At 46.6% G+C, this 68,809-nt stretch overlaps 1 protein-coding gene across 5 annotated transcripts; it reads right to left on the reverse strand.

Annotated features, from left to right (window-relative positions):
* Positions 1-25,909: 25,909 nt before the first annotated feature.
* On the reverse strand, positions 25,910-60,557 carry MAB21L3 (mab-21 like 3). Of its 5 annotated transcripts, none has more exons than XR_015774768.1 (8): positions 59,929-60,557; positions 55,528-55,668; positions 53,386-53,457; positions 50,701-50,992; positions 48,187-48,368; positions 47,057-47,251; positions 43,505-44,342; positions 25,910-26,066 (listed from the first exon to the last, which is right to left on the reverse strand). XR_015774768.1 is itself a non-coding variant. In XM_014253346.2 (8 exons), exons 2-8 carry the CDS (start codon positions 59,974-59,976, stop codon positions 44,109-44,111), a joined length of 1,164 nt encoding a protein of 387 aa, XP_014108821.1. In that variant the 5' UTR covers positions 59,977-60,037; positions 60,267-60,557; the 3' UTR covers positions 43,165-44,108. The 5 variants fall into 5 exon arrangements, 4 of the variants coding, with proteins under 4 accessions (XP_014108821.1, XP_087924806.1, XP_087924812.1 ...); XM_014253346.2 differs by lacking the exon at positions 25,910-26,066 and having other exon boundaries at positions 43,165-44,342; positions 59,929-60,037; positions 60,267-60,557; XM_088068680.1 differs by lacking the exon at positions 25,910-26,066 and having other exon boundaries at positions 43,165-44,342; positions 59,929-60,112; positions 60,267-60,557.
* Between the last annotated feature and the right edge of the window lie 8,252 nt (positions 60,558-68,809).

A 68,809-nucleotide genomic window follows, 5' to 3' on the forward strand; every position in this document is an offset into this window, starting at 1 on the left:
GAAGTCACACAACTAGCTCCTCTCCAGCCAAAGCACTGAATGCTTAAACAACAAATTGAGATGTTGACTCAAATAGGAAAAGCCTTTTAAACCTATATTGACCAATGCAGTTCAAAAGGGAGGTTTATTATTGCAAGTGTGTATACTATAAATAAGGGGGTTATTTGATGTTCTGAGAGTTGCGTAATGGATTGTTTTATGTGATCTTTCAAGAAATGGTTTTAGCATGAGTGAGGTGGGTGGTTCTCTGAGGTATAGGATTTCACCAGTGTGCTGAGGCTTTTGGGAGAGCTTCCACCCTAAGAAAGATGGATTTGTCGTGTTGGGATTTTTACCTCTCCCAGGAGACAGAGAACAGACATGATGATAAAAGGGCATAACCCCCTGGTAAGTAGGAGTGGGGAAAAAAAAGAAAAGAAAAATTTGCGTGGGTAAAAGAGGAGTGAGATTTCTTTACTGCTCTTCCAATCAGGGAGTTGGCTCTTCACTTCAGTTTTGGAAATAACTTTTTGTTAATATTGCCAACACAGGCAGCAGTGGGGGGGGCAGCTAGATTCTAACAGCACTTCCAGAGTCCTTGACAGCAAAACACAGGTGTCTTCATGCTCTGTGGACATCTAGCAATCCTGAAATCAGCCTATAATATGGCAAGAAAAAAAAAAATATCAGAGAGGACAAGGAAGGGTGTGCGATGAGATATGGGGAGGGTGCCAGTAGGCAGGGTGCCATGAGGCAGGTGTGGCAAGCTAGAATACAGTTAAAAGTTGTCAGCTCCTTTTCTTCACCTGAAGGTCTTCAGGACTGCAGAGGGAGCTGGCCATGACTGGTATTCAATCTTGTGCTGGTAACTCTAAATTTCCACTCTCCTGCTACGCCATGTGGATCCTCATTTCTCTGCTCAGAAACAGGGCAGTAGGTTGCAAAATGTGTCTTGCAGACTCAATTCCATTAACAAATGTCATGGTCTGGGGAGGCAGGGGTGGAAAACAACCATGCAAGTGGATGCAGGTTACATTTCAGGTTCCTGTTGGCATGCAGTGCTTGTGTCTCTGTTGATGCAGGATTATTTTTTGTTTGTCTGATGTGGTTGGGACAGGAAAGCCAAGATCCTTGCTGTCAGTCCATCTGAGTTAATGAGTATGAACTGGGTTTGCCTTTATAGAAGGGAATGCCTTGAAGGAACACTGTAGTGTAATAAAAAAAAGGTAATCCAAGTACTGCACCTAATTCTGTGCTTAGCACTGTGTAGCTGCAATGTTACTCACTCTTACTAGACCTCTACACCAGTTGGATTGCAAGACTAGATTTCTACCCAAAGTCTGAAAGAGAAGAAGTTTGATCCTAAGGGTAGGGTTTAGGCCTGAACTGTGAAGGAGATCAAGCTGTAAACTTCACAGGCATTGCCCTGCTTCTAGCCATACTTCAGTCTCAAACACCATGTACCAATTGATGAGGATTCATCACGGAGCCTAGGAAACTCCAGCTGTATCCTAAGTGGAAAACTGTAATTCCCCACCGCACCATGCACTCCTATACAAGGTGCCCTCCACATTTTCTCCTGCAGTTTAGCCCTGAGATCTCTGGCTCATGTCACCCAGCCCCACCCAGCTGGATGAAGGAGATGCTGATTGAATGCATTCCTAAAAGCCTTCTTCCAAAAAGGCCATGGGCCATGCTCAATTGCCTCACCGATTAGCTCATGGTGATCTAAGCCTCCCGTTGCTCTGATGCCTCACCCTCCCCCAACTGTGGAGACAGGTTTTTAAAGATCGATGGGTACTAGCCCAGCAGCACTGTCTGTGGGTACTTACTGGAACACTAGCAATCCTTAAAAACTTGAAAATATTGCCCCTATGCCTGCCATAAATCACCTTTATTGTAAATCAAGTCAGGTCTGCCTTGCATCTGTGGACATGGAGAATAATGCATCACAACTTTTACAGCTGTGCCTAGAGGAAAACATAATGGAGTCTACCACATCTTCCTTGAAGGTCATGTTTTCTGAGCCCTCTGCCCAGTTTTCTGCTTTCTCTTAAAATCCTTGTTCACCTCTCCAGGCCTTTATTTAGTATATATAGTGCAAACTTAAGTGTGAATCCTGGCCCCTACATAAAACTCACAGTGGCCCTAAGTGAACAATTTTCCTGTTGAGGGAATAGAAAAAAATCAAAGAGGATACTTGTCACTGGGTCATTACTTCATAGAGTCTTTTTTTAAAAAAGACTGAGCCAAAATCCTGCCTTTTGCCATCTCTGAACTCTGGATAAGCTTTCACTTGAAATGCACACATGGGCCCATAAGCAGAGCCTGACCCGCATTAATTCCTGAGCAAGACATTAATAATGCACAAGAATTAGAAACTTGGGACACTCAGCTTGATTTACCAAAAGGTCATGTCCACAGATTGAGTTGCAGGTCTCAGTACCAAGGCCTGTGTGACTTCTCTATGAGAGCAGAGGTGGAGGAGCCTTTCCAGGTGGCATTCCTTCTCCCTGTCCCAGCAGCAAGGACAGCAGAAGTCACGGTGTGTGTTACTGCTCTGGGTTTCAGCACATCTACCTGTTGTAACCAGAGAAGCCATGGCAGAGCCATGAGGAAGGCAAGCTGAAATTGATCCAATAAACGTGCAGTCCATCAGCCTATCCTGTTGCAAATCCCACTGAGAGGATGCCAGTACTGCTGTATCAGAGATTATGGAAGAACAGGCCTTTCACATTTTATAATTATAAATACAAAAATAAATGGAAATTAAATAAGTTTCCATATTATGTGTCCCTGTCATAGTAACTGAGAACCTGAGAGGGCATGTGTAAGGAAGTGACAGCAAGAGCTGAATCTCACAGGTAGCAGCTTGACCTCTGAAGTTTAGCGTCCAGGGGGAAGACTCACACATCTGGAGTGCCAGGTAATACACAGAGGAGGCCACTCCTGTCAAGCAGCCAGTGTGGATCTCAGCTGCCAGGAGGTTTTGCCTGGCTCCAGTGCATCTGTGCATTTATCTCTTGGGACAGGGAGGAGGGCGTTAACTCCAGCCTGAAGGCACAGGACATGCCCAGGCAGAGAGGAGGGGTAGATTGATGGGCCCTCAGGCTGCATACAGAAAGGGAGGGTTGCAGGGTGTCTGAGGTGACCTGTGGAAGCAAAGGCCTCTCAGGCTGCACACAGCAGCACTGGTGCAGCTGCATTTTTCACCACTAAGGTAAAAGCCGCCCCTGGTGGTCTTAAAAGGTGTGCGGGCAAAGTAGACTGGGCTGGTGATCTTTGGAGAAAGCAATACCTGCCAGGCGTCCTGCTTGTCTGAGGTCTGTGTCCTTCCACCCTTGGCTGAGCTGGCACAGGGCATGGATCCACCAGGAATGTGTGATACCTTGCAACTGTGCACCTGCTTCAGGAGCTGGGGCACTTGGTACTTCACTCATCGTGCAGGTATCCACATCAGCATCTTCCTCAGAGGACTTCTGGCCAGCCTGCCACCATCCCCAGGTGCTCAGTCCTCAACTCCATCCTCCAGAGCTGGGTGAGCCTCAAGTCTTGTACAGGGCTTGTGAAATCCACATCTCTGCACACATCTGTCTCTCCAGCCGTGCCACGGGGCTGTCAGAAGTGCTGGAGCTTATCTCTAATTCCCAGCCCCTCTTAGCTGTGTGCCCCTTAATCAGAAAAAGTCACAGGTGATCAGAAGGAGTCTGCTGCCAGGGCTGACCTGGGGCCCATCCCACAGTGAACTTGCTGGAGGAGAGGGAAGGGTGAACCCTGAACAGTGACCTGACACAGGGTGAGGGGGCTGCCCCTTATGCTTGCTAGCACTGGGGCTTCACTGAGGGGCTGCTCTGTTTGTGTAATCCATCACTGGCAGGGCTGCTTGAGGAGTTGTGGTTCTCCAGTTGCCTGTCACATGGGCTGCATCCTCTAAAAACACGCCTCCTGTCTCCTTTGCAACACACCAAAGCAATGAGGCGAGAAACAGATAAGGCTGAAACTCCTGAAGTTCCTCATCTGGGGTGCCTGAAAAGCAGTACCTAGATGGCAACTCCTGCTGCTGAGATGGGAGCTTTCTGTCTGATTTCTCTATTTGCTCCCGTTCTCTGTTTTACCTGTTCTCTGCTTCTTCAAATGACAAGGGTCAGTCTCCTCATTCTCCCTAAGTTGGGCAAATGTCCAGCTGGGCATGGAGAGGGAGAAAGGAAAAGAGATTGTTAGCAGCCTTAGAATAGCATATAAATCATGGGCTGTATCCATTGCTCAGCTCCACCACAGGGATTTGGAATGGATTGACACTGTTTTCCCACTTGCAAAAGAGAGATAATCAGTCTTCCTAATACTGTTGCTGGGAGAAAGTTTGGCTTTGCTCATTATGCCCTTTGAGGTTGTTAAAGAGCAGGCTAGCTGGTCTATCACCCGGCGGGAAGGCACTCTGTGACTTGAAATACAGCAGCTCTTTGCAGAGGGGAGGATCATAAATTCCACAGGGCACCAGATAAACTGGAGGAGGTGAAAACACAAAGGGGCAGTTGAAGTTTCAAATCCCTTCCCCCCCATCTCCAGCCTCCTTCCTCCCACCTTTGCCATGCCAACATAACAATAACCTTGACAGCCCTCTCCATCACCGGGGAGCATCATCTGAGGGCTAACAGAGCTCTGCAGCACCAGATCCTGCTGCCCATGGGCCGTGCCTGTCCCTAATCCCCATTCCTCCCCACTTGGTCAGCAAGAGGATGGCTTGAGCCGCCTCTCACCTGGGAAAAACTGAGGAGGAATGGTGATGGAGGGAAGGAGAAGGCTGGAGGGGGGCAGGGGGAATGGAGGGTTGCAGCAGTGGGATGGAAAATCTGGAGCTGAACAGAAGGAAAAAATGGAGTTCCTGAGGTAAAAGCTGGAAGGGTAGAAAGGAGCACACAGACATGCTTGCAAAAGGAAGGCAGCAGGTGGGAGCACGGAGGAAGTCTGTCAGTAGGAGCTGGTGTTGCACACATTTCCTGGCAAGTGGGAAAAGATGAGAGGTCACACAGAGGCTCTTTCCCAGCACACATAGCTCCAGGTAGGTGCACTCAGTTAGCAACCAACTTCACCTGGCACTGCTGGAACAGTTTTGGGATCAGGCCAGAGATCCACAAAGTAACACCCCCTTCATTTGGTGCAAACAATGCCCACTTTGCCCAGCTTCAGCCCTGACTGTTTGTCTTCCCCATGGCAGAGTGGTGATCAGTCACACAGTGGTCACCCAACTTGTTCTGCTGCTTTGGTTGGGCAACACTGAACAGTTACAGGAGAGCTCCCATGAGGATGAAGACAAGGAAAACAAGGCTGTATTTAAAAGTGTTTCCAATGTAATCATTTTGGAAGGGGGTTGAGAAGGGGAGGGAAGACAGCACTCAGAGCAGCAACAACCCAAGTATGGGTACAGTTATACTGAAAAGGAGCACTTTTAATAGGAAAGCTTATTTCACTTTTTCAAGGAAAGAATATTTCACTTGGAAATTCCTGTAAACAACAACAACAAGTGTTTTGTGTGGAGAAGTATGTATACAACAGCCTAGAAATGCACCCAGGGCACTGTGGTATGACAAACTCCTGCTCATCGGCTGTGTGTCACCTGGGGTGGAACATCTGAGTTCACAACATGTGTGGGGTCGTTGCAGATCGGCAAACAGGCTGCAATCATTATTTATTGGTAGTTTGTTACCACACCTAGACAGTGTCTCTAAGCACTAAAATGTGTGCTGTGCAAGGAAAATGAGGGAGGAGGGTAAATGCAGCTTTGGGAAAAGCATGCAACTGACAAACCTCTTTGGAGAAGACAGAATCTTCACTGGTTGTTTTTCACCGCACAGAGGAATAACTGCAGTAGATATGCAGCAAAAGACATGTCCACATATCTTCCCACTGCTGGGAGACTTCTCTGCTAGAGATTCCCAGGGCAGGTACAGCCACAGAAAGGGGACAAAGCCAGAGAGGCTACAACAGCAAGATTGACTGACTTCAGCCTGGCTCCTTATGCTCTTGGACTCACCTCCAAATTCTCCTTCATCCAGAAACATTAACCCCAAGCTCTGGCTGACTGCATCTATTTTTCAGCAGCGATGCACGCTCAGGCTTGGAAAAACACCGGTCATTAATGGATCCTGCACAGAAAGGGATCACAGGCTACTTGCAGCCCTTAGGCTGAAAAACACATTCCCCCAAATGAAGGGTAAAAGAATTTGCCTCTTTGTTTTAGGGATTGTTCTCCCCAACCCTAAGCACAAGCTGAATATTCATGAACCTCCTATATGAATTGGTTATCTTCTAAAAGCAAATACAAAGTCCCCATTCTGCATGAGGTGCCCAGGAACTGGACAAAGACAAGTGTCTGCTCTAGCCGTGGGTTTCCCAGGGACTCTGTGTGCTGCTTTAAACCAGTTACTCTTGCCTATTAAAACAGGATCAAAAATGAACAAAGAGGAAAAGATCCTTCCAGAGCTGTTTGAGGCGGCTGCAGCTAATTCAGACTTCTACATCTCTTGACCTGACATGACTCCCAGGCTGCCACATTGTCTGGATGAGAAGCCAGAAGGGAAGGTAACGTGATTTTTATTGTAAGAGCTGCTCACCAGTGCAGTCAGCCTAATTTATGTTCATGTTGCTAAGAGTTCATGTTGCTAAGTAGCTTGCCAGCACAGAGGTTCAGCTTCATGTCCGAGCTGTATTTGTGGTAGGAACAAATGGGTGTGTATGAGCACAGAACTGTGTAATGGCCCATCTGCAGGTGTTTGTGGTATCCTGCACAGGGCAAATGGGCATTTGTGGGTGGGAGCACTCCTGAGGTTGCTGAGGATATCTGAGGATGGCTCATTCCTTGTATAGATGATGGAGCTGACATGATGGCATTTAAGAGCTGGGTATCACTTGGGAGACAGACACAGGTCCAAGTGAGGTGGCAGGAGTGTGAAAAATAAAAAAAAGGTGAGCACTTGCAAGTGCGTACACAAAATACACGAGACATGTCTACATCTGTGCTGGGCCTGTCAGGAATAGAGTTAGGAAGTTAACTTTTTTTCACAGCACCTGTGTAGTGCATCTGCCTCCCAAAAGGAAATGGTGAATGAATTCCTTGTTTTGCTTTGCTTCCATGTGCAGCTTTTGCATTTTTGTTATGCTGTAAATATCTTGACCGCAAGGGGATTTTTTCATCCCCTGACCTACTGAGGTAGAGGGCATGAGAGTGGCTGAGTGGGCATCTGGCAGCTGGTCATGGGCAGCCCACCACTGTCCTGTCATTCAGGTGGTCTGCCTCTTTCCCAAGACCCTATGTGCAGACAGTAGAGATTTTTGGGGACACGTTAGGGATTTTTCAGATTCTTTGGAGGCTGGTAAGCAATTCAGAAGGCCTCTGTGGGGAACTGCCTGGGGCTGGGCAATAGTAAGGAGTAATAGGGTCAGACTGACCTTGTGTCTGAATGCCTGGGAACACAGCTGTCATTGCCCCTGAAAATATCACCCAGTGCTGGTCTGTACTATATCTCAGTACAGCAAGTGCCTCTGGGCTGGCCTTTGCCAGACTTGGATTTCTGAATTGCCAGGGACCATTGCCTCTCTGTGCAGCGAGGTGAGGGGGCTGTTGAGAGGGGGGCTTGGAGGTGTTGCTCCCAGCATGTGCTGAAGAGCAGACCTGGGGCATGTGGAGACTTCCATGGCAGCCTCCCTTGCCCACATCAGTGCAGCTCAGAGCACCAGCCACATGTGTCCCTTTGCCCATGCTCTGTGCTATCCCAGGACACCAGGGTGCCCAGGACTATCTCTGCTGCGGATTTCTTTCCAGCTCAGAGCAGCCAGGTCTCCTGCAACCACCAAGGGGCAGAGGGGACGTGCCCTTGATCAGTCCTTGTTGTATATATTCCACATCTTCTGTGCAAGTGGCAGAGAGACCCAAGTTCTCCAGAGAACAGTCCTGGCAGGTGTCACCAAAATTGGAGCTTTTTTGAACTACAAGTGATTAGTCTCCACTCACTTCCTTTCTCCAGCCCCAAAGTGGAGTAAACCCTTACCCTCAGAAGATGTTGAAGGACACCAGTGGGACTGGTAATTCCATGGGCCTATTGCACACCCTGCAGAAGCAGCAGGCACAGGCACGGTCACTGCGTGGTTTATGGGGTTCCTGGACACAAATGCCTTCTGCAGCATGAGACAGAACCTGGCACCCGTGCGCCCGGCATGCCCCAGTGCCTCTCCCATCTTCCCCAAGGGCTGAGTGTTTTTCTCACTGCCTTTGGACCAGCACCTTCTCCACCTCCAGGCCCACTATGCCACAAGACCTTGGCAGCCTCCTCTTTGCCCTTGTCAGACTGACCACCTGCAGCCCCAAGAGAAGGAGGATGAAGAGAGGGTACCACAGTGGCTATTTCTCCCCCTGCATTTTCTATCCTTGTAGGGAGATCTGGGCACAAATGGTGGGGCTCTGCTCTGTGTCCCCTCTCTGCTCCCTTTTCTTGCACTTTTAACCTCTGGTCTTCATCCTTTTTCTCCTGCGAATTGTTCCCATTTCTATTGTTTTCCTTTATGCCCTCTCCCCGCTCCACGAGCCATATGTTTTAGTTAGGATCAGCTGACACCCAAACTGAGGGGTAGGGTTTTCCCCAGCACTCCTTGGCTGGTGGCCACATAATTAAAATCAGCAGGGGAGCGGCGGCAGGAACCCAATCTGGCATTAATGAGAGCGGGAGGTTGTTGCGTGACCGGCTGAGCTGCAGGAGTCCGGCCAAACAGCGGCACAACAAATGGCACCGTGTGTGCAGGGCTGTGTTAGCATAACATGTATCTCCATTACACCTGGGCTGCTCAGCCTCCCAGCTTTGCCCTGTCCTCATCATCCCTCTTGCATAAGCAAATGATGAAGACTGGATTCTACTCGTTCACTGTAGGGAGAAAAAAAAAAAACAAACAAAAAAAGTCTGACATTTCTGCTTTAGTAGAATTTTAGTTTTCCTGTCTTGCCCATCTCCAGAGCTATTGGGATCCTCATGGGGCTGGTCAGGCTAAGTGATGTAGGACTGCACAGGGTGGAAAAGGACTATCTTCTCTTTACTGGGAGCCTGCTTCTCTCAGCAGGTAGGGAAGCTAGCAAGGTGTCCATAGGCAGGGAGGACCAGCCAGGATACAAAGAGTTGTTAGGCTTTGCTGTCATCACTGCATGGATCTGAGCACTGCTTGGGTTTGTGGGATGCAGTTCTTTGGGCCTTACTGCCCTTCAGACCCCCAAACCCTTGTCCTTTCTTTGGTGGAGACTGATTACAGGCTGCCAGCTTCAGAATTCTCTTGGCTGGCCACTCTCTTGCAAAGTCTGTATTAAGAAACTCCTCAATCTAGCTCACTGCTACGTTGTACAGCAAAACATGAGGGGCTTTACAGCAACTACCAGTTGTAGTTGATTTCAGCTGCTCCATGTACAACACAGCAGGGGCTTGCTGACACAGCTCAGCAAGCCAAAGATGCTGCTTTTGCACAGCCTTAACTGGTAGCAGATGTAGCAAAGGTCCTGAAGCCCCTGATGTGAACGCGATCCGATGTAACTATATAGTTTAGCTATTACTATACCCCTGCACACAGCAGTGGTCTCAAACTGGAAGTTGGGAGGCAGTCCATAACCTTAGTGCAATCTCGGGAATTGATTGCAGTCTGAGGAAGCTGGTGCAGGCCAGAGACATCAAAATAGGGTATTGCCCACAATGAGCAATCTTTGCACAATATTAGCTAAGGAATGACGTGTCATGGGTGGCCATATCTATCATCTGTTTAGCTACACCAGCATCATTCACACAGTCAAAGAAGTTATCTCCCTAAAATTTCCCAAGTGGACAATCCTCATCATGGTTTTCTGACATCTACACAATTCAACATTTTCACACTGTTCAAAGCAGCTAAGTAAGTGCCAAACTTTCAGTGTAAGAAACCTTTTGAACAAAAGCAGCACCTTAAAGGCTAGGTCACCATCCAAGAGTTTATCAGTCTTTCTGGAATAAGAGAATGCATGAGCAGTTTCTGCTCTTTTAAAATATGAATTCAGAATAAATTCTGCCAGGAGAATTCAAAATGCATCACTTGGAGCTGGGAGCCTAACAAGACAGGCAGTGTTTGGTCTGTGCACATCTGGAGAGTTTGTAGTGGCATCTGCATTTCTGCAATAGAGGTGTGACTCATAAGATGTGACTTTTTCCACTCCATGTAGAAAGCAAACCCATCACAGGAGCTTCCACAGACCCTATCTCTTTGCACAGATCTCTACTGGAAAACTCCCATCTCAGGGCAGGAATTCGGAGTTGTGCCCTCAACAGAAGTGATATATGAGCATTTATGATTTTGAGGATGTTTCCTTTGCATGCGGCCTGACTTGACCTCATCTCCAAGGTCAGTGACAGAGTTCTGGGGATGGAGGTGAAGCTGTTCAGTGCTGAGCACAGTAGTACCAAGCTGCCAGGGGCACTGCTGTGCTGGTTGGTGAGGACACGGAGTGGCCCCCACATCTGTGAACAGCTGAAAATTGCCATTGGGAGATGGCACCCAGCCACCAACAGGAAGTGCACCCTGGTCTGCAGCACACACTTGCTGTGGTTGTGGAAAGTGCTCACCTGCTCTCAAAAGCCTCTATGGGCACATTCACATGGGTGAATCACCAAGTTCTCCTGTGCAATGACAACTGTATCCCAGCAAAAGCCCCACTGCAGGGGCCTCATACTGGCTTTGTAGAACCTTCCACAGGCGGAACCTCCCCAGCACCTAAAACTGCCCCGGGCTTCAGCTCTAAGAAGAGCTGTTGAAATGTCACCTGCAAACATGATTTACATGATTCAGCAAGACAATATTGCACTCCACTGCAATATTGTTGGGTTGACCTGGGATTTAAGTGTAAGAGGGTCAGACAATAACATTAAAGACAGGAAGTGTGCCTGTGCAATAGGTTAGATACAGAACAATGTCCTGTCATAAACAGAGTTTGGCCTCATCTACACAGAAGGGATCGGCCTAAGTTTACCATATCACAGCCTTGCAGAAATCATCGACCAAATCCTGATATTTCACTAGCTTCAAGAGTGGTGATAACTCAGAAAATAGTTAGATACAGTTCTAGTTCTCTGTGGATGAAAAGGATTGATTTTCCAGTACCTCGAGGGGAATACTCTACCTGGCTGCTTCAGGGCTGTGGTATTTGCAACAGGGATGGGACTTTGGCAGGCCAAGGAGTAGGAGGCAAGAACAAGCCATGAACTGTATCTGTGAGGCCACAACAACAGATGGGGCTGGAGGAAAACCATCCAAATGAAAATTGTCCATGGGTGAAGCAGACAGGCTTGCAAAAACCTGTCCGTGAACTTGCCCGTGCAGAATGGGTGTTTGGGTCTCAGTCCAAGCCCTCCTGGAAGCTCAGTGGTGTAAGAGGTTAAGAGTCAGAGCAGGAGAGACCCCAGGGTTCACATCAGCAGAGAGTTCAGACCAGGTAACAGAGTCCAAATCCAGCAGCTCCTTTGTCCAGTGATTCATGAGGATGAGGGCAGTTTTGCAGAATCACAGCTTCAGGCCTTTGGATGGTTTGAAGGCACCTCAGTGCTGATGCATATGAACTGCTCTCAGCTGAGCTCTGTGAGGAGAGAGCATGGATGGCATTTGACCAGTTCTGGTTTTATCCACTCCCTCTGTATCACCACCATCACAGACTGAAAGGATTGCAGAAAGGGTTGCTCAGCTGCCTCCCCCACTCTGACTGTGGTAGGAGGTGAGAAAGCATGGGCTGTGTTTTCATCTAACCTGGAGGAGACTGTGAGGAGCCACTGCAACAGGCTTCAATCAGGTGAAAGGTCACTGCAAAAGGCAAGGGGAGAAAAAAGAACCTGTTCTCTGTTCCCACTGGGGAAAAACCAAACTCATGTGCCTTAAACACACTAAGACCCACATCAATACCATTAACATTCTCTAAATAGTAAGGTGAGTGAATCACTTCCTGAGTAGGCTGGAGGGTTGTAGGGCTGTTAAATACATGTCAAAAAGTATCTGTCAGGTATGGGCTAGATTTAGTTAATCCTGCCTTGGAGAGGAGGATGAGTTAGCTGATCCCAAGGTCTTACTCTGTGTTCAGTGATTTCCCCATTCTTCATGGTACTGAGAAACCAAATACAGCTATTAAAAACTTCGTAAGATCCCTATTAGTTTGTATTTCTTCCATTAAAAAAACCCAACAACAACAACAAAACGAAACAAAACCTCAAAAACAACAACAAAACAAAAACTCAAAAAACCCCAAAGAGACTCACCCATGGTTTATTTAGGAAGGAAATAGATATTCAGGGAAGGAAAACATCCTCTATTTATTCCGTAGTCAATGCTTAAGGGAGGACTGTGAGAGGAACCAGGTCCTGCAGTGCTTTCTAAATGCAGGCAAAACTTGTCCTGTGGGAACAAAAAGATAAACCACAGTCAGCATAGAAATCTCTCCTGTGTCTCTAGTTTCTTGAACTGGTGGCTTTCAACTTCTCTGACTATAGATCTTCCCATGATTTTCTCCCTTTGAAGATGCAGGCCCCATACAGTGAATTTAAAGTGGCCAGCAAAAGGCTTGCTCTCCTTAATTACCTTCCAGAATAGAGTCTGCAGGCCACAGGTCAAAGGGCACTTTGCTGAAGAGAATTCAGAGTTAGGCTCTTCAAGTGCAAGGGATCAGGCATCTGAATATGGGATTGCCTGGGGCTCTGCCTTGGATTACGCTCCCAGGGAGCATTTTGTACTTTGGAGCTCTTCTTCGGGACAGACCTGACAAGAAGTTCAGTGTCAAGGGGGCTGTGCACAGGCAGAGGGAAAAAAAATGTCTTTTTGATTAACAGTGACAGACTGGTCTATAACCCCCCTGGGGCTTGTCAGCAACCTCATCACAGGCTGCCCTGCCATTTCTCATGCACTCAGGGAAGTAGCTGGGCTTGTGCTCAGACACAGGACATGGTGTCTTCCAAGGCCATTTGCAACCCTCACTTAGTTCCCTGACACACACATCTCAGGACAGTGACACTGCATAACTTTTGTGGCAGGGTAGGAGCCTTGTTGATGTTACATGAGTTCCTCACTGCTGTACTTCCTGGGGGCTGCCAGGAGTTTCCCAGGAGTTTCTCTTTCAGTTCATGCCCCGGGGGGCTGGAACACACCATATTGCAGCACGGATCATTGTCAGCAGAGACTGAAATGGGTTGTGCTTGGCAAGCACAGTGGAAAGGAAAAAGAGGGTGACCTGGGAGGATTGCTGTTCTCACTTCATTTTTCCATTGCATCTGCTGGTTTTTTTTTTTTTTTTTCTACCAAGCCCAAAGAGAGAAACAACAGAAACAAAATAAAAATGGGTTCTCTCACAGTAAGTGCTATAGCAGGGGAACATTGTTGAAGAGACCTAAGCAGGAAGGTCTGGGTTATAGTCTCCATCCTTACACTCACTTCCTTCTCTGTCTTTTCCCTCCCCGTCTCGCTTTCTCTCCAGCATCCTATCACCACAGTCTCTCAGGGTGCTGAGCTGATGCTTGTGCTGGTGTTTTGACAGGGTACCAAGGAATTATATCACTCACAGGGTGGCCCTGAAGAGACATTTTTTTGAAATGAGGTGCTTTTGAAAGCACCTCAGCTCTCCCTGCAAAGTATTGTCAACAGATACAATGGCTCAAATACAACAGCAATTGAAGGTGACAGGAATAGCATTGTCCTCTGATCTACAGGCAGCAGCCTCTGACTGCTCAGAGGGGCTGAGTGTCCTGGTGAAGTACTGACCTCAAAGCTCAAACTTTATAGAGGGTGCTGGCCTCCTGCAGGACCACCTCCAAACCACCTCTGGCAGAAGGTGAATCTCATTAGCATCTCCCTCCCCTAGAGAAACCCGGCCCTTGCCACTGGGTCCAACACAGCCCCTCCTCTGGCTGGCTTGGCTGAGCATCCAAGGAATGGGTGGTCCAGGCAGGTCCTGTCCTGCAAAGGAACTGGCATGGGGAAAGGTTGTTCTGCCACCCTCTGGGCTGCACCCTACTTCCCCAAGGCAAAGCATACAGTGTTGGGCTCAGGCACACCATGTGTCCCTCAGGAAATCTGCTTCACCCTTCCCTACTGGCATGTCGCCTGTACCACCTGCCTCTATCCATCCCCTGGCAGCAGGAGAGCCAGAGGACAGGGGTTATCCGTGCTCCACACCAACAGTCTGGCAGCTTTGATTGCCCATTTCCATGACAGCATCACGGGCTGCAGAGAAAGGTTTACAGAGGGCACAATGCCAGGAAAGTCCCTGGAGAAGGTCTACGTAGAGAAGCTTCCCTTTTAAACCACAATCTCACCCATGACAACTGATCTGTCCTAGAACTGAATACAAGGAAAAGGTATTTATTTTTATGCATTTGAATGGCAATGGGCACAAGGAAGTCACCTGAACTTGGCTCCCCCTTCACTGACAGAGCTGAAGTGGCTGAGGGAATCGCAGCTCCTAAACCTCAGAGCAATCATGTGCTTGCTTGCAAGAAAAGTTTTGAAGCTGAAAGACCCTGTACTCAGACCTGGAAACAGAAAAGCTAGCATTTCTTCATTCCATAGCATGTCTCTGAGAACCACAGGTACCATGAAGTGCCTTGAAACCAGACAGCAGCTAAAAGCAGGCTCCCAAAGTCAGGACACTTTTCCAAAGGCCAGGGAGGAGGCTGTGTGTACACCCTGCCTCTGAGTGTAGTCTCAGGCAAGGCACTGCCTTGGTTGCCTGTACCTCAAACCTGCTAAAAGTAACCTTTCCTGGTCTTGCTTTAACTCTCCAAGAACCTGAATTCCTCTGCAAGCCCAGCACATACCCGTCTCCACATTTGGCTGGCCAAGTAGACCCTCTGGAGCTGCGGCCTGGGCACTTAAATTGCTCCTCCTGTATTTCAAATGGCTCTTGCAAACCTCCTGTAACCTGAGCAGACAAAATTGGTGCTGGCTCTGGAAAGCAGTTATGCAATATGCAGGAGGTAAAACCCTCCTGGCAGGGGCACGTGAAAGGAGATACAAGTGGGAGGCTCCAGTTGCTGAGGTGAACACCATGTCCCATGAGAAGACTGGGAGAGAGGAGATATACATGTCATAGAGTCATAGAATGGTTTGGATTGGAAGGGACCTTAAAGATCATCCAATTCCAACCCCCACTCCAGTGACTGTCTCCCTCCTTGATGCTGTTCTCCCAGACCATCTCTGCCGGGAAGGGTGGATGGATCTGGGCAACAAGATGAAGACACTGCTGAAAAAAGCAGCAGTCTGAATCTAAATAGCCAATTGACAGGAAGCCTGTGCAGACACTGTTCACCCTTGTGAACATGCTTCAAATATCACCTTTTTGCGCTGAAAGCTGTCAAGTCAGGCACATGTTCACTGAATTGTATCTTGTCTTCCCTCTCCCAACGCTACCCTGGAGCATGCAAACACTGGAGGCTCCTGAGGCAGAGCTGGGAAGGTGCTGGGCTCTCCCACAGGGTGCAGCCCACCACCTGTTGCCCTGGTAAGTGTGCCATGCCATGCCATGCCTGGTAAGTGAGCCATGCCATGCCATGCCAGGCTCCTCTGCCAGCCAGGCCCTGCTGCTGCCAAGGGCAGGGTTTGGCTGAGGCAGACTGGCTCTGGCACGTGTGAGCAGCAGGGCATGGATCCTGTTTCCTTGCACTGGCGTGTGCTGTGCTGTGTGGTGGGGCTGTACAGGCTTGAGCCGTCCTGTCTCCTCAGGTGAAGTCTGAGGCTGCTCCCACCCCTGCTGCTACAGGGGCAGCTGCTCCAACCTGTAAAGGCAGGATTTTGCCCACAGCATGTTTTTCTCCAGCCATGCAAATTAATTTGGAATTAACCAAGAAGCGGGATCTAACCAGTGCTCTGCACCACCTACCTGTGCTGGAGTTGCTGGTATTCCTGTTCTCTTTTTCTCCCTGCTGAAAGCCTGCAAGTTGCCAGCTCCATGGAGGTGCCCTCCCACCCTCAGTCAGAGAGACCTGGCTTCCAACACTTCCAGTTCAACTGTGAACAAATGTCCATCAGTTTCTTGCTGCATTCTCCTGCATAAGCCATGCAAAACATTTGGATTTCAGCTGCAGAAGGTCATGCACCCCATTCCCTTCTAACCCTTGCAAGAAGCTGCCTTGCTTTCCCCTGCCTGATTAAGCACATTCCTTCCTCTCTCCCTTGGTCGCTCTGCCCTGCAGCAATTTCCAAAGCATTTTTGTGGCATCCAAGTCCTGGAGACAAATTCATGAGCTGTGGAGATGTGTTTTCTGTCATGTGCTCTCAGCTCAGAGTCCTGGCTAGTGCAGGGGCGGTGGGTCCACAAGCATGAGGGCACCCACTGTGCTCCTTTCCTGAAGGTCAAGGGGTGCTTACTGTTTCACAGCTGTCTCTTTCTAAGTGAAATCAAATTGCTCACTTTGAGCTGATTGGGAAAAATACTGTCTGTGCATTCTCTCTCAGGTTCCTGACCCTCAAAATAATAATAATACTTATGTGGCCTGGAAGAAATTATTGTTAACCATAAGCCTGGGAACTGCTTCTATTATTCAGCTTTATGGGAATCCATACAGCTCCCATGGAAAGGGATTATTTACCTAGGCCCTGAGAAAAAGTGGAGGAGCCTGCATGCTTCTTCTGGCTATTGTATTGCCAAATCCCACAGCAAGGCGTCCGGAGAGCGGTTTCCTCTAGCTGTCATTAATCCTTGCGGCCTTGGCGACCTCAGCACACGGCATCCTTTGGGTCGCTGGCTGCTGGGAAGCCAGACTATTGTTTCAGGGCTTTTGTCCCAGACAGAGGAGCTGAGGAACCAGGCTTTTCAGGTGTCCCCATCACAAAGTGACTGGCTTGCAGCCTGGCACTTGCTCAGGCCTTTCCTAGCTCTGCTGCTGGGAAGCCAGCTGGATTTGGACCCATTTTGATGAGGCCAGAGGAAGGAGTGGCTCAGGGGTGTCTCAATATGAGCTGTGCTCACCCTGCATGAGGGAGCTTCCCCGCATACCTGCGGCTGCAAGGGGATGGCTCCAGCACAGCCCCCATGAATGGGATGGAACACCCGGGATCCTCAGCTTCCTCCTGGTCCCTACCTCCCAGCCTGATCTTCTAATCCCTGCAGGGCAGAAGCAGGAAAGGCCCAGTTTCAATTCAGTGCATGAATTGGAGCAAAGGAAATGTTCTCTCTTTCTAACAGCTAAAAGAAGTCTTGCAGGGAGGCTTTCTAATAGGGATGCAGTCCATGGCATGTATGTGAACAAATGTGCATGGAAGAAATTGTGACATGGAGGGAAACCTAAACAGGCCCTTCATTCTTGCCATGGGCTTGTGGAGCCCTTTGTGGTTCTTTTATGATGACAGCCTGAGAGGAAGAAACAGAAATGTGTGTTTTCCAAGCCAGAGTTCAAAGGGGGTTTATAGCTCTGATGGGAAAGTCTCTGTTCAAGGTTGCACCTGTCTCAGCACAAACTACACTTTAGAGACAGCTCAGAAAGGAAGCAAGCTGTTATTTCTTCCCTCCTGATGCTGGCATGCAGCGCACTGGTAAGCTTGGAAAGAGCTGCTTTTCTCTCTCTAGGTGAGGCGTATAGCAATGCCTTCCTGTGGGCATTGCTCCCCACTCCTGTCCCTCTCAGGGTTTCAGGAAGGCCCCAGAGCAAAGTAGCCAGCCCCTACTGCCACCACATTGTGACTAGAAGCTTTCCTCTCTGGCTTGCAGTTGGAGCTCCCTCTTCCTGCCTTTTCAGGGGTGTTGTGTGCCACCACAGCTTTGCCAGTGGCAGCAATATTATGTTGATGCTGCAATCCCTCTTTTTTGGTAACTCATTGCTTTAAGAGGTGCTGCTGATAGATTAGGATAGGAATGAGAAAGTCACTTTTTACAGCAGCCCAGCAGTGATACCAGAAGTGCATCCAGGATCTGAAAAATGTCTGTCTGATGGGCCACCTTAAGCAGAGCTGTGCCACTGTCCCCCCACCAGTGCCACCTGGACAAGAGACACAGGGAGAGTCTGTGGGTCTTCCCAACCCACATGGCATAGGGCTGCCCCAGAGACCCCTGAGCTGGTGCATCTCATGGCCCTGTGTGCAGTGCTGGTCTGGGGCTGGGGACACACCAGTGAGGTTCCCTGCCTGGGCTCCCAGCCCACACCTCCAGTGTGGAGGTGCAGGGACCCAGCTGTGCAGCTGGCCCAGACAGCCTCCATTCCTTGCAGGGATCACAAAGCACCAGCGTGGCCCGAGGAACCTGCCCAAGGTTCCCCTGGGAGTCTGCAGCAGAGCAAAAGTCCAAGCTCTGTGTGACCCAGCCAGCACCTGGTGGAAGCAGAACCACCCTAGTCTCTGCATCAGCCTTCTGCATGGGGGAGTGGGGTGACGCTGCACTCAGGTATCATTCCCTCCATCCTCTCCCTGATTTTGCCCACTGAGGGGCATGCAGGGGCACGGAGGGACACCCTTCCCCTCCCCTGTGCTCAGCGGATGCTGTCTGCGGTGGCAGCTGGACAGAGCTGCTTTCTCCAGCACAGTGCTGCCATTGTCCAGCTGGGCTCTGGCCCCTCTCATCCCCACCAGGCAGGCACAGCCAGGACCTCTGCAGCCTAGCAGCACAGACAACAAGGTGAAGGGGATGGATGGATGGAAGCCTCTGGAGCAGGCAGCCCACCTTTGTGTCTCCATGGTGCAGCCCCTCTGCTTTTTGAACTTCTTTGCAAGAGATGATATAATGGAGCACAGTAAGGTGGTGGCTAAGAAAAGGAAAATCTGAATGAATAGGAGGGGGAAGGGAGAGCAGATGACGCTGAGATGTAAGGGGCAAGGCAGAGCCAGTGAGACAGAGCTGGGCTGCGCGCCGGAGAGGAAAAGCCGTGTGCCCCGTGGGAGCTGGGCTGTGGGAAGAGACAATGTGATGGAAGGGAAGGAGCCAGCTCCCACTCTGGGACAGGCACAAGGCTGCAATTAGAGAGAGGAGACAGCATGTCTGCCTGGCCTGGGAAGTCTCCTGCCATGGACACAGGGTCGTGCAGGGGCTGGGGCAGAACCCCCCTGCCTGGCCTGTGCCCCTGCACACAGCTCCCCTTCGACTGGCAGAAGCCCAAGAGCAGACACTGGCAGTACCTGTGGCTCCAAGGTGCAGGGGCTTTCCTCCCTAGCACTGGCACGAGATGTCTGGGTTGCTTTGTGATTGCACTGCAGGGGCATGGTCATACCCCTTCCCTGGGTCAGCCCTCCTGCCCTGGCCACCCTGGGCAGCCCCCTCTTGCCTCCTAAACCAGCTGAGCAAATACCAATGTCCTCCAGGCAAGCAGGTTGCTTGACTGCTCACCTCTCACAGCTAGCACCCTTCTGTAGGCTTTTGGAATTTTCCTGGAGGAAGGATGCTATGGAAATATGTAACTCCAGAGGACAAGCTCTGGTTTTAGTGTCCTCCTCTGCACTGCGATTATCTAGCTCCCAATGGAAAATTCAAGCTTGTTTGGAAACAGTCTCTGGGTTTGGCTTGAAAAGGCTCAGAAAATACCATGCAAGGGTCACAAACTTTTAGCACAAGCCATGTTTGGCTGGGGTTGTGAAAGAGGAGGGAGGAAGAGGAGGAATATGAGCACACACCATTTTTGCTACCACAAACTTGGCCAGGAAACTCTTTGCGCTTTGCTCCCTCTGGACATAAAGAAAAGAGTTTGATGCTTTTAAAAGAAAACAAACGAGTCATGCAGCCAGAGGAACTGATTTTCAAATTTGCTTTTAACGACTCATTTTCACCACCCAGCCAAGAGGCAGATGAAGCAGAGGTCCTGCAAACTTCTGCTGAAGTGACAGCAAAGCGAGATGCTTGAAAAAAGCCATCAACTCCTGGCAGGGACAGAAGAAAAAGGAGAGCCCTGGTGAACCAACAGTGGTTTTTTTTTTAAATATAAAATAATATACTTCAGACTTGGAGTGGTTTTTGCTTCCTGATCAACAGTTTTAAGCCTACCCAACTGCTTTCGTCTTTTTCTGGTCATTTAACATCTTTTAACCGAGGTGAAATTAAATACGAGGCTCGGGGAGAGACCTGACTGTTTTCCTGCAATTCTCACCTGCGTGGGAGCGGCAGGAGCTGGGAGTTAAGGCAGCACCGTGTTTTCAGTGACCAGGCAGACTCAGAGAAGTGTGGAAGATCACCACAGTGTATTTAAAGCTGTGCAGCAATAACAGCTAAATTGTTTTTGCCTAAAGAGCAGTTAGGGTTGGTTTTGTTTCATTTTAAATAAAGACATTTGGGCTCCAAAGGTCATTTCCGTGGAATAACAATGCTCCTTTCAGAAAGGGGCACCGGCAGGGTCTCCGTTACTCCCAGTGCTCCCAGTCTGGTTTGAAAGCCCAGCTGCAGCTCAGCCGGGTGAGCATCCCCTGGGCTGCCCTCTACACGTTGCAGCAGCTGCTGTCACAGTGCCCCCGCCACGGGAAGTGCAGGAGCTCAGGAAGAGGCGTCGGTTTCTCTGCTGGGGTGTTCACAAGCACCCAGTGTCCATTTGACAGTAAAATGAGGATGGTGTCTAGTCCCTTTCACCCCTCACCGCAACCTCAGCGGCACCCCTGTGCCTTCTGGGAGCGCTGGCAGAGGATGGTGCATCCCCAGCAGGCAACGTATGGTCACAGGTTCTCCTCATCCTCATCAGGTATGGCAGGAGGAACAGATATGATCAAAAATTCTGATTTTAAAACAGGTCATCTGCCATGTGGGAAGGTTTTCCATGAGCTGCTGCCTTTAAATGGAAGGTGAATGTGCTTCACTGACTTGTGAAAATGCTACCATGATCTGTATCCATGCAAGTACCTCTAAGTTAGGCAATGCAGGAAGCATTCAGCAGAGCTGGGTGACAAAGCAGGCAGCTTGGTTCTCAGATCCAGTTACATCACTTATTTTCCTACATGCTTCCTAAATAACTACTCTCTGAGGCTTTAAGCAGGCAGAAAGCATTGGAGCTGTGAAAAAGTAAACTTGAGGCCGAGGCCATTCTCTGTTTTTCAGGCATGTATTTGCCAAAAATTTTCTCTCTGCTTCAGTGCAGCCCCCAGCATCACATCTTATCAGTCAGTTTTCAAGTTACAGGGCACTTGGCTTGAAAAGTACCTTATCTTTTATTCTATGTGAGGAAAAGATCTTCAGAAAGAAAAAGCCCTTGAGTTAAAAAGAGCTCCCCTCCTTAGCGAGCGCTGCTGTTTGTCACCCTCTCAGAAATTTGTAAACCCTTTTCTCTGTATTTATCTAACTCTGCTATTTTGGGATTTGCCATAACTGTCTGCACCAATGAGGTGTGTGTGGAAGGGAGAGCGTCTGTGCTGCTTGGCTGATATTTTTGGCCAGTGCAGAGCTCATTTCTGGGAACCTTGCTACCATGGGAAGATGCAGTCCTGATCCCCTCATCTCTCTGCTTCCTCTTTCTCTTCTGAGAGCACTGATGCCATTGAGGCTCAGCAGTCCCCAGCATAGATGCCTCTGGGTATGCTGAGGGATGGAGGAGAGGCAAGGAGACTGGGATAGATGGCACAACTGGCTGCAGTTGTACCTCTTCTCCCATGCCAGCACTCTTGTGGCTGCAGGAAAAGTCATCATGACGGCTGAAGGAGATCTGTACAACTTCGTCTTCCATAAGAGAAGGCAGTTTACTTCCTCTGCTCTTCCCAAAACTGCCCTGGCAACTCCCAGACAGCCAGCTCCTTTGTGGGAAAGAGCAGCATGGGCCAAACGTGGCCAGCCAGGAACAGAAAGGAAAGGACTTCATCAGCCCACAGTCTTCCCCAGGGAGGTGTGAGTGCACACATATTGTATGCATACACGTGTCTTAATACCCTACACCTTACACGACACTTGTAATTTTAATTTTCTTGTCCTGCAAGGGCCTTTCCAAACCAGCTCCAGACACAATTAACCCTGTCTGTCCTATGCTGCTCTCTTGTGCTGCCAACAGAGAGATCTGTCCTAGCCTGACTGAAGTTGTGTTCAGAGCCATTGGACATCTACTGATCACACACAAAGGTCTTCCAGATTTCTTGGAAGCTTGCAGGAATTTTTTTTTTCAGTTCCAGAGTTTTGATTAGGGCTTGTCTTCCAGTAGCCAGGAGGTCACAGTGTCGGCACAGATCGCAACCTGAACATCTGCATCCTATTACACAGCATGGTGATTATTTTTCAACATTCCCCACGTCTTCTAGCAGTGACAGTGGTGATTAAAGCCTGGAGTGGATTCCTGAGTAGCATTTCAGCTTCCTTTACTTTCGCATCCTGACCGTAAACAGGAGAAGAGGGCTTTCCTTGGGCACTAGGTCAGGAAGCCCATGTGCCTCAGGGTGATGCTGACGCACTGATGAAAGCCCGGAGATGTCAACTGGTACAAAGCAGCTGAACAAACCTGCCAAGGGATGCCAACAATAGCAGGATATCACTGCAGCTTGCAGGGAGGAGATTTCCATTCACTGATTTGGCTCCAGTGCCAAAAGCCGTCCAGTGGTCCAAGGAATAAAGCCATTGTCTCCAGGAAGTGACCTGCAGCAGACTCTGGTGGCTCAGAGTGAGTGGCAAGGATTTGGTTTTCCATCTGCAGTGCCAGAGCAGCCAGAGGAGGAGAAGGAGGAGGAGGTGTGTGAGGCAGGCTCTGGGCAGAGCACCTCTGGGAAGTCCCCTCGCACCTCTCACATGGTCTGGAGCCCCTGCTACAAGGGGGCTCCATAAACCATCTTGTTGAAGACTGGAACTTTATTGTTCTCCTTGGTGGAGGGAGGGGAGACAGGTCAGGGAGATCAAGGAGCCAAGAGAAAAAGGATTATTCATGTCAAGACTATAGCAAGAGGCTGGAGCTGCCAAGCAAGTGTTCCAGCCAGGAGACAGTCTCAAAATTTCCTGACTGAGAAAGGATTTTACTTTCTCTGCTCGTTATGCACAGTGGCATTAATGAGCCCAAATTTCTGGGCTGTTTGGTTTGGCCTTGTACAGGTCAGCATTCAACATTCAAGAAACTCCCTTCACCGTAATTTTCCCTACAAGTCTGTGAGGCAGTCAAGGGCAGGAAACTTTCTATAAATGAGGACAACTGCTCCGGGTGGGGTTCCAGCACTGAAAGCAGCTGCTGCCTATGCTCTGGATCCAGCCAGAGGGGAGAGAGGAGAGAGAAGGTCAGACTCATCCAGCTGCTCACCCCTTCTCCTGGGAAGAGGGGCTGTGGCACACACCAGGGCACATGCCATGCACAGCAGCTCTTACTGCTTCCCCTCACCACAGGCCTCTGCAGCTCCACTTGTCCTGGTCCCTCATTACCTGCCTGGTATTTCTCTGCTTGTTTGCTCATCTGTCTCCTCCTCGGCATGTGCCACTGTCCTGTCCCCATGTGCCTGCCTGCACGTGCAGCCCTGTCTGCGTGTCTTGCTCTCTGTAAAGGCTCAGGTTGCCCAGGGCTGCCTGCACATCCACGTCCATCTGTGTTTTTCTGCTCAGTTACACTCATGTTCCTCTCTCTGCGTCTGCCTTCCAGCGCCTGCCTGCGTTTCTTCTTGCATCTCCCTCCACTGGCCCTTTTTATCCTGGTAAACAGGACAGGCACGTGCATCCAAGCCCCGTGTGCCCAAGTTGGCTGGAATTGCACCGGCTGAGAGCCAAGACAAAGGACAGGGAAGAGGAGGAGGGACGGGGGACGTGGAGCGAAAGGGCTATTGGAAAAGGCCTAGGGGACAACCCAGCTTCTTGTTGCCTTTGCATTGCTCTCATGGAAAAGATCCTCGGATAAGCCTGCTCACTATTATAATAACCTAGTGCCTGCAAGCCACCAAGCTGGAGGTGAAGAGAAGCTCTCCTTCATCCTCCAAGACAAGAAAGGACGAGTATGAACCAAGGCAGCTGCCCCTTGGGCTAATGGGGTTCAAGGGTGGGGGGCACAGATGCACATTATAGCTCAGGCAAAAGGGGAAGGCTGCAAGGCAGTTGGAAAAGGCAGACTCAAGGCAAAAATCCTCCAATTTCAGAAAAATGCCGGTGGTGCAATTAAGGCTGTTTAAAATAGGAGTAACATTACACCCCTCCCTCAGAGAAAGGGCAGCTGGCCCTGCATGACATAGCTTGGAAATACCTGCTCAGAGCCTTGCTTAAAAATTTGTCCCCTACACGCTGGTCACCACATCATGCACCAGATGAATTCCACCTGCATAAGGAGCTTCTGTGCTGTGCCCACGGGTGTGGTAGTGCAGGGGGAGGATGCTACAGCAAGCACACATTGAGATTTTCCAAAAGAGTTTGCAAAGGCAGAGGAACTGTGGCTGTTGTGGGCTTTGGAGAGTGCAGAGGGCCCTGATGGGCCAAATTACAAGCAGAGAGGTGAGAAACCCTGGAAGAGGAGGGACTGGCAAGGTTTCTGGAAATATAGGTGGGAGGAGGGATGGAGCAGGTTGGCTCTTGCTTCTTGCATGGCACATGCCACACAAGTGGTCAGAGCCACCCTGGAGCACTGGCAATGCCGGCAGTGTACACACGTGCAGGGAGATGCAGGGGTGGGGCGACAGGAAGAGGCACAGAGGCAGGCACAAGATGAGTCAGCTGTACCAGCTGATGACTAGGGGGCGTCCTGGAAGATGTCAACATTTCTGTCTCACTTTCTGGAAAATACCCAGCCTCAATGGAAAACTACTGCAGCAGAAGTTACCAATGCGAGTTGGGTTGAATACCGGCCAAAACCAACACAACAGTGCTTGCTTTCCCGAATTTTAATATGAGTCCTTTAGTCCTATATGAAACCTGAATGAAGCAGTTGACAAAAGGGAAGCAAGGGATGCCATCCAGACAACCTGGGCAAACTTAAGACCTTAAGCCTTCACCAAAGTCAAGTTGTTGCGCCTTGTGCGATTGTTCTCATAAACACTTAATCCAATTTGAATCTCAGCAATCCCTTCTGGGAGATCAGGACAGAAGACTCTAAGCAATTGAGGAGACGTCTTACGCTTCCTTCTTCGCCTGGCCAGCCAGCAGACAACAGCAAGCAGGACCAGGGCAACTGCAGCAGTCCAAAACAGCCACCCAGAAAAGAGCCGACCTTCCTCTGCATTCATGCTATTCTCAATCTCCTGCAGCAAATGAATCAGCTCCTCGTGCAGATACACCTCACGTTCCAGCATCTGTTTGGCTGTGGCTCCGCTGATGTGGTGATGCTTCTTCTGGCCTGCTTCATCTGTCTGCATCATCTCTCTGGCCATCGAAGCTAGGAGGAGAGCATTTGCTGCAGCCATGGTCTGGAGGAGGTGGGAGGAAAGGGGGCTCATCAGGTCTCAGTGGGACAGAGTAGGGAGCTGGGGGCACCCAGCACATTCCCAAAGCCTCTATAAGCACCTGCCATCTCTGGGAGCCCCGAGCCTCTCTGCCCCCACACCCAAGGGTGGCAGTGCCCTGTCCTGAGGGGCTCGGCTCTTGCTCTGTTTCAGAATGCCCTGGCATCTGTCCTGTCCTCCGTCCAGCCCTCCCTGCATGAGTACTCACCAACACCTGAGTCCTACATCAGTGCAGCCGTGGTGGAGCTGGAGCTGCCTTCTGGTGCCCCTGGTGACTTCTCCCACTGTGACACATCCTCCATGATGTCACAGCCACCAGAGCCACATCACCCAGCCAGCAGGCCCAGGCTTCATCCCCACCACTCAGCCCAGCGAGGCCTCGCCACCACACCAAGAGCAAACACCACCTGCAGAAGGGAGCTCCCAGGAACGCTCTTGACAAAGAGACTCCCCTCCAAAACCGTAATTGAAATTAAAACGGGGACTGCAGGTGGATGTCCCTTACACAGGGGTGTGATGTTTTCTGGGCCAGGTGGACCCCAAGTTACCTTGTGAAAAAGAGCTTGGGCAGAGACAACTCCACTCTCTCTCACCCTCTTGGCTTCCTTCTGCTGGGGCAGGGCATATGGATAGCATATTTAAGCATATGGATAGCAATTTAAGAGAAATTTTTAAAAAATCAATGCAGCCATAGCTAAAGGTCTAGAGAGGGATGCCTGCAGCTGCCAGCGCTCTCAGGTACAGCAGCAGGAGGGGACGTCTTCACTGCCCATAGGAGAAGGCTAAAAAAAAATAAAAATAAATCTCATTACTTTTCTTTCCCTCAACTACCCATTTAACTCCCCATGCCTTCCGCTTGTTCCTTGCTATCTAATTGAATTTCCTTAGCTGACCGTGTTTCAGGGCAGGAGGCTGGCGTGGGAGGTGTGCAGGTCTCCCAGTCCTTGCTCAGCCTCAGGGAAGGAGTGGGGGTGTGTGCACCCCCATGCTCCCCGTGTCCAGGCTCCGTCCTTGGCCGCTTTGCAATGGAGACACAACAAAGGGAACACTGCAATCGCCACTGCAGGTTGGGAGATAAGAAGCCCTCCCTTAATGAGGAAATTATATACCTGGCAAGACTGTACCCCTTGTGGGGAACAACAGGCTCTTTCACTCCAGGCCCTGGCACAGCCAGGAGCAGCTGTGGGACAGGGGGAACAACAGCTGATAAATCAGCTCAGCACCACCAGCCATAGGAAGCGCAGGCTAATGGCACAGCCCCACATCAGCTGCTGTTGGGAAGCCCTGGGATGTCCCACGTTGGATTCCACCAGCATTCACAGCAAGACAGCAATTTTGGAGGGCTACAGCTTTGCTAAAATTGGCTCTTCCAGGAAGGCAGATGGGCACGGCAGCTCTCCAGTGCCAAGGGAAAGCTGCATTTCTGCTGCCAGTATCTGCTGAGGGAAGCCAATCCCAGAGGGAAAAGGGCAGCATTACCACACTGAAAGACCTTTGCTTGCTGCTTGGGAGGTAAAATGCCCACTGAAAAGAGCCAAATTGTTACTGTGTATATCTAAAGGCAATGAATTATTAAGGAGATCTCTTAAGGCTGCAGGTGAGGCAGAGAGCTTTATGGATGGATGATATTAAATGTAATAGACCTCTAATGGAAAACCACCTGATGGCCAGAGAATGGTTTCTCAGCTGTGGAGCAAACCCAAACAGCTGGAGTGAGTGTGGTACAGACCACAGCTGCCCCAGGGAATGACTGGGCTTGGTAGTCCCTTGCAGCATTTTGGAGTGTTACAGTGAGCCTATGATGAAGAGATGATACTCCCTCCCACCCTGCTCTCTGCAAATATTACAATCCAGCCTTTGCTTTTTCTGGATGAGCCCAAAACAGCCTTTCCCTGTCTCACCAGTGCACACTTACACATGATTAAGGTCATATAAGAGCTGGCTGTTGTTTCCAAGTGTCCTGAATTTGCCAAAATTAGGCTGGATTTGTGGAAACTGGGTTCCCAAGACCTCGGGCACTTCCTGCTTTGAATACCAGGCCAAACACAACACAGCAACGCTTGCTGTCCCAAATTTTAATATGACTCTTTTTAAAAGTCTCACATGGAGCCACAAATTACAAAATTCGTTTATTGGGGAGTCAGAGAGGAACCATAAAACACCAACACATTAAGAAGCAGCACGGAAATACCTGTCAAGTCATCCCAAAGGAGTTAGAGAGGGTTCTTCTCAAAAGGTAAGGAGGGTGATAGCCCAGCTGAAGCGTCTCTACACCAGTGCACACAGCATGGGAAACAAGCAAGAGGAGCTGGAGACCATGGGAAGGAGGGAGGGTTGTTGTGCTCTAGGTTAAGGCATGGATGGATTGTGGAGAATTACCTCTGAGAAACAGCCACAGACAGGTTGAGAACTTGTGGATGAAAACTGAGGATGGGACCACCAAAGCACAACTTTTGGGTGGGCTCTACTTCAGGTGCCTGACCAGTTGATAAGGCTTCTTGCTTCAGCTACAGAACCCACACATTTTCAACCAGATGGAGGCTTTCAACCATCCAGACATCTGCTGGGAAAGCAGTACAGCTGGCTGGGAGTAATCCAGGAGACTCCTGGAGTTGCCTAGAGGACAACCTACTGGTCCTCTGGTATTGGTCAAACCAGCCAGAGAAGTGTTGCTGGACCTGGTGCTCACATGTGCTGATGAGCTCATCAGAGAAGTTAAGTGGAGGCTGTCCAGACTGTAGCAGCCAGGCCCTGGATGAATCCATGATCCTGAGGAGCATGGGATTCATGGGGAACAGAGTGAACTTCTGTCTAAAACATTAGTGGATTAGATCCCCTGGGAAGCTGCCCTTAGGGACAGAGGAGCTGATAAGAGCTTCCAGGACACTGCTCTTAGCTCTCCATCCACGTGAGTCAGGAACCAAGCACCAAGTAATTCTTTAGGTGACCTGAGGAGTAGGAGAGGCCATTACAGCTGACTACTCTGCTCTGATGTGACAAGGAAGCCTTTGCTCCAAGACCTCATAATAAAATATAAGACAACAAAGATGGAATAACCAGGGTGGAGAGGAAGACAGGGGTTAGAGGAAAGTGTGATGTGTACCAGAGCTACAGGGTTTCTATTCCTAATTAACAGACTCGTCTTTAATTTTCTGCTCTGACCACCATATGAGCCTTTTAAATATAGAAGGTTCCTCCCTGGCTATGTACACAGGCAGCCTGGCACCACCATCCATCTCAGCTACATGGCCACAGGTCACATTTTCAGAACCACTTGATGGGTGGATTAATGGCTGCCTTTTTATTGCCAGCTCCACAGCTTTTGGGGTGGGGTGGAGGCAGGAAGGAGAAAAATAACTAATAAAAAACCCCCATATGTGAAATTCTGAAGTGTCATGAAGGTGGATTAAAAAAAAAAAAAAGTTGAGATTTTATTTTAAAATTAAGCTGTAGGGGGTTTATTTGCTGCTTAGTATGAAAAATGTGAGGCTTGTAGGTTCATTTTTCACACTTTCCCCCACACACAGCCCAGGCCTGGAAAGCTACTTTATTATTTTTAAATGAAAATATGGAGCTTTACTGGAATAACTAGTAACTGTGGGTGTTCTTCAGTGCTGCCCAGTGCAGCCACCCATGCAGAAAAATCAAGGTTTCTGTTACGTTTAAGATGAAGAGCAGGGTCTCTCATCCTCCCTTTCAGGCTTTGAGAGGTAATATTTATTATGAAAACCCTAGAAGTGATTTACAAATAACTGATGGTTGATAGAGGTTTGATGTACTAAACAGCTGAAATTGAAGACTTTTGGGTTGTTTGGTCCTTTTAAACTATTACTATCAGGAGAGAAACTACCCAGATTTAAACGCTGCCCTGTACATAATGCAAGTAAAACCCCAGCAGGATGCAGGAGGTCTGGGTGCAGAGTAAGGGGAAGTCGGCAAATGGCATACACAGAGCCTTGGCTCAGAAGCAGGGGCTAGGAAATAAATCACCATGACTCTCTCTCTCCATCGCCTGTGGAACTGCGGCAAAGCAGCGCTTCCGTCAGAAATCTCCTGCCCAAGCCGACGTTTCTCACAGCGGAGATCCAACCCCCCCGAAGGACAGGGAGGGATTGTTTTAACCTCTCGGGCAGAGCCAAGTCTCCAGCGGCGCTGCAACAGGCAGCGATGCTGTTCCTGCTGCGGCACAGCTCCAGGCCCTGCTCCCGCTCCCACCCAGCCCAGGGCCGTAGGGATCTGACCGCAGCAGCGCTCCCGCTGCCAGCGGAGCTGAGATGGCCTGCTGCACTTTGCATACAGCTGCTCTGCCCACGGTTCAGCCGCACCCGGGCTGCCCAATGCCGCCTGTTACTCTGCAGAGACCCAGGGTGACATGAGTCATCTGGTCACACCAGGACAAGGCTAAACACTTTGGGCTCCCCGCAGCTGGCTCAGCTACAGGGACCATCCTCAGCCCGCTGGCTGTAATGGGGCTGTGCTTATCCTCTGTGGTCCTCAGGCCTGCAGCCAAAAGCACCTGCCCGTGATATGGGGACACATAGAATCATAGAATGGTTTGGGTTGGAAGGTGCCCTAAAAGTGATCCAAGGCCCCTGCCATGAACAGGGACACCTTCCACTAGACCAGTTTGCTCAAAACCCTGTCCAGCCTGGCCTTGAACATTTCCAGGGATGGGGCATCCACAATTTCTCTGGGCAACCTGTTCCAGTGCCCCACCACCATCAGAGTAAAGACTTTCTTCCTAACATCTAATCTCAACCTACCCTGTTTCAGTTTGAAGCCATTCCCCCCTTTCCTATCACTATGTGCCCTTGCAAATAGCTCTCTTCCTCTTTCCTGTAGGCCCCCTTTAGTTACTGGAAATGTGCCTCATGGGACAGATGTGTACCAGGGCACACTACCATGCTCACAAGATGTCCTCTTCAAAGCAGAGAAGCATGATTTTTTCTGTGAATCTTCTGTCTGGGAGGCACTTGGAGGGGCCAGGACCCCTTGGCACCCTATTTCCCACACCCCATCCCCTTACACACCCTGGGGCAGGGCTGGCTGCTGTGCTGCCATGGTGTGCTGGAGGAAAGGTATCCCTTCTGGGGCCACCCATTTCCAGCTGCACCAGGGGCTGCTGCAGGCTTGGGGATGGTGGCAGGGAGGGGGGAGTGCTGACAGGGCACAGGTGCTGTCTTCAGGGCTGAGCCAAGCTGTGCTGAGTGCCAGCAGGGAGTCACACCAACAGCCCAATGCTCTTTGTGCCCTGGCTGCCTGTCCCAGGAAGCACTGTCTTCAAAAATCATATAACCCAGGGTAGGGCTGACTTGCTGACACAGGGCATGCCCTTTCCCAGCAATTAATTTGGATGCAAGAAGTATTTGCATGATAACAACTCTGCCTAAGTAACACCATGTGTGGTATGAAGTGTGAGTGTTTTTCCTCTACTCTGAAATAACTCCATTTAGAGACAAGCTTTCTGAGATGCATGAAGCCCAAAGCAGATCCAAGGTACTGCCTACATTTTCCACACTGCATCATCCTGACTTTCTTGGACTAGGGGAGCCATGAGGTACCCCAAATCAGAGCAAGAGGGTAGAAGCCCCATGCTAAGCAATTAAAGGATACCCCCATCCCCCCACACCAGCCACCCACGTGCCTGGACTTTCCTTTGGGCTGGCACAGCACCCACTGCCTTCCTGAGCTGTATCTGGGCGGGTGGGAAGGAATTTGGACCCAGTGGATCTGACTGCCAGCGCTGTTAAGGAGGCACATGCAGTCATCACAGGCTGAAAGTCTGGCTTAAGGACTAGTGACTGCATCCAAAATGCCTGGCTACATGTGGACCCCATGCTGCCTGAGGGCACCTTGATCCCAGCAAGGGGGGCTGCTCTGCTCAGCAGCCTGGAGCCTGCACCGTGGTCTGGTGAAGCAAGGGGCAGTGAGTGGTCTCAGCTCATCTGGGGGTTTAAAAGCCCTTCCAGAAGGAAGGAACATGAGGGAGCTGTGTAAAGGACTGATGAGAAATATTTAAATATTTCAGTTTCCAGTGTAACTTGAGTCATTTGGAATGGAAAGTTTCCATTACTCAGTAAATCTAGTGCATTCATTTAAAAGGGAAAAAAAAAAAAAGAAAAAAAGAAAATAAAAGAAAATGGACAACTTTTGGTGTTGGCTTGAGGAACATAACAGTGCAGCAGAGTCACAGACAAACACCACCCACCAGCAGGTACATAATGTTCTTGGCCCAGGTTAGCTAGGGCCAAGGAGGGACACGGGGCAGGCATGGAGCAATGGGCACATATGCTGCCCAGGGAGGGCCTGCTCAGTCATACTGGCATTGATAATGCAGAGGAGAATTTAGGCTTGGATGAGAGCAGGAGAAAACAAAAACCCCAAACCTGTGAACCTTTAGGTGAAATTAAATTGCATGAGAAAATTTTCAGGAAAATTTATAAGGAGGTGCCCATGTTCTGCACTACCTGACTGTGAGAACCAACTATGCCCAGGGGTGCAGACATCATCACCCCTGGCTTCTGCCTAGGAAGGGCAAGTACCTACTGCCTTGCCGGGGATGGCTCTGGTGCTGGACTGTCCCAAATCCAGGAGCTCCCAGCTCAAAACGGGCTGGAGGATTCGCTCTACCTGCCCCAGCTCCTTCTGCCACTACCCACGAGTGGGGCTTGTTCCTAAGGCATGCTTCACAGAGCCATGCTCCCCACATCACATTCTGGGGGGAAAGGAGGAGGCTTATTTGTGTCCGGACAGCTATCCTCAAGCCACCTGGATGGCTCCAGGGTGGGGACCCGAGCCGGGACCGAGTCGGGGAGCCCGGCGGGTGCCGGAGCCCGGCCGCGGGCGGATGGCGGGGCTGCACTGCACTCCAGCGGCCGCAGAGCTCCTGCAAGCACAATTCCTGGTGGGAAAAGGGATCCCTCGGGCTCCCTCCCACATCCCACAGACCATCCTCGGCCTTCCCACTGCGACAGCTCCTAGCCCTCCCCAGCTCCCCCGTCACAAAGACGTTTTTAGTATTACAGCCACTTTAGTGCCTCCCGTTTATCCTGCTTCCCTGCTGTCCCAGTCTGCTTCCAGCAACACTGCAGCCAGGGGAAAAGCTTGCACAAGGACTGTGTCCCAGGGCTTGGCGAGCTGGGGGCTGCTTGCAGCAGATATGGGAACACACGAGTAAAGTAAGTAAGCGGAGCAGAACCCTTGGGTGCACCTTCTTCCCTAACACATCAAAGAGACATGGAGCACAAGGGAGAACACAACCAAGGCAACCTGGAGCCTCCCAGCCCCTTCTCCCCAGTGCTCGCAGCTCTTCCAGGGCAAGAAGCAGGGGGATGACACTGGGACACTCTGCAGGGGACCAGCTGGCACGCACTGGACATAGGGCATGAATTGTACTCTTGCCAGCTTGCGCACACCAGACCCTACAAGCTCAGGAGCACGGGAGGAGAGCAAGAAGGGCTCTCCCTGAAGGGCTGCCAACAGAGCTTGAAGCTGCACACCCACAGTCGCCCCGATGGGCACCAGAGCACCCAGCTGCCAGCAGCAGGGCTGGAGTGATGCCCTGCCCCTGTGGGGGGTGAAATAAATGCCTCCTTCACCTGGAGGTGCAGCTGCAGTGCAGAAACTGTTCCCAAACACAGCTGCCGTTTTCGTGGAGACACAGACAACCGCTGGCAGGGCTCCCACCTGTGCTGGCTGGATCAGAGAGCAGAAATGAAGGCAGAGAAGTGTCGCTGTGTCACCTCCTAGCAGCAGGACAGTGCGACAGCATCCACTCACACCCTGCCCCTGCGTTTCTGGGCAGGTACTGACAGTAGTCCAGATACTTGTACAGCTTCCTGCCCAAGCCAGAGGAACAGAATTACTGCAAATACTGCTATTTCTGGTCAGTCTAAGGAATATGACCTTGCCAGTCAGTCCTGCCCTGTTGCAGGGACCATTTTTGAAACAGAGGCCAAGGCAGTGGCATAAAAAATGCTCTCCTCATGACAAATTCTGCATTTACAGCCAGAAACTATTGTAAATAATATTTACATCCAAGGCACAAAGAAATGTGCAGATGGAGCACTGCAATTTGGCAAGAGATGGCTCTATAATCACCAAGAAGGATTTAAACAAGCAAACAGACAGAAAGGAAACCATACCATTAATGACATCAAATATCAACAGAGAGAAAAACAACACAGCCTCACTAGCAGCAGCAGCAGCAGCAGCTTCTCCACCTACAGAGCAGCGAGGCAGTCACAGATGACTTTCACAGCTCAGCACGTGTTAAGGAGTCAGGCCAAAAGGCTGGGAGAGCTCGGTCCAGGTCTGTGTACCACCCTCTGCTGCATCACCTGACAAGTCACAGGCCATGCTTTTGCCCTGTGTACCAATACAAGTAAGGAGAATCCTGGAATATGCACCTCCACAATCACACCTCCCTCCTTCCTTCAAAAATGGTGCACAGTTCTACCTGTCCCAAATGTACTTGGAAGGAAAAGCTTCGGATGCCTCACCTTAAAAATCCTGCTAAATCCAGCTCAAGTTTTACCCAGTTATTCAAGGTTCTCAAGATGGGCTGATGTGGGTTCAGTTCATGTCTTGCCCAGGCCAGGGAGAGGGTCTGAAAATACCTTTGAGGATGTTGTAAGGATAAATTGAAGGAACAAAAAGAGGTCGTCCTGTTGATTTTAATGGTCATCTTTCAAAGCACTACCATTTGTCTGTCTTACAAGTGTTTCAAATGAGACCCCAGCACCTGGAATTCATTTGACCAGGCTTTTCCAGTTTGTAAGAGCAGACCTCTAGAAAAAAAATCAATAAAAGCTAAGCTTGAACTGCAGCCTCTAATAGAATGAGGTTTAGATTGAGCTGTTGTCCAGTGTAGGTAGGTAAGAACCATTGTATTGTTCCTACATAGGCCTGCTGTCAGCATTACAAGGTGCTTGCTGGGCTGACACTGGTACTTCTCCCTGCTAAGCCCTAGACTTGGGCACATATTAGAATTTTCCTTTATTATTGGTCACAGACCAGGTCAGTCTCTGTGTGAACTAAGGCTGTTCATACCCATGAGTTTTGTGTGGAATTTCAGTGAAGGCTTAGCACAGCAAGTTTGTGGGTACCTGACCAGTCTCTCAAGGAGCTATGCCTGAAGTGCCCTGGGTAAAACAGAAATTAGTATTAGGGCTCTCCCAGACTGCCTTAGGCTGTATTTCAACAACTACTGAGTATTGCCAAAATTTCTATTTGTTTTCTGATATGTTTCCTGTTTAGAAAGACACCCCAAGCCCCCAGTGCCCTCCTATTCACTAACTAGGTGCTACACAGAGAGAGGAAGGAAACACTGGGTTTGGATGCTAGCATGTTTTTAATAAATTACATATATTTTGGATGTAAGCAGTGACTATTTGTTGAAATGTCGTTTTCTGTTTTCTTGTTTTGACTGTAGGTTGAAGGTTCAAAGAGATTAAATTTTAGAACACCAGAAGTAGCCTTTGCTGTGGTTCCCTAAGCAAAAGGGGAATGTTAAGTACTGGAACACAAACAGGGAAGTGGTCCTCCACTTTGAATGGAAAAACTTTCCTCTTATTAAGTCCTAGCTAATGAAAACAACCATTTGTTAGAGCCTCTCTATGCTGGGATCACAATTAAGGGGCTTTTCCCAGGCTGCATGATGAGGCTGCTGCCACCTCCAAATGCCAGCCATCCCCACATCCTGACCTCTGTCACATCCCAACCTCCATCAGTCCAGTTTGCCATGCAGCTGTTTCACGTGCAGCAGGAAGAGCAGTGATCATCTCAGGTCTTTGGTCATGTTTTGAGGTTTCTTTAACACCTCTTTAAATATTTCAATTTGCCAGAGGGTTGGTACTCATGTTTTCAGGTGTTCCCTTGCTATAGGTCCCAAATCCATGCGTATCATGTGGTTTGATAGAGCTTTGTCAGCTGTGATGTCTCACCACTGTGCTTCAGATTCCCCTCTCTCAGTGCCTGGAGGAGCCTAATTGAAAACACTTCCAGATAATTTCTTACGTTACAGCAGCTCCAAGGGGCACAATAAGGACCAGGGCCTCCCTGCATGGGAGCACGAGCAGGAACACTGCATTTAGGAGCCTTTAACACAAGGACAGCGCCTGAGCACAGGCTGCCTTAGCTGACAGAGTCACCAGGGTGACAGGAGGACAACATTTGACCAGTCTGCTCCTCTGGGCAGCTAATTTTGTGCTGTACTTACAGGGGCAGCTGCCTTCAGTTCCAGCTGGAAGCACAGGCAGAGAGAGCTTGAGCTCTGCCCCAAATTGATGGTGCCCATGTACCTCTAGGGAGTGATGCAGGAAAATACAGCCCAGGTCTGGCTAGATTAGTGCATACATTACAGAATATCTGCTGTATGCATATTGCATATGATCATCACCACTTATTACAATCTTCATCAAAACTTGAGGTGCCATTGCTGGAAGCAGCCGCTTTCATCATCAGGGATGCTTTTGGGAGCGTGAGGAGCCAGAGGGGGAGCAGCTTCTGGGGGTACACAGTTGCTGCCATCCTGTACAACACTGTCTCAAGCTGCCACTACACACAAGGTGGGCTTGGCCAGCCAGAGCAGGATTTCTGTCCCTGCCCCACTACCATCATGGCTGTAGGCTGAGCAGAAATCCTCCAAGTGTCGTCAGACGGTTCTGCCTCCTGAGCAGCTTCCCTGGCTCCTCATGGGTCCAGGCGCTTGTCCAAAGTCACCGTGCTATGCAGAAGCCCCGGGAACGGCCCAGGGCTATGTCTGGCCCGGAGGACGCAGAATCACTCCACCCTGCTGCAAGGCTGAGGAGTGTCACAGCTAGGTGTGTGCTTTCCCACTGTGAGTGCCCTTCTGCAGTCTCTGTCAGGCACCAGGAGAGGAACAGAGTCTGCTGCCGCCTTATTTTGCTTGTTAATATCGGGTGTTAGTTCCCCGAAGCCATATACCAAGCAGCTGGCACTGCCATCCCCTGAATGCTGCCACTTCATCATCCTAAACCAGGGGATGTCATTAGCGATCTGCATGGCTGTGGCACTGCAAGGAGCACTCATCCATCTGCTCCTCCCCAGGTACCTCCTTATCACCCCAGGAGTTATCTTGGGTGGCTGGAAGGGCTCTGTTGTCTTTCCAGCTGTTCAGATCAGCATCTCCTTTGTTACGCTGAGGTTTTGCTATGGGTTTGCATTGTGTTAAGTTTCAGGAAGCACAAAGAAACTGAAGATCTTTGTATGCCAGGCTCCTGCCCTAAAGTACTTAGTCTCCAGGGAATAGAGGGCAGACAAAAGAGAACGAAGAGGTTACAATATCTGAGCAAAAGATCAAGCCAGCGAGAGAATATATTATTCATTAAGTATATCTCCAGAACAAGCAAGAGAGTATGGGAACAGAACTTATAATGATCTTAGGTACAGTTGTAAAAAATTTATACACACATTTTTATCTTTTCTTTTTTGACACCTGTTTACTTCATTTGGGATAGGACTAGGCCTAGCCACCATTTCTGAAAATGAGTGTATTTATATGTTCCTACTGTTTTCACAGTTCATGATGGGAAGTGCATGTGATCATGTGAGTAGATATTGGCCATGGAGAGAGCTGCAGAGGTCTGAGTTTGATTCTAAAGCTGGTGGTAGCCGGGATCTTTCCTGAGACTTGTCTGTTAAATGGGCTCACAACAGAGACTGAGCTGCTCTGACCTGTGGTCATTTCTCTCTGGTGGTGCAGATGTCAGAAATCCATCTGTATGCTGCCTTTCCCAACCTGCCAACTTTTCTCTCACTGCTTCTTCCAATACTAGCCAAACCAGTTCAGGTGGGATCACAAGAAGACCTCCTAGCTGTACATTCTCACTGTAGGGCTCCTGCTGACTTTTGGAGGGTGCCTCCTGTCCCCAGATTGCTGAAAGACTCATAGGATGCTGTGCTAAATGCACTGGAACAGGAAGGACCCAAGGAACAGCAGTTCAAGTCAAGGACCTGGGCCTCCAGCACAGAGATAATGATAACTCAGTGACTGTTTCCAAAAAGGCAACCCCCTCCCAGAAATACCAGCTTCAGTGCACATGCAGCTTTGGCTTCTGGCGTCATTTACACCTGCTGAGCTTTCCTTTCCCATGCAAGCCCCCTCTTCAGGCCCTCTTTTGGGAAAGAAAAGCAGTGAGGGGCTGGTGGCTGCAGCACTACTCCCTATTTCAAAGTGGGTGCTAGAACCCTTCTGCTCAAAACTGAGCAGGGAGACATCAAACAAATCCCCTCAGGCTCGAGCCTCCACAATCACTTTTAACCCTCCTTACCACCCCAAGCAGAGGCAACTCTGCACTGTCACACAAAATTAAACTTTCTCTTTATTCTCCAGTCTAATCTTTGTCTCCACAATATGATCCTGAGGTTTAATCTGATTATGATCCTTCATATCACACTCTAACAAATGGCCCCAGCTGCCAAGCTAAGCGGTTTAATGAGATACTGTGTTGGTTATCAAATGAAAGGCAGAAGAGACACTGCAAACAAAGGCATTGCTTGCTCAGTCCCATCCCCAGGATGTGGGGCATGGGCTACAAGGAAACACTCATGCAACTAATGTCGTGTCTCTTCTCTAAGAGAAGACCTGTCTTTCTGCAAGTGTTTTGATGGAGAACTGTGCTCTATCAGGCAGTGTGGCAGATGCTCCATGACAGGCAGCTGTGAGATGTGACCACAACATTGTCTGGCCATGAGGGTCTGAATACAAGATAGAGAAAATACAGTTTGTCTTTGGTCAGACGTTATTACATCTGATCTAAAAATAAAAGCCCAAGATGTATCACATGGCAAATCAATGTAGCTGTTTGTTAATCCAAACGCAATCAGGCACTTTTTTTCTTCCTGCCTAGATAAGACCCACCCTTCCCCCTCAGAACTGCAGCCAAAACATAATTCCCTCTCAGTGGCTAATGGCATTCATAAATTATGCTCAAGATCCATTGTTCATTTAATCCTTTTTGCTGCTATTAGCTCTGGTCACTGATCTGTTGCCTCTCCAGTCTATGGCATTTTAATGACACAGCTAAAAAACAGCCAAACTCTTCAGCTTAGTGGCAAAAGCTGGATATGTGTTGCAAGGAGGAATGGTGTCTACCACCAACTCAAGGGGAAGAAGTGTGGGAGAATTACAAGCCAGAGCTGGTTGTTGCCTAGGGAAGGCAGAGAGGAACAGGCTGGAGCAGACTCACTGTTTCTGGCCTGAGCTCAGGTCTTATGGAGATGATGAAGCTGTTGGCCCATGGCCTCGGGAATATGGTTCACTTCCAAGACAATCAGACCAGGGCAAGCCTTTCAACCAGCCTCACCTGGTTTGCCAAGGAAATCACTGATGATAGTCGCTCTTCCTTTGAAGTTGCAGTTGTTTTTTAAGGGAACTTGACCTCTGTGTGTTCTTTACTCTTCAGCACAGGGAATACACTGCATGGATTACTATTATCCATGTGACAGGAGATACTGATGAGACTCCATCTGGAAGGCTGCAAACCAGCCTGGTTATCTGTGCAGAGATGAATTAGTGTAGAGCAAGACTGGAACAGAGGTTTTATCAGAGAAGAAGAGACCACAGAGTTTGGCAAATCCAGTCATGCTCAGCTAAAGGCAAGGGAGCTTATGATTACCCTTGTGATGGTTGCACAGCAAACCCCACGGAGGGTGAGCGGCAGCTTGCTCTCTACTGGTACAAACCAGACTGCACTGGCTGTGAACACATCTAGGATGAAAGCTCAAAGAAAGCTCCTAATGATCTGTGTGGGTCTGAAATAACTTGTCTGCCCCAGGAGCCAGGGGCAAACTACCTACCTACCTTTGAAACAGCTCTTGGTTAATTTGGGGGAAAGGACCACGAAGAGCAACAGATGGATTCAGTTGCTGATGACATTCCTCCTAGCTACAGGTTCTCACCCTTTTAAAATGGGATCCCAGGAATTCAACACTGATGTTCATTTCCTTAGGAGTTTTTACCATGGATTTAAAAAAATTTCTTCTGAGCTGCATTTTTGCTTTGGTTCACTACTACCTTGGAACTGGAATTTCTTAAACTCTCCTAAATTAACCAAACTTCTTCCCTGGAATGCATTAGCTAGCCTCCATTGCAGCCTTGCCCTTCAGGTCCCCCAGCTGTGTTGCTGATAATACTGTCACCAGAAGGGGCTATGGCCTGCCCTCTGCTGCTAGGGATGTGCTGCAGATGGGTGTAAGGCTGCCTGCAGTTGTTGCAGAAGAGGTTTGGCTGTTCAAGTTGCTGGATAACAAATGGTACCCATCTCCTCCAAGGCAACAGGAAAAATGTGCTGGGCCAGATGCAACGGAGCCATGGCTTGGGATCAGGCTCTGGAGCACCCTGCACCTAAAGTGGCTGCCCTCCCAGGCTGAAACAAGCTCAGTTCATGCTTCTCAGAGCTGCTGGCCTGTGCTGCTGCCCGATTCCAAGAGTGGCTTCTCTAAGAATGGAAGTAAAAAGATATTAAGATTTTTAGTCCAGAAATCATTAAGTGGCACAAGCCACAGTTGTGCAGCTGGTAATTACCACCATCCAGGGGAGCCTGGGAAGACGCCATTCTTTTTTCTAATTACTACAAAGCCTTTCAAGCTGATTAATTCTTTCCTTAATGCATTTCCTTGTAATTTGTATTTGTGAAGATGCTAATGGTAAATTAGACAATCTTTCCTGTGAAAAATACATTCTGCACTCTCCATAGGCTTGGTCTCTGGTGGCATCTGTGCATTCTTCATCACCCATGCAGGAAATGCTTTCAAAGCCAGGTACTGATCCGGTCCTTTCTTTCTTTTCAGTTCAAAGATGTTGCTTGGAGCAGAACTGACAGGTACTTGTAACATGATGAAAGTGTTGTCCATTTCTTTGTGCTGCAGTGGTTTGGGTCAAAACAGGCTAAAACATATTTTTCTACCTGCAGCTGTTTAATTTCCTTTGAAATGGTGTGTATTATTTCAGCCAGAGAAGTCAGATCCCAAGGAGGACAAGGGCACCACACGCCTCCTACAGTAATGTCAGGTTGGCCTGATAGGGCGAGTGGGATCTCTTACTGTGATTTGAGCAGTGGCTGCTGTGTCACTATCTCATGTGACATTGCAAGGGCCTCAGATGAGTGTTGGGGGTGGGGTATAATAAAATATGTTTCTCCTCAAAACCAGAAGTCCTAGCACTGATAAGCAGAAAAATATTTAGTGTTAAAGCAGAATTATCCTGCCTATCACTGTCCATGTCCCAACTTTGCTCAGAGAGGACAGGCTGCTCCCACAGGGAACATAGTTTGCAACATGATCTAACTTCATCACTGGGCACCATTTCAAACCAAAGATGGAGTATAAGTGAGGGTGAGTAGATGGTGTGTCTGTGTTCACCTGGGGCCCATGAACTAAAAGAGAGTTGATGTGCACTGAAAATTCCCACCAGAGCCAAAGGGGTGGCATCAGAAAACTTGTTCTGAGAATATTTTTTTTTTTTTTCCTGGAGAAGGGAGAAAAAAAGGAGACAGAGGAGCCTGAGAGGTAGGCACACATGGGAGTCATGGCCATGGAGAGAGGGCAGGACTCTAATGGAGCAGGGCAGTGGCTATTCCTGCAAGTTCCCTCCTTCCCAGAACCCTGCCTGCACTTTGCTTGTTGGTGCTTTCCCAATCGAAAGCTGTTGGGAATGACTGCAAGACCATCAAAAACAATAAATCCATATTCTGGCTCTTAGAGTGGCTTCCAGAGTTTAAAGCCTTTTTACTGAAGTCTTGCTATTTATTAGAAACGTCTCCCATGGTCTCTTCTCTCCTTTTTGGCAACAGAATTCAGCATTAAATTAATTGAGCTCATTTGTCTCAGCTCGATGATAATAACAAAATGCTGATTTTGAGAGCGAGATCCTGGATCAGTGTTTGTGCTTCAGAGAGACATTGCCCTCTAGTGACCAGAAGGCAGGCTGTGTAAAAAAGACTAAAAACATAATGACTTTTGTACTGTTTTATATGGCAGAACAACACATTCAATTGAAATTTCTGACAGATGGAGTGATGCTGACTGTGGTGAGGGCTCAGAATGCAGCAAATACTCATGAAAGCAATGAAAAAGAGAGGGAGAGAAAATGGTCATCACATTCCTTCCAGATGTTCTGAACACAGAACTTTTGATTAAACCGGTTTATGTGTGGTTTGAATGTGTGTATTCATCCAGATGCTCACTTTTAAAAAAGAAAAATTATAAATATGAAGCATAAAACTTATCCTGTAGCCAAAGTACAATGTGGTGTCATTTTTTGGAGGCAAATCATGGGATGAGGCCATGATTTTGCAGCTAGGATTGGTGTATAAGTGAAAAGCTATTTGCAAAAGGTTTACTATGGTAAGAAATGAAATAAATATATTTGCCAAGCTTGTTTTTTTTTAATAAGAGACCTCCTGCACAACTCTCCCACAACCACAAAAAACTGCCTCAACAACAAAACTCCACACACTCATATAGACCTGCATGAGATGATGTAAGGTAGTGTCTCAGAGATGTCTCTGAAAGGAATTCATTCTTGCATTCAACTGCTTCCATGACCATGTTAATCTTTTCCTCAAAGCCTTTTCTCTTTGCCAGTGGCCAGCTGTGTCACATCTTGCTGCTCTGGAGAAAAAGCTGTGGGATTGTTCCTGCGTCTTTGTGGTCAATAGTAATGTACCTTCCATGTTCCAGTGGTGACAACGATACTTTCTGCAGCAGCATGTGCTAGCTGATGCATTTGCTTGAGTGAACAAGAAGAAAACAGAGCAAAAACTGATCAGACTTGGCTCAAGGCAGGGATCCATCATTCTGTGCTTATTTCCTGGCTTTGCTGTGTCGTTCCTGGCTGTAAGAGGCTCTGGCAGGGCAGTGGAACATTCCATGTCACGACTGTGCAGCACACAGTGCATGCCCATGGTTTTGCTTCACAGCAGGCTGTGAATCCCAGCAGCTGAGGACTCTGACACACAGCTGCATCCAAGTTAAGGCATCACCACCAAATGCTGTTCTTTCACCCAGCTATAAAGGGAGATAAATTCTTTATCAGCCACAACTAAATCCCAAAAGGATCATACATCAGGGCAGTAAAATACCAAATTTGGGATTAATTGCACTGAATGTTTTTCACTGTCCTTGAACAGTTTGAACTGTTTTTGCCCTCCTCTAACTTCAGAAGCCAGCCATTCAACCACAAGACAAAATCAAGACGAAACAGGAGACATTACTTCATTGCCACAGCTGCCTGACTCTGCCTGGCAGATTGGCATCTCCTTGCACTTTACTGAAACAGCTCACAGGAAATCAGAAAGCCACACTTGAACAGGAGGTGTCATCATGAAACCAACACCTGTGTCCCATTTAGGGAGCCTGGAGAACAAAGGTTTAGCAAGAAAAGTTAACTGCTCAAAACAGTTCCACACAAGACAGTTACCCATGTGGAAAGGCGACTTGGAGAGTATTCCGAGGATCTGAGCAAAGAGGGGCCAGTTTACATGGTCGGATCACGTCTATATGTGGCGACATCTGATGCAGGAGACACAGGACCATGACCAGACCAGGAGCACACACCTTGGATCCTTCCTGACCCAAATCTACTCTGCTCATAACCTGTAGAAGACAGCCTGCACCAGAGGCAGTGCTGGAGACTGGTTGTACCGCAGTCTGCCACGACGGGGAGACGCCGCGCCGCAAATGCGCCTCTTGCAGCTCCTTGGGGTGCGATGCAAATCCGACCTCTGCCAGCCCCCTTGGCAAAAGACTTACTTACTTTCCTGCACAGATGTGACAAAAAAACCCCAGCAAATCAAACCCAACCCCCCCACCCCCATCTTGGTTAAGTTTCAGCAATTTAATAACATTAAACCCAGCATTCTTTATATTAATTCTAAATCTCTGTTCTTTTGAAATACTAAAATTCATTTTCTTTTGAAACATCCACAAAATTAAAGGTACTGGGGGTCTCGGAGCTAAGAGCCTCTGAAAAATATTCTGCACTGCACCCAAAAATACATGGGTGCTACCAACTAGGAAAAGACCTGCTCCTTGTCCAGCCTGCTGGATAGAGCCAGGGATGGGAGTGAAATCTGCCCTGCCAAAGCCCTCTGATTGTATGGCACTAACACAACTGGCAAACAGGAAAAAGACATATTTGAAGCAATTGGAAGAAAAATGTAAGTGAAGGAGAGAAAAATTAAGAGGCAAACCCTACTGTTCCTCTTCTTGCTTCCACTGAGCTCTTCAACACTAGCAGCATGGTTAAATTATTACTGGATCCTACTGGAGCAGGACCTCACTGAATTGAATTTCCTCTGAGAAAGCTTCCAGCTTCAGAACACCTTGGAAATGTTCCTCTGCCCCTCTGCAGAGCTGGCCGGTGAGGTAATTAGGCAATTAAACCCACTGTCCTTGTGAGGAAGGCGATTGCAGCAACAGTGCATGAGCTAGCTAGTGCATGAACAGGGGCAGCAGAGCGAGACTCCTTTGTGCTGCCTTTCAGCTTAGGTGCCACAAGACTGGAGACACAGAACGAGGCAGTTGCCTGCTCTGACACAGAAAGCTGGGTTTCACTGGCTGTACCTTCCAGGCAGGCTGTCACTGTTGAAAGCAAATTAGATCAGCTGGGCATCAAGTGATACCTCCCATCAGTTTTCACCGCCCACCGCTGCCAGCTCAACACTTCTCTTTCGCGCTGCATGTGCCAACTGTCTCACAGAGCCAGCTGCAGCATCAACTGGAAGGACACGGAGAGCAAGCACAGGTGGAGAGAGGAGCTGGGGGATCGACTCAGGGCTGGGATGAGACCTTTGCCTGCCTTAGTCCAGGCAGAAAACGGGATTCTCCAAGAAGACCGCGAGCTTGCTGGCCACCAGGTCCAGGTCACTGGTGTTGGCATATTTGAGCAGATTGGTGTTCTTGAGAAAGTAATGCTTGAGGAAGTGCTGGCTTACACACTTGTGCAGCTTCTGTACCAGCCTCAGAAAGGCTTCGGGGAAGCAGCGCCAATCCTTGGTGCGGGGGTATTTTTCACACGTCCAGAATAGCACTGTCTGCAAGAAGCAGATGGGAGAGAAGATGTGTTAGAGGTTCTGTCGAGGGCTCACACAGCTTACTAAGGCACTTCTAGTGCTGGTGAATGGCTGTCAGCCTTGGAAATCACAGAGACTCGCGCTGCTACCTCCCTGTGTTAATGTTTCTGCAATGGAGGGATCCTTGCTAAAGTCTCCTCTGGGGACCAGGAAGAGCAGCTTGGAGGTGCCTGGTTAGGATCTCTCCCAGGAGGAGCCACTCTCCACTGACTGAGCCCCGAGCCCAAGGAAAATGATCTTGCCAATATAATCTTTGTCTATTTGCCATCCTCCAGCAGGAGCCTCTGTAGAAATGCCAGGCATTTTAGGCTGTAGAAAATGGTCTGTTATGCAAGGGTACAAGCCAGCAGATGAAAGGAGGGACAGAGCATAATGACATCAATATAATTATTTGTTAGCTTCAGCTGTATTTGTGCTGAATATAGACAATGATCTGCATCCTAAACAGACTGAGATTCCAAGAAGCTATTGCAGGTGCAAGGCTTGCTTTCTAGTCAAATCCTGCCTGTTTTTTTCTGACATGTGATACTTACTGCATGTCTTCTGTTTCTCCAAAATGATTTTATGCAATTTAACATTTGAGAAATACATCGTTAAAATAACAAAATGTGTATGAATATTGCTCTTACAGTATTATTTTTACACTGCCCATGTCACATTTTTTCAGACTTCCCCATGACTGAGAAGAATTTTCTCAAGGAACTTAGACTCATGTACCAAAAAAGCCATACTGACTGCCTAGGTCAGCCTGAAATAATTTTTTAAAGTACTAAATCACCTATCCTGTGTTCAATAATTCTGCTAAGTCCCCTAATTCTCCTCTGAATCCCAATTATATTTTGCAAAATCAGCTACCCAGAAAGAGACTCACAGGCACTGTAAGAGGTGGCAGAACCACAGCCTTCAACTTGTCTGTTTCTCCAGAGGTAGAATTTCATCTTTTCATAGTTGTACTGCTGACAAATTTCTTCTCTAACAGTTTTTCAAACGTGAAAAATTTTTTGTTCACAGCAGCAGTAACCACAAAGCCTTTTCTTGAATGTCATCAGGGAACAAAGACATAGTGAGGAATTCAAGCTATAACTCTCTGAGAACTGCTCCTCGAAGACTTGCAGAGCAGTTGCCTCCTGACACACTACTTCAGCAGGCAGCAGTCGTAATGAAGTTTCTGGAGGCAAGGAAAACAGCACTGCTTTTTCAGCCAGGTGCCTGAACAGGTGATTTATCCCCAGCATTTATGTCCCTAACTGCCTGCTCTCCACCAACAGCATAGAGTTGGATTTCAGAATGTACCTAGATCTTTTTGAAATTGCAGGTCTTGAACTTCATTCCTATGAAGGGCAGTTACATGGTCCTCTCTGGCTTTCAGAGCTTCTGGGATGCAGACTTCCTCTGTCATAGAGGATCTTGTTTAATCCTAATTGTTTGATACCTTTGACAGGGGCAATCTGAGAATGTTAAGAAACCTAACACTAAGCCTCTGCTCAACTGCTGGTTTATCCACTGACTGTTTCTCTCATTTTTCTTTTCTTCCTGTTTTTCTTTCTAATGTGAGTAATTCTGAAAAATTCTTTCTGTCTGGTAAACCAATCCTCACTTGCCATAAAAGCCAGAAGTACAGTTACAGAAAAGAACTGAAGAGCTTCTAAATAGTTTCTTACTTTAACAAGAGTCAATGCAACAGCACTTCTTGCACATCTGCTCCTTCAGTCAGGGAAAAACATTGCTCCTAATGGTTAAATGGCTTTCCACTGTCTTACATATGACAGTTTTCCCATCAGGTTATTCTTACAGGCACTGAAGAGTTTTGCATTCAGCTAAGCTATAATCAGCCTCATCAATTTTAATTTTTTTTTACTCCACCTTTACTTAGAGTAGTGCCATGACTTTAACAGCATTTGATGGTCACCAGCTTTTTCTTTGGGAGAAACCTTAGCACTGCATCTGGTTTTGGCCACCAAAAGATCTGATGCTACTGTAGGAACCTAATGGCTTGAGGATTCAAGGTGGGAAAAGTACAGCCTCTCCCCGGCAACTCCAGGAGAATGAAGTCCCAGAAAATAGGATTTTAAATCTATAATCTAAGAAATGGTGCTGCCTGTGGCCCATCGGTGTCTGCAGCTGTCAGATATGGGGACACAGTCATAGCAGAGTCTTCTCTCTTCTTCACAAACCTTGTTTGAAGCCATCTTGAACCCTGAAATAGGTTCAGGGAGGATGCCATCACCCCTTTAACTTTTTCTTCCCTTCCTACCCCAGGTGAAACATCACCAGAACTGTAGTTTGCACCTAACTCATTAATAATGCTCACCTAAGATAGTTTTGTTTGGTGCATATCCACAAAGGAAAAAAGCACCATCTTCCAATAGAGAGACAGATGGATACAGATGGCTAGGATAATCAAGAAGCAGGAAGTAAGTATGCAATTACAGACAACAGTACAATGTGAAGTCAAAACAGAGCAGGGGCCTCGACTCTGTGTTGCTGCAATCATAATATTCCTACAGGCCTTAGTTTCTTACTGAAGTTTGGAACACATATCTAGTGAACTCCTTGCCACCATAAAGCAATGAAAAGGTACAGCAGATTTGACAGTTACCTCAGAAGTTACACAGATGCCACACTGATTTACACCACAACATTCTGACACTACTGGATATCAGGGTGATGCCTACCTGAAGGTGATAAGCTGTGATGACAGGCTTACTTCCAGCACACCAGACATCTTCCTTCATCTGCCTCATGACCCTGAAGCACTTCATGCGACAACCACCATCTTCATCAAGTCCCTCCATGAGGATGTGCTCAGCACGGGAGAAACACAGCTGCCAGTGATAGTTAGAGCGGGCCAGGAGGTCGAAACCCAGCGACTGTGGAACAACAGGGGAAGTGTGACAGCAGATCAGAGGCAAACTTGTCCCAGAAGTGCAGAGAGAGGTTACAAAAGCATGTGTGACATCTCTTGAAGCCTATTCTAAACAGGGTTAGCAGAGGCAGCAAACATGAGGCGTGCTCCCATCTTCATGCTTTGTTGAATAAACAAGCATTTTGCATTGTTTCCTTGTGTGGTGGTATCAGTTACTGCAGGGAGATCCTTTTCTAGAGCCATCAGGCACAGCACCAGCATTGCCACTAAAGCAGAGATGCAGCTCTGTAGGCACTTTGCTCTGGAGAAGGAGGTTGTGCATAAGTGGGGAGCAGGACTGGAAGGTGGAATGGGATCTGCAGGAATATGGCAGATGTACTGCTGACAGATTTCTTCTCTAACTGTTTTTCAAATGTGAAAAAATTTTTGTTCACAGCTGCAGTAACCACAAAGCCTTTTCTTGAATGTCACCAGGTAACTAAGACATAGTGAGGAATTCAAGCTATAACTCTCTGAGAGCTGATCTGAGCTCTGGCTGAGCTGAAGTGCCAGAATCCAGCTGTGAATGTTGTAGGGAAAGATGGGATTGAGCTGGAAGGAAAACTGCAAGACAGCAGTCCATTTGCTGAAGTCCTACATGAGGCAGAACACGAATGATGCACCTTAGAGCTGTGTGATGCAGGCAGAACTGTTTGCTAGAGACTCACGCAATAAAAAGTTAACTCAGATTTTTTCTATAGATTTCACCACTGTAAGGGGGGGAAAACAAAATCCAAATAAAATCTGACAGAATATTTTGAAACATTGCTTCTCTCTTTAGAGAACACATCTTCTAACCCTACTGCCATCACCATGCAGTTCTTCCCTTGGGAAAACACTGTCAGACACCTGAGAGGTAAATTCCATCCCAGAGTTAAGGGTGTACTTTATACTGTTTACCTTGATGCATTGCACTTTTTCCTGAGAAGGCCAACGCTTAAGGCAACGAGGCCACCGGGCTTTCTCAGGCCAGCAAGTTGGAATCTCCACAGCAGGGACCAGCTCCACCTCAACCTGTGATTCTGATGTCTCCACAGCCACCCGGACCACTGAGCTGAAGCTCTCCAGCACTGTCACTTTACCTGTGAAAGAGCAACAAGAGAAGAAAATATAGCTAAAAAGGTCCTTTTCCACAAGGCAAGCAATAGGCTGTCTAGGACCTTGCAGTTCTATTGGTCTGTCTTAACACTTTCTCTTCAATAAGACATAAAGAATATAAGAAAAACCTAAATCTATATAAGTCCTGAGGAATGAGAACAGGAAGATGAAAGAACCAAGTTCTTAACTTTACACTCAATTATCATGCTTTTTTTTTTTTTTTTTGTTTGTGGGTCCTCTTAAACCCTAGGATCAGCTTCTTGAAAATAGAGCCAGACAAGCGGTGCAACCTAACATTTCTAATGGCACACTGCAAGGAGATCACTGCAGATTGGAGAGGACCAGATGAACACTTCCTATGTAAAGATATTCTTCTTCCTTCAGAGGACCTGAGATGAGACCCTTGTCAGATCACACCACTGCCAGTCATTCAGAATGTTTTGTGCAGTATCTTTAAGGTTTGTTTCTGGAGATCCACTTGCACAGAAGACGATATCTGAATTTATGGTCTGTTGTGCAGAGCAGTCACACAGAAAATACTAACTGCTACATCACTGCAAGTGCTGAGTGTTAAGAAGAGTTAGTTCCAAGGTAATTTGGAGGAAAGAAGTTCCCTGAGTGTGAAAGTAGAGTGGCTTGTCTCCAGGAACAACACGATGTAAGAGTACAGACAGGAAAGAAAGCTGCAACTAATAGATTTTGTGGGATGTTTCCTGTTGGTCCCGTTGAGTTCATGGAAGTTTCTGTCCCAGTCACTCTGGCAGGATCACTGTCCCTTCAGCTCTGCCATCTGAGCCAATTGTGTGTTCATCCTCTAACCCACTGAAGTGAAAGCCTGAGCAGATGAACATAAGCAGTTTAAAGAGCAGTGTGTTATCCCACCTCATTTTGATTGCATGGGCTAAGGAGCAACTCATGGGCTGAATTACCTTGCAAAGAGTAGAGTCCATCCCAACCAGAACTTCATAAACCTCAGAAAATCTATGTGCTATTTCCCTGCTGAGCCAAGCCTGGCATCAAAGCAGGAACTGTTCTGTTCCCAAGCTCCCAATAAGGATCCCTAGCAGCTGAAAAGAGTTAGAGCAACCACTGTGTCAGCATGTAAACATGTTCATGGCATTTCCAAAAGCATTGCAATGCTTATACCTATTTTTCCACTAATAAAAAATGAGACACCTCAAAAACTGATTTTTCTGGTGCTGGAAGAATTAAAAAACAGGGAAGCAAAGAAATCAGAGAAGTTTTTGTGTAACTTTGGGAGTGGGATGAAGGAAGTCCATTCTTCACAGAAACAAACAAAATGGTAATTGCTTCTCCTTACTTCATCTTAGCTCATTTCCTCCCAGCAGACCTTACAAAAAAGGCATCAGAATCATCAACCTAAACATCACTCTGTGGGGTCCTTGCAAGTACCTTTCCTGAAACACTCAACTTTCACTCAATAACTTGATGTGACTGCTGCCCAACACAACAACTTTCACATCAGTAAAGTCTCAGAAGCAAGCCCGTTCCAGCTGGTGTTTCTTGTAAGCCTCAGTGGTGAAATTTCATTCCTATCCACCTTTTCACTCCAATGATAACAAGTATTTCCTGAAAAAAATACCATTATCTAGCAGAGCTTGACTTTAACGTTCTTTTTTCCTGTGACTACAATTTAGAGTGCTATCAGATGAGTGGAAATAGCTTCTATTGCTCTGAAATACAGAAGACTCATTAGGCTACTGATGAGTAAAGTCATCCTGGAAACATGCTATAGGAAGAGGCACCACATGAATAGCCTGGACACTGGGGAAAAGAGCACTTGTCCAACATACTTTGCTTCAGTAGAAGTCCTTCTACTTGGTTCCCACCATCCCATACTGGAAAGCTGTGGGCAGCAAAGGTTTCCCCAGAGCATTATCTGCCCTATAAATATCTTCAAACACATTCTTCTCAGACTTACGCTTCTTTCCTATATCCAATTTTCCTATACTACCATCCTTGATAATCTAAATATATTGCAGGTGCTGTAGTAGAGAAAGATTTTTTTTCCCCAAATAAACTCCTAAATATTCTAAAAATCTGGGCTGCCTCTTAGTTGAACTGTGATGGTGATGTTGCTGGAGACCGTACCCAAATTCCTAAGAAAGGAGTAACATCTTGGGTACAAAGAGCCCAAGAACTACTGAATTCTATCTTCAGTGCAGGTCTGTGTACATCACTGCAATTGCTTGAAGGCTTCCTGGTTTTGGAGGGTTTTGCTTGGCTCCTGACCACGCAAACCAAACACTTTGTGTGTGTGATGGTTTCCCTTTCACCTGTCCCCACCAAACTCACTGGAGAGGTTACAGGAGACAATGGACTTCTCCACCAGCTCCCGGAAGACGATAAGGACTTTGGCTGGAACCAGATCACCTTCGATGTTCACGTCCTCTTCATGCCACTGCTGAAGGCTTTTTGAGAACTGCTCCACCTCCAGCCACTGATGCAGTTCCTCAGGGTCCCGCACGGAGGAGAGGAGCTTGGCTCCATTCACGGTGTAATAGCGCCAGTGCCGTACCTGGCATTCCCTGTAACCCGTCAGGCCACGCAGAGGAACTGTGATGAGGAACTGGCTGGGTGCTAAGACCTAGGAGAGTTCAGAGAGATTGAGAGGAGACAAGGACAGATCTGTGAGCTAAAGTAAGGAAAAGACGGTTGAGGAAGCACTAGGTAAAACTGGGGGCTTTAAAAAGAAGGGAAAACCATGTTATGATGGGACTAACTGAACACAGCCAGGACCTGCCTAAGGACTACCTTGGAGGCATGCAGATTAAAAGGAAATTGTCTTAGAAGGTGTCTGGTGTGAAGCTCTTAGAAGATAAGAGCTCACTGGCTGATTTGCCACCACACCTGCCATGCTTTCCCCCTTTTCTTGTTATTTCTAGTCTGCAATTGCAGAATTGAGATGTAATAACCAGCAGCTTCCAAGGAGCAGAAAGGCATGAGAGAATATGTTCTGAGATCCAGCCAGGGGAAACCCAAATAGCGCTAGTTATTATCTCAGAATTGTTACTTGACATAAGCCCAGAGTTCAATACTAGTAATAACTATGGCAGAAAGTACATCTTTCTGATCTCTTTCAAAGTCCACTACAGACATTAGCAAAATAAGGCTATGGCCCATTAATTTTACAAGCGTTTCACCCTGTTTGACTGGCCTTTAAAGGGACAGAGACACAAGGCAAGTGACGTGCCTGAGCCTACAGAGGCAGTGTCACCCTCAGAAATAAGTCCAGGTCTTGGCCAGATGTAATGTATGGAACTACATCTCCTGATGAACATGACAGAAACAGTGTAAGGGTGGAGGCAGCAATCAATGGACAAGGAAGCCTTAAACAGGTTTGTTTGCAAGCCAGTTAATTTGCCTCACTTGGGGAACAACCGTTTTCCAATGAAAAACAGTTCTGAGACACTATTTTCAAGAAAAGAATAAAGTGACTCAAATACCACAAAACATCATCTGTCTGGCCCAGGGCATAGCCAGACATGTCCAAGTGCTACTTTGGAAGCATCAGGCAGTTGTGGCTCCAGAAGGTGTGTTCAAATTGCTTCAGGATTTTACCATGTTGGCTTAGGAGCTTTTCAAGTCCACTTGCTACCAAGCCTAACTTATCCTGGCATAAGTAAGGTGAAACTGCTGCACGAGCACATGTGAAGTGACAGCCACTGCTGTGAGGTGGTTACACCCATGGTGAACAAAACACGCTTGTCACTCTCCTGTAATAATCCAAAACACTCTGGTAGCCTTAGCTCAGCTGATTTAAAGTGTGACCACAGAGGTGCCAGGACCCTAAGGGCACTAACAGGCTTTATTGTCCCTAAGCAGCCTTTCTGGGACTTCAACCCAAACCATTCTGCCCATGGGTCTGGGACCCCCATTTCAGGTTAGCCCTGGGCTCCAATGAGTGGGGGAGTGGCTTGACCTCAGATCTAACTTACCAGCAGACTTTCCTGATGATCCACTCTTGGCTGACCCAGCTGCCCTCCTTGTGTCTGTCTCACTCAGGGACCATAGGGCAGGGGCTGCCTTGCTATGCTCACTTCCTGTCTCTCTCTGTCTCTCACAGGGAGCAGCTGGTCTTCTCTGCTCCCTGGCAGGAGATTTGGAAAACAAAAGATGGCCAGCCAGAAGCACAGAAATAGCAAAGAAAACACCAGGAAGCTGCTCTTTTGTCAAATATAAACTATAAAGGCAGAAGGATGCTGAAAGGATAACACTGCAGATCAAGCTGACCTGCACACATCAGGTTTAGTGGCGCTGAGAAATCCTGTGGACAGCTCAGAAATAAGAGCTCCATAAGGAAAAAATACAATGGCTGTCCTGCAGTTACTGCTCCTCTCACTGCCTCAGCCACATTTGCAGGTACACAACCATTCCCCCCCATACCAAAATGTTGTCTTGTATGCACTGGCACCCAAGAGATTGCAAAGGGAAGAGCTGCACGTGTTATGTTGTGTGAGTGCCTGCAAATCCAAGTCACAAGGGTCCTCCACCTGGGGCTTACCAGAAAAAAACAGGATACACAAGGCTGGGAATAGCACTGTAAAGCTGGGAAGTTGGTGTCTTCTTGGCCTAAACAAATCCCAGTCCCATTCCTCTGCTCTGTCAAACGATGGTCTCACACACTATGTGCAGGCCATGGGCCCCAGGAAGTCACAGGCTCAAGCAAGAGTCTCCAGTTCCGTGGGGTGTAACTTGTGGCCAGTTCTGCTGTATTAAAATCCTGTCTAGAGTATGCTGGGAAAATTAAATACAACCTCATTCCTGTGAATCTGGCCAGGCTGTTCAGGGGAGGTAGAAACATGAGGTTAGAAAGAAAATAATTATGCTTTAAGGAGGAAAAAAAAAAAACCAAGTCTCATGTCCAGAGGACAAAACAGTCATGGAAGGATCAGTTTGGTGGGTGAAATTGTCTGGAGAAGAGGGTGTATGAGGAGGAAACAAGCACAGGGATTGTCAGGCACCAGGAAGGCTTTGTACCTGGATGGATGGGTGGAATGGGCGCTTCCTCCGAAGCATAGCTGACCACTTGGCCAGTAAAACTGGCTGATCCTGAGAGAAGCAGAAAGGGAGACAAGAAATACACAGAACAGAGAGAAAGCACGTGCTAGGTCATTCATTCACAGAGCAAAGCTGCAAGCTTCCTTGGATGCTTGGAGTTTGTTAAAGGAAGACCCCCCCCCATTACCCCCACCTTGATTAAACACTTGGCAATGTCATTGGGCAGTGCAGTACCAGTGATTAGTCTGAACTTCTTCATTATAACTTTACTGGAGCCTCCACAGCTTTGCATCAGCTCTGCACAGTTGACAGCTCCATAAATGGTGGGCCACAACAAAAACAAACACTTAGAACTTTTAAAAATTAAATTATCGGTTTTGTTCATCTGAATTTTAATTCAGGTGTTTCATTAAAGCGTGACTTTTTGTTACATAGGTCACAGGAAAGCACTGAATACCTAAAGACTTTTCTTAACTATTCTTCACTCAGCCCTTCATATTTAGAAGGGATCTTGAGGCTTCTCAACAAATCTAAATCTCTCACCATGTTGAATTGATTCCTTTTAGCCAGAAGCTGAAAGTTCTGAAAAGTCACTGTAGATTTAACTAGATTTGACAGAAAAAAAAGATGTTGTGAAATTAAACACAGAATAATGAATACATTGACCTTCCCTGGACACAAGTCTCCTCTATGTTGAAGTATGTCAGTAACTTTATTAAGTTTCCAATTTTTTGGAAGTAGACAGCCCAAACCAAAATAATTTCTCATCAACCCATTCTTTGCTGCCCCCCATACATAGTTAGCCAGACCCTCCTAGTGTTACTTCCACGGATTTGTAACACTGGGTTCAGTTAAGCATGAAAAACAGATCTACCACTTTTAAGGAAATTGATTTTGAGGATTTCTTTCAAGCAGAATTTGTTCAGATCTGCATGCTATAACACCAAGTTACTGCTCATAATGGATTGCCTTGGTGGTTTTGTACTGCTTTGCTTTCCAGAGCAGCAATTTTGCCCTGACCCTGGTCCTGTCAGACCTCATTAGCCAAGCAGGTTTGTTCCAGCACAAGAGGTGGCTGGCAGACTGGCACTGAGGAACTCATGGACCAGGATGTGGCACTGTTTTACATCACTGTGGCCATACTTATTGACAAGACCGCATGCTCTGGGATACACAAAATTCCAGAAAAGCTATGAATCTGAATGTCTTTGTCCCCAGGGCAATAGCCATGTTTCAGACTGGATGATTATATTTTGCCTCCACCTCCATACCTTTCCAGCAGCTTCATAGAAAGACTTTTTCCCTTTCAGTCCCAGAGATCTGCAAAAGTTTTCTCATGCTTTTACGTATTTGCTGTGTTTTGATGTGTGAATGGCTATTTATTAAATTTAGTAAAATGGTTGACATTAATATTTCAACTACTTCAGAAAAGATGAAAAAGGTTGTTTTCATCTGAAGTTGTCATTGCTGTGATTGTTTCTTGTGTCTTTACTAGTTATTTTTGTGTAACTGAGTCACAAGAATAGGCAGCTTTCTTCTGTCACAGCTGGGACAGGGCATTATTATTTTCATGTCTGAAGGTCTAAAATGGGGAGGCATTTCCCTTCTCCCACTAAAAAAGAAACTCCAATCCATGACAAGGAAAAATGTATTTTTCAGAAAGAGCTTTCTAACGTTCATAGCAGAGGAAGGACTTTTAATTTTTCTTTCTTTTATTTTTTTTTTAGTGAGTTGACAGCTTTTCCACCTGTGAAAAATATGAGTCATAGCTCATGAAAGCACGAGCATTTTTTCTTACGTTACTGCTGCGTAAGTTTTACTTTCTGTCTCCCAAAGAGCTTTGGCTTCTGCTTATGGATTGATAGCTCTGGCAATAGACGCTCTTTGTACACACAGCAGCTGTAAGAAGAGGCTCTGCCTGATTTATCCATCTCTCTTTGATGCTACTCTGGTTGTGAGATGTCCATGAGTGAGTCACTAGAACTCCACAGGGAAGCGTCAGCACATCGTCTGTGGTGTTTTGGCTGAGGTAGCTGCCCATACAAACTCTTACATAATGGAGAAATCACTTGCTGGTTACCTAAAGGCTGCCAGAGAGTGCATTAGAGCTCTTGTTCATACCTTAATGTTCTCATTGTGAATGCCAGAGTTGGAGATAGCCTGGAATCGCACAGCCTTGTAGCTGATTTCTGCAGTCAGCTGCTGGATGATTTTCTGCACCTCCTCCACTGCTTTGGAAACCAGGTAATGCCGCCGTTCCACCTGTCAGTTCCAGGAAAGACACTTCATGTTACAGGTAATTGCAGTCTCTGTCTCCAGTGGGAATCACACAAATCAGCTGAAAGCATCCTGAAACATTGTGCCTGTGGTGCACTGGGAATAAAAATTGTTCCCTGTGTATTGCAATCAATTTGCCATGAGACAGAGCTGTGAACACCAAAGGATCAATATTCAAGACTATTGAGCATTAATTGATATTTCCATGCCAACACCATTGGATGGAAGGAAAGAAGTTCATTACACAGATATATTTGTTATCAACTACAGCTACAGTCTCAATTCTTTATCCATTGGATGTAGAATACCAGTTACTCCCCTGCATATGGTAGCCATTCTCAAAGCCAGGATATGTTTCATTCCAAGAACTGACAGGACATCAAGAGTTACAGATCTGTCCATTAGTCAGGTGGTAGATGTATGTGGCATCATTTAGATGCCCACCTTATATACTGAAAGTATCCACACTGTCTTTATGGCTGAAGTACAGACGAGATTCTCCTCCTAGATAGTGTGAAAGCATCTTTCCAAAGCTGGTCCCATTGGGAACTAGGTGTTTGTGTGGATTAAAGAGTAGTTCTTCAATTCAAAAAATAGTAATATAATGAATTATTGAAAATTATTTCAGTGAAATGTCTGAGTCTTGGAAGGACTGAGGTGAGGGCTAGACAATTCAGAAAAATATAAGATGAACCTGAGTACAAATGAAGGGAACATAAGGGCACTGTCACAATCTGAAGGAGGAGATTCAACAGGAGGAACATGAAGGAACCATGTTAGTAAAGGACATTTAATATTTCCCAAATATCCTTACACATTTACCAAAGTGAGGAGATTCAGCTACTGTTAATGAAGTTCATGAACATACTTGCCATTTCTTATACAGCCAGAATTACTTACGCAGGGTGAAATATTAACACTATTTACTGCTCTTTTTTTGGATCATTTGGACGCTTTGTCTCATTTGGTCACAGCTTTTGCTTTTTTCTTGATTCTTCTTTTTCCTTATCATATTCTACTAAATCTTAATACTTGTAGGCAAGAAAGAAAAAAACTCAGAAGCAGAGTTCATCACTTGGCTAAAGTGAATGAGAAAGTATAATTGCCACATCAAACATTAAGTGTTACAGTCTTTTGTTATTATCAAAGACCAAAAGGAAGCAAAAGCCTAAGTTAAAAATTCTGCACTGTGAGGGTGGTGAGGCACAGGCACAGGTTGCCTGGAGAAGCTGTGGATGCCCCATCCCTGGAAGTGTTCAAGGCCAGGCTGGAAGGGGCTTTGAGCCCTCATCTAGTGGAAGGTGTTACAGTCCACAGCAGGGAAACTGCACTATATGATCTTTAAAGGTGCCTTCCAACTCAAACTAGACTATGGCTTTCAAAAATTCCTGCCCTGTTTACTCAGCATCTTCTTCAGCATCTAAACAACTCTTTTATCTTTTAAAAAGTATCATTGACAAGTACTTCTTTAAAAGTCCTTTTGGATGCCTTTATGTCAAATGTTGAACTATCAGCCAAAACCACTCAAGTGTGTTGAAATGTGTCCCCAGGACCTGGAAGGGGACAAATAGATTCACCTCTTCACAACAAGGGACCATTCAATGGACTGAAGTGGACTAGTGCTTGCCTCACAACCAGTGAATGGTGATTGACTAATACTGAACTCGAAGATGAGCAGAGTTTGAATACCTTCCTCCCTCAGACAAAGTTAAGTACTTTTACTAAGCCTGAATAGCTTTTGGAAGTGGGAAATACCTCAGACAGCAGCACCGTATTCCCTTCACTGGGTTCTCATCCACCCTTGACATCCTGTCTATCTTAACACCATGAGTCCTTTATGTTTATATAATGCCCTTTAATTTCCCTAGTAATTCACCCTCCTCCTCATTCCAATTCATCCTTTTCTCTAAGAGCAGTTTTAGCTACTTACACGTACTTTAAAAAAAAAACAAACCAAAAACCACTGAAATATTTTAGCCCATGTTAATTTTCACCTCTTCATCTCAGCTTTCATTTATGGCATTTCTCCATCTGTATCTATACTGTATCTATTTTCTTCACCTTATTTTTGTTCATCCAGAGCAACTCCTTAGAACAGTCCCATAAGCTTGTCTTGCTCAACAAGATACCTAATGGTTTCTTCAGCAAGCAAATGGTGAGTGATAGAGAAATTTGTCCATCTCCAAGAGCTTTTAGGCAAAAAAATAGATTTTTTAAAACTGAAAAGTATACAATCTCACAGCCCAAACAGAGACCTAGAGTGCTCTCTGTATGCATTGCTCATGCTCTGTTCTCTCTAAGGGACACCTGCTGGAAACATTTTTTGCCACCTCCAGTATTCAGGGAGAATCCATTCAACCCAGCCTGGCCTCATTTAATTTTGCCTTCATCACCTACTGGCTAGGCTACAGCAGTTGTCATGAATTCTTTATAAGAGTACACACTCAAAAAAACAGTTGAGGGAGTGCCACTAAACACCTCTTTCAATGTGTACTCCCCATCACTGGAGCAGGGATAAAAGAACAATGAGCATGTGACTGACAGAGGGTGCTCACTATAATTAGCTAACCATAATTAGCTCCCTAATCATCCTGTTGGAAAATATAACCTTCCTACAGAAGGAGGGCAAAAAATTAGAAAACAGAATCTGAGCCTGAGGAGCCAAGGCATTTTACCTCAGATACTTCTAGTACCAGCACAGACACATTGGGAGAAGAGACATTGTAAAGCCTTTGCTGGACAGACACTTCTGTGACTTACTGGCATTCTCCTTACCAGGTCTTAACTTGAGGAATTGTGCCAAAACCTGAATAACAAGGTCAATTAAGATTTTATTAAGGGGGAAGGAAGCAGAATTGGGATTTACTAGGAACTGTTAAGAAGATTTGGGTTTTCTCTTATTTAGCCAGCCACATCCACTTCATTCACATTCCAATTTTTCCTTTGATGAGTGGCTTAAGGATGAAATCTCTGGTATTATAGAGATTCGCTGCACCAGGTGGTTGACCTATTTCCAAAACCAGGCAATATTTGACAAGCTGAACTGCCTGAAGGTTAGGCAGCATCACTTGGACAAGAGACTCAGGAGCAGGCAGAAACTAAGAATCCATCAGAGCTGGAGGGCTGCTAGAAAACAGAATTTCAGTATAACCTAAAATATTGGCAACTATGAGTCTCACTTAACTACAGTCTGCTTCTGTTCCCTATACTTACGGCTGTCATATGAGCATCTTCTTGTTCATGGCTTCCCTCTGTTCCCTCCTTTGTAGCTCTGCTTTTTAAAACTTCAGAGAAGTGTTGCTGTTATAGCTCACTGAACAGATTCTCATGGAATGATTTTCCTGTGCACCACACTGCACTCCTGAAGAAGGTGTATTTCTATGGGAACTTCCATACTTGCCACCAAAACATTTCCATAGAGAAAACAAACCTTTCTTACCAGCCCTTTCATTGTAGTAAAATATGTGATCCTTTACAGAAAATAAAGTCTTACACTTTCTGATTTTGAACTTACTTGTCACTTTGGTATCTTACATTTTGTTAGGGAAAGTAGACTATAAAACAGGATCTAGCTAAGTACTGTCATGAAACATGTTAGTTTTAAAAACTGTTATGGCCCACTTAGAGCTTTTATTAAATAGTACTGTTTCATAGAGGATTTTGTTCTGGTTTGTTTCATTTCATAATGGGGGAAAAACCAAGTGCTGGAATATCTTATAAAATAGAAAATGAGATTCCAGTCTGCATGTGCTAATGAGACATGTTATTTTAATCATGGTATATAGAGAAGTATCCTAAGCTGAGGTGACAGACTGATGACTGAATTCTAACAATATTGGTCTGTCTCTGCAGTTCCTACATGAATCTTTCTCAGAGGCAATGCCTGGTGTCAGTCTTGGTTCGGTCAAGCCAAGACCACCCAACAGGGAGAGAGGCAAGGACCTTTCCTTAGATTTAAATGCTGGCAATTACAGCTAGTCTTAACATCTGGAATTCCAGATCAGGAACAAAAATTCAGGATACCTAGAAGAAGAGGACAAGCACCTTGAAAAATTACACTACCAGCAGATAAGATTCTGCAACAGAAACCTAGAAATCTCATTAGAAATGCAGTTCTCATGAAACTTCACCCAATCTTGTCTCAGAAATGAAGACAGCAGGCGAGCAACTAACTGTCAAATTTGGCACCCCTCAGAATCAACACCTAGTGTGGGAGACAGAAAATCTGGTCAGATAAAGTCTTACCTTGCTCTGGATGTAGATTTCTACATCTTCATCTGTGAATGGTTTCATGGCAAGATGGTCTTCGCTGCTCTTTAAAGTGTGAATTCACTCTTCACTCGTTCACCTGCCTCTGGAAGTAGAGGAACACTCAGAGAGAGCTGCTCAGAGCCTTCTTGCCCTTTGAAGCTCAGGTCACCTAATACCTCTGTGGATGAATAAGAGGAGAGAGAAGCAAGGAAGTATGCCTATTTTTAATAAGTTTCTTTTTCTGGTTTGAGCTACGATGGTGACATCCAGCTCATTCAGAAAACTAGCTCCAAATATTCTCCAAGTTCAATTGTTATTGTTCCTCTTATTACTTTTAAATGGTGGATCTTGCATGCAGGCATACACAAGAATATCCCAGCAACTGCTCTGTCTCAGGCCAGATCTGGAAGTGTTTTCCAGATTGCAGTGCAGCCTCAGTACATTCATGCACAGCATTATTACTCTGCATGCCACTAGTACGTCCCTGCCCCACTAGACCTTCACTACACCCTTTCTTAAATGCTCTCAGTTATTCCTTGTTGACTAATCCACTCTTTTTCCATCTGAAAATGCATGGGTTTTTTTATACTCAGATCATTCACTGGGGTTGCAGCCTGCAGCCCCTGCTCCCCTCTCCTCTCCACTCCTTATATCTCTTCTCTCTCTCCGGCTGTATTGACAGTAAATATTGTGCAGGCTGTCCCCTCCTGTAGCTTGCTTCGCTTTCTTTACAGTAAACAGACAGAAAGCTGCCTCTCATTTTCTGCCAGCAGCTCAGCTAACAACCCCATATGGATGATTCAGAGGCAAAAACAATTGATCAGGCCTCATTGATCCAGTGAAGCTTGGTGGCTTTTAGAAAGAAATGTACATCAGCACATGGAAAGGAGTGACAGAGATGAGATACCATGCCGCTAAGCATTCCTTATTAAGGAAAGCACACTCCACTTTCAAGTAAAATCACTATTTCCCCCAGAAAATGAACTTTGGCATCCCTTGACTAATTTACTGCCTCTATAGCAGCTGGCAAAAGGCAGCACTTGGGTGGGCACTGGGTGCTACCTCAGGATGGGCACTGTTATTCCTAGTTATCCTTCATTATGTCCTTCATTAAGTCAAATATGAAGTACATTAATTTAAGTAATTAACTGGAGCACAAATACCTGCAGGACATCTGCTTCCCCAGCACCTACAAAGCAAACCTTTCCCTGCCAGACAGCTGCCATTGTCTTTTTGCTGAGAGACTCGAGGACTCCTTCACAAAGACATGTAGGCATTTACTCCCTAAACCAGCTTCCACTAGAGTTGGGCACTGAAAAGGATTTTCTTGGTTCCCCAGTGTTTAGGGACTCACACCACATTCTTGTTCACTTCAAGACTTACTGGCTATCTTTCCTCTGAGGAACCAGCAGTTTATGGGAGCTCTGCTGGGGAAGCCAGATAAAAGGCAGGGTCTGAAAGAAGGCAAGGGAAACTATAGATTGGAATGGAACTTGTAGGCACAGGTTGGATGGGATTATATCCAAGCAGAGTGTACAAGAGAGGAGAATTAGCCTTTTAAATGGTCAGATTCCAATAAAAGCATGTCCCTAAAACATTAAGTCTCTTGTGCCCCCTCAGACAGTCAGCTGCACATACAGCAGACAACTTCCTTAACACTCTTGACACCATCACACACTACTTTAATACTCAGAACCTCAGACATATATTATGAAGCAAGGAGAGATAAAGGGTCTCTCTTTCTTGCACCTATAAGGTCCCTCCTCATGACAGCTGTCCAGACACATGGTGCTGGCAGAGAGATGAAGTGCTTTTGGTCATTTTTCTTTTATATAATAACATACCTTATATTCATAATCTTTATTATTATAATCCATCCATTATTTCCATCCAATCCATTACCACATATTACTCTACTTACAGGATGGGAAGAGTGCTATTTGGCTGACAGTAGATACCACAGCTGATAAAGGCCTTTACACCACCAGCAAAATACAGATTAGAGTGGTATGGGAGGCAGCAGCCAGTCTTGACCTCGCAAGAACTTGTGTTTGTCACATGAGGACCAGATAGCAGAGAACGCAGCAGAAAAGTAGAGGCAGATGGCCATGTGTGAAGAGAGGATGCTACTGTGGGAAAAACCTGCATCAGAAGGAAAGAGTAAAGAGAAAGGACAGTGCAGAAATCGGAACATCTGTGTGGATAAAACAAGATGTAGACACGAAGTGTGAAGAATCCAGGCTTCTCCAGTGAAGTCTACTGAGCTGATGTACTGTTACTGCAGAGAAACCTCCGTCAGACTGGTCCTCCTCAGAAACCTTCTACCATGACAGTATTGTATAAAGTAAGACTAAGGTGGAGAAAATCTGAGATGGATCCAAGCTCCAAAGGCTGATAAACACAATCTCCTGAGAAAATATTTCCTCTGAGCCTACAACTTAATTCCCCAGGCACACCAGCAAGAGGGAGTGAAGAATGGTTATTTCTTTTTCCTCTCTCTTCAAGAAACACAGAAGGAAAGAAGGAAGGCATGAAGAGGATGAAGCCAGGCTCTTCTCAGTGGTTTCAAGCATCAGGACAAGAGACAATGGACAGAAACTGATGCACAGGAAGTTCCACCTAAGTATGAGAAAGAACTTCTTAAATGTGGGACTGATCAAGCCCTGGAACAGGTTGCCCAGAGAGGTTGTGGAGTCTCCCTCACTGGAAACAATCCACAACTGTATGCAATCCTGTGCCATGTGCTCTGGGATGACCCTGCTTGAGCAGGGAGGTTGGACCAGAAGACCCACTCTTTTGTGAAAAGCTCACAACAGCTTCATGGAGATAAAAAGCACTCTACTGAAGCCAGGCAACCATGTGAAAACAAAACGACAAAAGGTCTCTTCAGTTCTAGTTAGCTCACAGTCCATCAGATATCATGGACCTGAGCACTGTTGAAAGCTTTTGAACTTGATTAATTTGGCAAATTAAACTCCCAAGTATACTTGTTTCTAAGGAGATTCCCATCCACACTGAGAATGGCTACCTTTTTGACACCTCTGAATCCCTTTCTTTTCTAGGGATTGCTAGAAGTGCCTTAAGCCCCTGCTGAAGTCTGGGCATATTTTTTGAGAGATAACTTCTCCAGACAGTTCTTGCTGAAGCACTGCAACCTGCCTTCCCTCTTTGGTGGTGTCCCAGGAGGTTTTCAGCATCACAAACCTAATTAGCCAACCACAGACACCCAAATTCTGCTTGATGAGAATCCATTGATTATATAGTTTCTCTCAAGTATTTTCAAGCCACACTTCAATACTTTGGTCTTCTCAAGTCACAGTTCACTGCCTGCTGATCTGCGCAAGATCATATGAAATGACTCAGCTATATTACATCACCCCATTTATATTATTTCAGTTCCCACTTCATAGTAACTTGTAATGGAATTCAGATTGTGGCTAATTTCCTTTGTTCATTTACTTACCAGTACTCTTTGAAGAGGATTTAGAAATTTCCTAGTATCTGCAAAAACACTGAATCTGTAGAATATAATTTTCCTTCATGCTGTTGGCAATATGCAGGACTGAATATGATTTTGGATCTGTGAAACCCTTGTAAACGTATTCTGTGAATATATGCCTTGAATGGTATTAGATTGGCTCTTGTATCTTCTGAAGATGCCAATTACTGATGCTTTCCACGCTTGCTTGGCTTTCCTTTCTTCACTCTTCAGTTTCACAGATATGACAAAGACATTTCAAACCTACAATCAAAAGTAATCTGAACTGTGAACTGCACAACAATGAAGAAATCACCAACATCTTGTAAATAAGAGCAGTGGTATTAACTGCACAGGGTTGTCCAATACTGTGCCTTTTTCTGTTGGGCAACTATTTAGAAAAACTATTCATACGGAACAGTGAGCATGTATTAAAAAGCCTCTGCTAAATCACACAAATGAGTCAGTCCGATGTACCACTTGTGACTCACAGATGATCTGCAGTGGCAACAAATAAGCCCTGTTGAAGATGCTGCCTTCCAGATGAAATACAACTCTGAATTTCTAGTTGCTAATGATGACCCATCTCTTCTTGCTCTAATTACCGGAGGCATTAAGTCTGTTGCATTAGCTGAAGCATGTACTTGGGTCAAGACAGACTACTAAACCAAATGATCCCAACAGATTTAATAATCTCTGACAGTTCTCTTGCCTTCTTAAACTGTTGTCCCATTTCTCCCCATTAGTGGATTAAGTGACTGTGCAAAATGAGTAATTGTAGCTCGAATCCCCTGTAACATTTATGCTGTGACAGTCGTTAGTACTGTTCAGCCGCCATTCAGAGGATAGCAGCATAACATAATCAGGCTTTTTGGGGGCAAAAGTTCTGGGAATTTGTTTGGGTTTTTTTCCACTTTGTCTTTTAACAAGTTGATATGAGCAAAGGGGATACTTCAATGACAAAAGCCTGGGATGGACTACAGGGAAAAGAAAGTCCTGCTAATTCACTGTGACAGCACCAGAATCACACATGGGTGCCAAACTGAAATGCTTCTCCACTCATTCCCTCCCGTTACCAATCAATACTTGGCAGGCTCAAAAATGCTCCGAATGCCTGTGCTGCTTGTTCTCACTGCCACACGTTCTCACATTAGCCTTGGGCCTGCACTTCATACCATGCAAGTTAAAGGTTTATATCCTTTCCAAACTGAACACAGCATTGGATCAGGTCCAGTGGTTTATAAAACCTGGTATCTTTTTTCCATTTGTGGTCATACCAGACACGTCAGAAAAAGGCAGATAGCTTTTGCTAGAAATGAGTTCTCTTAACCTGGGAAGAGATTTGAAACCCAAAATTATTTACAACCTGAATCTTTTCAGGCTGCAGTGTATTATTTCCAAAGAAAGTGATCACCCCAGGATCACTGGCTGAGGATGCGAAAAATTCTGAAAAAGGCTGAGATTATAATGCTGCTAGCCACCACCATCGACCAGCCTCAAGTAGGAAATTCATCAGAATCCAGTCCATTTTGCAGCTGCTGTTAAGCATCAAGCCACTGGGCAGCAAACATAAATCACACAGCAGTGCTTCTAGTATTGCCAGCATCACTGGGACCCAGTGTGGTGATGTGTTCAGGGTCTGGAAATTTCCATGTTTAAAATGGTCAGCTCAGACAATGGCAGGAGAGGCAGGAATCTGGGAGCCCCGGCTGCATCAGCTCCGAGGCTTCCAGGAGAGTTTACTGAGATGCTGGGCAGGAAAACTGTCATTCTGACTTCTGAATCCATGTACTGTCCTCTAAAAGTTCACTGTAATAGTTTAAGTTCAGTGCATCATAATTTAAACATAAAATATTCCACTAGACCATTTCCAAGCATTTCTAAGGATATTTTTCCTCTATGTTTTATCCATCACTAAACTACAACTACTGTTCTACTGTTTCAATCAGGATGTCCCACCATCTTGAAAACCTACCTGCAGCCAACAGCCACAAAAATGAGAGCCTTCCAGCACTTTTATTTATATGCCTAGGTAAATAGCCTGCATGCCAAAAAGGAAATACTTGATACCACTGATTTAAACACATGGTTAGAAAAACAGCATCTAGAAAAAAAGTTTTTGGCAGAGCACAGTGCAACTGGGAAAACTTTTAGCACTGGAAGTCTTTTCAGGTGAGAAAAAGCTGCCTCACTTTTGATCTCAGCATGGGTTTGCTGGTTATTTTCAGGCGTCAAGAAAAGGATTTTAAATCTAGAGGCACAGTAACTTGGGACAGACAGACCAAACCCATGATCGACAAGAGCCAAACCAAGAAGCGCGCTTGCAATGATGCTCTGTCAAGCAGAGGGGCTGAATGAGACTGGATCACTGCATTTCCAGGAGCTGGTATTTTTTTTTTTCATGACTGCTCTCAGAGCACAATGTTAGTTTGTATTATTTTTACACTTTGCTGTTTTGTACAAATTGACCTGATTCAGAACGTATTGCTTGAGTCCAAGGCAGTTTGAAGCAAATTGAGTAAATTACCAGTGCTAAGTGAGAATAGTCACTCCAACACAAACTCACTTGGGAGAGAGAAGACTCAGACTGGCATCCCTGTTTATGTGTTTCATCCAGTTACTGACTAATAAAAAATGTACAAGCGTTCACTGGAGCCAGAGCTAGAAACTAGGTCTCGTATATCACAGGGCACTAACAGTTACATACCCATAAGATCTACTGCCTTCTCTTGATCAAAATACAATTACTGCAGAACAAACAGGTCAACTTGAGCAGGGAAACTGAGAAGGGTCCCCAGGAGATATTTTAGAGTGCCAGAAGAAATACTTTTGTGGGAGAAGAGCGAAAATAAAAAGCTAAACAAACCAAACAAAAACAAACCCTGTTAACAACAAAAAAGAAACAAAAACCCCCATCCCCTCCCACCCAAACCAAACCCCACAAAAAGCCCCCAACAGAGTGAAGACAACTGACAACCACATTCTGTCTGAACCATGTGAAAAGCAGATGTGTTTTTGTATGATCTTGGTTAGCAGTACTGCCAATCTACTATAAAAGCTGTCTGATCAAACTCCTCAGCTTGCCACCCTGTACACAAAGGTCAAAGATACCAAACTTCCCAGGTGATCCTTAGGATATGTCAACTTGAAAACTGTGTTGTGTCCCAGGGCTAACATGGCACTGCGGAGAGGATGGAAGGGAGAAGCTGAAGAAGCAATCAGGATTAAAGGAAGATTTTGCTAATGTACCTGTAGAAGTGTCTTAAGAACAGCACAGGGGAAGGCCCAGACAACTACATGCTTTGTGTGGGAAGAAAGCAGGGGAGGAGAGTCACTGGGGCTTTGCAATGCATGGGCCCAGAGGGAAACAACTGCCACAAGGGCACAATTACTGTACAATGAGAGCACCAGCAGAAGTGAGAAATAATTTGCTTTTTATTAGAGGTATGATGTATGTGTCACAAAGCAGACCAAGATAATTAGCAAACTAGTGAGAACAAGCCTTGTCAGAATCTACAGAGGCTTCAGTCAAGTCTTTTCAGAGAATTTCTAGACAGATCAGATAATGACCTGCGTAGCTACACACTCCAGCTTCAGTCACTGGAAGATGAGCTAACAGCCTCCAGTCCAAGCTTAGTCTGGCTAACACATATGCTATTCTTTCAGTCTGTAACTTCTGAAGATTCATCATTCTCAAGAGCAGGCAGCAGGAGAAAGAAAGCAAGCAATTTAATTCTTAAGCAAGCACTTCTTCCTTCATCTCAGCCCATAAAACTATACAGCATCAAGCTAATTCCCATAATCAGCTGCCCAGCCCTTTCCCCCTTTATTGGCTGTTTTGTGCAGTCAAAGCCAAACTGCCAAAGGGAGAGAGTCAATCGTTTGTGCTGCATCTGCTCCAGGCAGTGACAGGCCACGGGACAGATATTCAGGGCTAGAACTAGTTAAATGCAGATTCAGGGCACTGAAAACGGGAGTGGGGGAGGAGAAACAATAGTGGAATAAAACCACTGGGAATATGCAGAGCAAGTTGCTTGGCCAGGCTAGTGCATGAAGGAGCAAGCCATCTCTCTGCTCCTTGAGTTTTCACAGAAGCAGGGTAACGGGCAGATGTGCTTCAAATGGAAAATTAGGTAAATAATGCTACCAGCTCTCTGGTGGGAGAGGCACAGTTTGGGTCAGCATTCACAGGAGCACAGGGTTATTTGGTTTCTGCTCTGTAACAAAGCAAAGGCTGGCAGAGAAAACAATCAAATGGCAGTTCAGAACAGAGCACTGATCCCTACTCCCCCACAGTCACTTTTTCCAGATTCTGACAGATTCTTTGCCACTGGACAGGGGGCAGGAAATGCAGTCAAGCTATTTATCACCTCATCGCCAGGTAATGAAGACAAATGTTCAAGTTCTGCCATTCCATGACAAGTTATTTTGGCAGGAGCGCTGAGGGCAGGGACTATGGCCTTGTGCATTTGCATCCCACTTTAAGAAGGAGTGTTTAAGAGACAACTAGAGCTCAAGGGAACTCACCCAGTACATGTTAGTATCACCACCAGAGACATTTTGCTATGCTAAACCCCCCAAAGTGTTTCCAGTCTTTCAACATCAATCAGCACAACTGAAGCCAGTAGTAAATTGATTCTCACATTCCACTGGTGCCAGTTTTTGTTAGAAATGATTTGTGATAGATATGGTGGAATATATTGATTAGTACTGACAGTCCCAGTTTCCCAGGCGCTTTGTAGCACTGACTTTCCAAAATGACCTGCTTTCCACCTTGTCAATTTTCTTCTGCAGAGTCCATTAGAAATATCTATTCTATTCTGAGAGCTTCATGTCCTTCCAGAAAACAAAACAAAAGGGTCAGGCAAGTAAAAAAAATCAGTACAATAAAATAGGTTTGTGGTGTTGCAAAAGAACTTGTTTTTATTGAGACATTTTGTGTCAAGGGAAGAAAAGGCACAAAATAAGTTACAAAGACATTGGATGAACTGTACGAGTCAGAGGCAGTATCAGAGCTGTTACAAATCACTTAAAAGTTGACTTACTAACATAGGTTAGCCTCTATAAAATTCTTTAAAAAAAAAAGATGTATTTAAAATTACTGAAATAATTCACAGATTAAAAGAGAAAGTGAAGACCACTAACATTAACTTTTGACTTAATTCACTTGGGCTTACCCATCATCACCCTCTCTTAGTAGACAGATAACTGGAAAATATTTAATATTACAGATTTTTTTAAAAACTCTAACATATTGTAAATTAAGAACCTGATATTTACTTTTCGTACCTCCAGTGAAGTACAATACATACAGGTAAGGCAGTATGCATAGGAAATACATTAAGAAAACAGAATAGGTAAGTGCAATTATTCTGAATATTTTAATATTTGTTATGG

Source organism: Pseudopodoces humilis, chromosome 2, assembly GCF_049639895.1.
Source record: "Pseudopodoces humilis isolate 2021_Gansu_Grassland_sample_001 chromosome 2, ASM4963989v1, whole genome shotgun sequence".
Lineage (NCBI taxonomy): Eukaryota > Metazoa > Chordata > Aves > Passeriformes > Paridae > Pseudopodoces > Pseudopodoces humilis.

What these genes read in the sequence shown, in the direction of transcription:
- MAB21L3 (XM_014253346.2), bottom strand. Translation starts at nt 59,976, where the DNA reads ATGAAACCATTCACAGATGAAGATGTAGAAATCTACATCCAGAGCAAG. An exon ending in CATTCCACCCATCCATCCAG is followed by an intron (nt 50,993 to 53,385) that starts GTACAAAGCCTT and finishes GAACTCTCCTAG; the next exon opens with GTCTTAGCACCCAGCCAGTT. An exon ending in TCACAGCTTATCACCTTCAG is followed by an intron (nt 44,343 to 47,056) that starts GTAGGCATCACC and finishes TGCTTCTTGCAG; the next exon opens with ACAGTGCTATTCTGGACGTG.